Here is a 72,089-nt window from a genome sequence, read left to right as displayed (position 1 = left end):
ATCACCATTTTCCTGGCCATAATGAAATAATAGATTCAAGCCAAAATCAATGGATTTATAAACCACTGGGGTAAATTACTGATGGAAAACTGGATACTCCCATGATGCCAAAGTATCACTCCACTGATTGTGTTAATCACTAGGAAGAAAATGTTACAATGGAAGAATTAGTCTGTCACCACCAAAATCCACTGTTCAATCTTGTTATCATTGATAGTGGTACTTATGAGTCATTTACTATGTGCCCCTTGATGTGTACACAATAACCTCTGAATTATTCATGCAGAAAAATATTTAACCAGAACCAGATCAAGCCCTTAGTTCTAATATAGTTTTTTATGAAATACAGGGGATAAAATAACAAGTTAGGGGTGCCTAGGTGGCTCAGTCAGTTGGGTGTCCAACTCTTGATTTTAGCTCAAGTCATGATCTCAGGATTACGGGATCGAGTTCCACATCAGGCTCCATACTCATCAGGGAGTCTGCCTGGGATTCTCTCCCTCTCCCTTTCCCTGCTGCCTCTCCTCCAACTTGTCCTCACTCACTCTCTCTCTCTCTCTCTCAAATAAATAAATAAAATCTTTTTAAAAAAATAACAAGTTAACACCATGAGGAAACAATGAGAAAAACTCAGAAAGTGGGGCATTCCACAGGGCAGCTGACTTGGTATCTGAAAGAAATCAATGTTATGTATGGTCTTTTGTGTTCTACTCACTAAATGCATATGTGGGATGGGAGGTTCACCCACACATCCTATAAGCAACTCTCCAAACACCACTGGGTGTGCTATATTAAACTCAATTCTGACACTATTTACCCAGAAATAAGATCAGATATCATAGGTTAAGGGTTCAGTCCTACAAGACCATCCCCATCCCTACAGTTGTTACCAGTACTTGACCAACTGGCTGTATCAATCAAATGTTCCCATGACCCCCATCTTGGGTTTGATCAATTTCCCAGAGCAGCTCTCAGAATTTAGAGAAACATATTACTTACTAGGTCACTAGGTTATTACAAAAGGATATAACTCAGGAATAGCTGGATAGAAGAAATGCATAGGGCAAGGTCTGGGGAAAGGGCACAGAGTTTCCATGCCCTCTCCAGGCATGCCACTCTCCTCAGATCTCCAACAACCTGGAAGTTCTCCAAATCCAGTCCTTGTGAGTTTTTATGGAGGCTTCATTACATAGGCAAGATTGATTAAATCATTGGCCATTGGTGACTGATCCAACCTCCAGCCTCTCTCCCCTCCCTGGAGGTGTGGGGGGTAGGAATGAAAGTTCCGACTCTCTAATCACGTGGTTGGTTCCCATGACAACCGGTCTCCATCCTTAGGTGCTTTCCAAAAGTCACCTTATTAACATAACAAAAGACACCTTTTTGCTCTTGCTTTGGAAATCCCAAGGGTTTTTAGGAGCTCTGTGCCAGAAACAGAGACGAAGACCGACTATATATTCCTTATTATAAATCACAATATCACACATGGGGGGAGAAAGGTGGAGAGACAGCAGGACTGTTCTAGATTAAAAGAGACTTAAAAGCTATAACCACCAAATGACCCTTGAGTGGAATCTGGTTTGAATAAACCAGCTATAAAAACTCATTTTTGGTACAATCAGGGAAATTTATATGCACCCTAGACGTTAAAGGATATTAGGGAATTATTGTTAATTTTGTTACATGTGATAATGGCAGGGGGAAAATGTCCTTTTTGTTAGTGATGCGTGTAAAAATATGCAGGGGTGAAATATGATGTATGTAATTTATTTTGAAATATTTCAAAAATAGATTAAGCAACTATACTGAAATTATTACAACTTAAATCTAGATGATGGTATATGAGTGTTCATTGAGCTATTCACTCTACTTCTCTATATGTCTGAAACTGTTCAAAATAAAATCGTTTTAAAATAAAGACTTTTTTCATGTATCCAAAAGCTGAAGGAATTCATTACCAGCAGAACTGGAATACAGGAAATGTTAAAGGAAGTCTTTTAGGCAGAAAGAAAATGTTACCAGATGGAAATCTGGATGTACACAAAGGAATGAAGGATACTTGAAATGGAAAATATATGAGTAAATATAGAATTTTTAACTTACTTTTAAATTCACTTTAAAAGATAATTGAGCCTTTTCCACTTGGACCTGGACTAGAGATTATACATGGCCTCTGGCAGATTGAAAAATTAAAACTTGTCAAAATTTTTAAATGGACAAATAACCAGTAAAAAGATGTATTCTCACTTCTCTTAGAGATTTGGAGGCTCTGGGAAGCCTGGTCCTTACATTTCCTCACAGCAGCAATTGTCTTGAGTTGAATGATGACTGGCCTTGATCTCCTTTTATAAAGGGGGAAACTGCAGAATAATGAGACTGGTATTTGCTTTCTTGGACAAAGAGAACAACAATTTTATAGTTAAGGAAAAAATCAGATGAAGGAAGATACGCTTTAGAAATACAAGAAAAGAAAGACCAGAGGGAGGCACCAGAAACTGTTCCACCTACAAGCTCATGGCTAGTCTGCTAGGACACCAGGCTTAAGAAGCAAAATGGCTTTCAAGGATGTAAACCCTTCAAGGAAAATGAAAGTCTCTTGGTTTTTTCTGGGAGTTGTTTGCCTGCACTGAATATTTAGTATGACTTGTTGGGGTTTGCAAGAGATAGTGCTTTAATTTTTTTCTTTTAATAAATGTCTCATGGGTTGGAATAGGTGATATAGTTTCACTAGCTAAAGTATGCTGTTCTAAAGTGGGGGTTAGCACTTTCAAAAGAGGGTGGGATTTTTTCTAAAGCCATTTTGGAAGACCTCACAGAGGTGAAAAAATATGAGACAAACAATTATTTTTTCCTCCTTTTTCTCAAATTTGGAAATTTGTTCCTCTGTGGGATGGCCATTAAAAATTGTGGAACTCTTTAATGGCAAGGTTAGGGGAAAGAATGACACTTTTATTGCCTTAGAGAGTGAACGCTTTAAAAAAAAACTTTTTTTTGGTCCCATTTTCTACATGTGTGAGTGATGTGAGGAAAGCATCACAGGGATGCTTAGCATCTCAAGTCTTGTGCTTTGTCCTTCTCTGCGCTGCTTGCAATCTTATCATGAGCAAGCATAGAGTCACAAAGTTACAAGTGTTTCTCAAACTTAGTGGTCTGTACTTGCATATGTAAAGTGGAGAAAAAGAATTTTCCATTAAATGAAGGGGAAATACCCACAGCTAACATCATACTTAATGGTGAAGGACTGAATTCCTTCTCCCTAAGATCACAACACAGGGCAACGTGGTCTGCTCTCACCAGTTCTATTCAATCTTCTAGTAAAATTCTAGCAGAGGCAATTAGACCAGAAAAGGATATAAAAGGCATCCAGACTGGGAAGGGAGAGTTAAAACCATCTCTATTGGCAGATAACATGATCTCGCATAGAAAAAGCCATGAAGAATCCACCAAAAAGCTACTAGAGCTAATAATGAGTTTAGAAATCTTGTATGATACAAATCAACATACAAACATTAATTGAATTTCTATATACTTGCAATGAACAATCCAAAAATAAAATTAAGAAAACAATTCCATTTATAATAGCATCAAAAAATAGTTAGACATTTAACAAAAGAAGTGCAAGACATGTCCACTAGAAATCATTGAATGAAATCAAAGGAGACCTAAATGAATAAAAAGACATCCCCTGTTCATGGATTGGGAAATTTAGTATTATTGAGCTAACAATACTCCTCATATTGATCTGCAAATTCAACACAGTCTCCATCAAAAATCCCCACTGGCTTTTTTTGCAGAGAATCTAAATCTGATCCTAAAATTCATATGGAAATAGAAGGAATTCAGAATAGCTACAATAATCTTTAAAAAGAACAAAGATGAAGAACTCACACTTTCCAATTTCAGAAAACTAGAGGAGTTAACACTGAATAGTACTGGCATAGGATACATATGGGGATCAATGGAATTGAGAGTCCAGAAATAAACCCTTATGTCCATGGTCAATTGATTTTTTGACAAGGGTGGCAAGACAATCAAAGGAAAAAGAACTGTTTTTCAACAAAGACTGCTGTGACAACTAGATATCCACATGCAAAAGAATGAAGTTGAATCCCTACCTAACACCATATGCAGAAAGTACTCAAATGGATGAAAGATTGGGGCACCTGGGTGGTTGGTTGGGCATCTGACTTCAGCTCAGGTCATGATCCCAGGGTTCTGGGTTTGAGCTCTACATTTGGCTCCCTTCTCAGTGGGGAGTCTGCTTCTCCCTCTGTTTCTGCCCCTCTGCCCCTCACCCCACCTGTGTGCACATGCTCTCTCTCTCTCACCCCCCCCAAATAAACAAATAATCTTTTAAAAATGGATAAAAGATCACAATGGAAGAACTAAAACTGCAAAATTCTTCAAAGAAAACAGATATAAATCTTCATGACCTTGGATTAGGCAATGATTCCTTACATTGGACATCAATACTGTAAGAAAAGAAAAAATAAATAAAGTAGGCCTTCTCAAAATCGAAATATTTTGTTAATTGTTAATCTGTTAATAAAACAGAAATACTTAGATTTAGTATTTATTAAAATATTACAGCTCAGTAATAAAAATACAAATAACCCAATTTTTATAATGGACAAAGAATCTGAATAAATATTTCTCCAGAGAAGATAAACAAATGAACAACAGGCACATGAAAAGACACTCAACACCATTAGTCATCAGGGAAATGGAAATTGAAACCACAATGAGATACCACTTCACATTCACTAGAATGGCTATAATCAAAAAGACAACAATTAAGGGGAGCCTGGGTGGCTCAGTCAGTTAAGCGCCTGCCTTCAGCTCAGGTGGTGATCCCAGGGCCCTCCCTCTCCTCCTCTCCTTGCTTGTACTCTCTCTCTGTCAAATAAATAATAAAATCATTTTAAAAAGACAACAATTACAAGTGTTATAGAGGATGTGGAAAAATGCAAATATTCATACACTGGTGGTGGCATGTAATATGGTACAGCAACTTTGGAAAACATCTTGGTAGTTCTTAGAAGGGTTAAACATAGAGGTACCATATAACCCAGCAATTCTATTCCTAGGTATCTACCCAAGAGAATTCAAACATATGTTCACACAAAAACTCGTACACACACACACACGCACACACACACACACACACAAACTCGTACACAAATGTTCACAGTAGCATTAGTCATAACAACAAAAACTCTAACGGCACTGCACTTGTGCAGAAAACAAATGTCTTTTTTGTTAAAAAAACATATAGAAATTATGTACAGGTGAAGCAGCATTAGGTCTGTAATTTATTTTAAAATGTTTCTAACACAGATGAAGTGAATATAATAAAAAGTTTTACCCAAGTTCCCAGCAACAGGTCAAAAATTCACTCACAGGGGTGCCTAGGTGACTCAGTCAGCTAAACATCTGACTCTTGGTTTCTGCTCAGGGGTTGATCTCAGTGTCAGGGGATCCAGCCCCAGGGTGGGCTCCATGCTCAGCGGGGAATCTGCTTAGATTCTCTCTCTTCCTCTCCTTCCATTCCTTGCCTGCTACCCACAGCTTTCAGGTTCACACTGTCTCTATAAATCTTTGAAAATAAATTTACTCAACAGATGTATTCTAGCTATTAAGTCTAGCTAATATGATCTCAAATATAAGTAAATACCTCAAAGCAAAAGACAAAATAAAAATAGTGATAAGCAAATAAACCAGTAAACTTAAAGCACAAATCACTCTTAATCACGTGATCAGGAAGTGTAATGCCTCTGTTAAAAAGTATTTCTTGACGGCAGCCCAGGTGGCTCAGCGGTTTAGCGCTGCCTTCAGCCCAGGGTGTGATCCTGGAGACCTGGGATCGAATCCCACGCTGGGCTCCCTGCATGGAGCCTGCTTCTCCCTCTGCCTGTGTCTCTGCCTCTCTTTCTCTCTGTGTCTCTCATGAATAAATGAATAAAATCCTTTAAAAATGTATTTCTTGAAATAGAGTTATAACATAAGGGGAAAATGCAATACTAATCCAGAGCTCATTTTCCAGATTAATCCAATACCACAGAGAGGGAATAAGAAATAAAGTAAAAGTATAATAAATTTTTCATCTTGTCGGGTGAAGTGGGAAGGCGAGACAAAATTACTGTTTAACTTTTTTAATTAATGGAGAAATATAGGTTCAAGTATGTTGTTAATCATTTAAAGGAAAACGATAGAACAGAAATTTGAAGTAGAACATATAATTAACTAAAGAATAAAAAACTGGACAATATGAAACTTGTTTGCTCTAGCAAAATTGAGAAAATAAAATTAAGGAAACAATAGAAAATCATACTAAACTGAAAATATTTTTTAAGAGATAGAAGGAATAGGGAACAAAGAAGTTATTACAATAGATGCAAATGTGCCAATTTTCCTTATTGAAATATAAAAACTCTCAGACTAAGTAAAATATTTTTTTAAAATCTAGCTATCAACTGTTCACCAGAGGAATACCTAAAGTAATTTGATATAGTAAGGACAGTCGTTAAAATAAGAGATAAGAAGGGGCACCTGAGTGGCTCATTGGGTTAGGTGTCTGACTCTTGATTTTGGCTTGGGTCATAATCACAGGGTTGTGAGATTAAGCCCTGTCTTACACTCCACAGTATGTGTAGAACCTGCTTAAGAGTTTCTCTCTACTTTCCCTCTGTCTCTCCCATCATCAAATAAATAAATAAATAAATAAATAAATAAATAAATAAATGAAAAATAAAATATGGGAAAAGATTACCAGGCAAAAGCAAATAAAATGGACACAGGAGGCCATATTAATGACAAAGTTGACTATAAAGCCAAAAGGATTAAATGAGACATAAAGGGATATTTCATAATAATTAAGGGTAAAATTACAAAGAAGATATTAGAAATACATAGCTAATTCATAAACCTATAATCATATAGGAAATTTTAAGAGGCCTCTCTCAGAATTTTACGATGTCAAGTAAATATGTAATAAATAAATGTTTATGCATTGGGTAAGCTTATTTTTAATTAATGTAAAAAGAATTTTATATCCTGAAGACAATGTTTTCTCAAATATTCTTAGAACACTTCTGAAAAAGATACAACACCTAGAACACTTTAATCAGCCTCAGAGAAAAGCTAAAAATTCTAAAGCTTTACATGCTATATTGCCTGACCACAATTTAAAAAGTAACACAAGAAATTAGTATTAAAAAGTAAGTGTGAATTTTTAACCATTCAGAGGAAATCAAAACTGAATTACAGACAATATGAAGACTATAGAAAAGGATCAAAATATATAAGATGCAATAAAAATCAGGCTCAGAGGAAAACTGATAGCCTTAAACTATTCTACTGTTAAAGAAGAAACACTGGAAGTACATAAGCTACATATTCCACTAAAAATGAACTAGAAAAACAAAGTATGGTGACAAAATCCATTTAAATTCAACAGAAACTAATATATTCCTTTAAAGACATAAAAGATATGATTAGTAAAATCAATGACTTCCTTTAGAAAAACAAAGTGACTAGATAACAAAACAAAACCATATACTATAAGAAATGATAAAATGGATGCAGAAGAAACTTTCCAAGGTAAAAGAAAATAGTATGCACAATTTTATGCCATTGAAAACTAGATAAAATGGACCATTTTCTGGGCAACCATAAATTAGCAAAATCAACTTAAGCAACAAATACTATAAAGTAGAACAATAATCACAGAAGAATTCAAACATCTATTAACAAAAAATTGTTTTAAATCTTGCATTCTTCAAATGTTTGGGAAATGGATAATTGTTGTGTTATATAAATTATTCCAGATTGTAGAAAACAGTTTATTTAATAAATTTGGAAGATTTTGTAACACTTGTGCCAAAACCTGATGAAGAGGGGCACCTGGGTAGCTCAGTGGTTTAGCATCTGCCTTTGGTTCAGGGCGTAATCCCAGGGTCCTCTGATTGAGTCCTGCATCAGGCTCCCCACAGGGAGCCTCCTTCTCCCTCTGCCTATGTCTCTGTGTCTCTCATCAATCAATAAATAAAATCTAAAAACAAAACAAAACAAAATCTGATAAAGATAATACAGATCCAATCTCACAAATGTAAATGCTTATATAATCAAAGCCAGTAGTGCAATAAGAGAACAATACACTATAACCAAATAGGTCTTTAATTTAAGAATGTAAGAATAGTTTAACATAAATAAGTTCATTGTATTAACTGGTTAATGAGATTTTTAAAAATAAATAAATAAACAGATCATGGGGCACCTGGATGGCTCAGTTGGTTAAGCATCCGACTCTTGATTTTGGCTCAGGTCATGATCTCAGGGTCCTGGGATCCAACCCCACTTCACATCAGGCCTCTGCACTCAGCAGGGAGTCTGTTTGCCCCCATGCCCCTTATTACCCTCATGTTCTCTCTAAATAAATAAATAAATAAAATTTTTAAAAAACTTAAAAGGTCATCCCATTATGTGACAAAAAGACATTTAATAAATTTCAATAGCCATTCCTGATTATAAAACCTGGGAAATGGGGGCAGCCCTGGTGGCTCAGCGGTTTAGCGCCACCTGCAGCCCAGGGTGTGATCCTGGAGACCCTGGATCGAGTCCCCACATCAGGCTCACTGCATGGAGCCTGCTTCTCCCTCTGCCTGTGTCTCTGCCTCTCTCTCTCTCTCTCTCTCCTCTCTGTGTATTCTCATGAATAAATAAATAAAATCTTTCAAAAAAAAATAAAACCTGGGAAATGTAAGAATAGAAACATCTTTATCAATAACAACAGTATCAGAAACCAAGGCAATAGCATGATAAAAGTCAGTGCTCTATAAAAATTAAAACCAAAACCAAGACAAGGATGTCACTGCCTCCATATTGTCCTCAATCTTTTATCTGATGCAATCAGACAATAAAAGGAAATGAATAATAAATGTTTAAAAGGGAGAACACATGATAATAAGAAAATAAACTATTAGACTTAATAAAGGGTTCAGTAAGGGGGCCAATCATAAGCTTTGCATTAAAACAGTCACTTTTCATCATACCAACAATAACCTATTGGTAGGTGTAACAAAAAGAGAAATCTCATTCACAATATCAATAAAAATTACTCTTGTTCTCAAAAACAATAAAAATTATGAAATACCCAGGGAAAAAAAGAGATAATAAGAAAAGTATGAGACCCATACCACGAAAATGATAAAGTCCCAGAGAAGTACACAAAAAAGACCTAAATCTTGCATGGGGTACTCAATTTGGTAAAGATGTTAGTCTCCAGAAATCATCTATGAGCTTAATGTAATTCCACTCAGAATTCCATTTTTTTCCAAAATATAGACAAAATAAATTACAGATTTATCGCAGACTTAAATAAGTATAATAGCTGTAACTTACTGTGGACTTACTATGTGCCAGGCATTGGGCTAGACTCTTTACAACCATTAATTTTTTTTAAGATTTTATTTATTTACTCATGAGACACAGAGAAAGAGAGAGAGAGAGAGAGAGAATTAGAGACACAGGCAGAGGGAGAAGCAGGCTCCACGCAGGGAGCCTGACGTGGGACTCAATTCCAGGTCTCCAGGATCAGGCCCTGGGCTGAAGGCAGCGCTAAACCGCTGAGTCACCGGGGCTGCCCTACAATCATTAATTTGTTTAATCCTTGGAATGACTCTATTTTTAAGCCCTTTTTACAGATGGGGAAATCAAGGCACAGAGAGGAAAATGATCTGCCTAAGCTTACACAGCTGGAAATTCATAGAGCAATGACTCAAACATAGCCTTTCCTACTTCAATACCCGTGCTATTTTTTAAAGTTCTTTTTGACAAAAGTTGCATATATTTAAGATGTGTGATATGATATTTTGATATATGTATATGTTGTGAAATGATGACCACAATCAAACTAATTAACATATCCATCATCTCCCAGTTACCTCTGTGTGTGTGTGCAAGTGTTTGCGTGTGTGTGTGTGTGTGTGTGTGTGTGTGTGTGTGGTGAGAACATGAGATCTAACATCATTACTGTGAACCTTGCCTAGGCTTAAAACCATGCAAGTATCAGAAGAAAGGAGAGATATTTTTGTGTTTTGTTTTTAATCATGGATTGGAAGGTCTTTCTTTGCTTGACATCAGGGCCAGGAAATAACAAGGAAAAACCCAACAGCTTTGCTTACGTCAAAACTTAAAACTTAAAAAAAAAAAAAACAAACTTAAAACTTTTGTATAGAAATTAAAAAGACACCAGAAACAAACATGCAAAAAAAGGACAAACAGGAGTAGATATTTGCAATGTTTATGACAGTTGCTAGCTACACAATGCAGAAAGTTTCTATGTATCAATTTTGAAATAACAGCAACAGAAAAACCATCAACAGGGAGTTCACAGCAGAAACCAACAAAGTAAAAAAATAAGTAAAAATTAAAAATAAAAATAAAATAAACCAACCAAGTATCAAGAAACAAAAGGATACTCAATTTCATCAGAATCAATACAATTCAATTTTATGGAACCCTTAAAAAGGTAAGGTGGATTTATTTGTGCTCACATAAAAAAAGTTCACAAGATGTTATGGAGTGAAAAAATAAAGTTACAGAGTTCTGTGCAAAGTCTGATCTCTATCTATAATAATTTTTTAAGAGTTTATTTATTCATGAGAGACACGCACAGAGAGAGAGAGAAAGGCAGAGACACAGGCAGAGAGAGAAGCAGGCTCCATGCAGGGAGTCCGATGTGGGACTCGATCCGGGGACTCAATCCCGGGACTCCGGGATCACACCCTGGGCCAAAGGCAGGTGCTAAACTGCTGAGCCACCCCGGGATCCCCTATCTATAATAAACTTTAAATGTGGGCACTTTGTGATTAGAGCTTGAAGGGTATACACTAGCTATTAGTGGGAATTTAGTAGAATAGGGTTATAAAGTTGGGGAAGGTGGAGAGTTTCATTTTCTGTTGCATGTGATTTTGCAGGTTTTTTTTTTTTTTTGCAATGTCCATGTGCTTGATAATGTATCTGTATTAATTATTATAATCATATTGACTAAAAGTAATATACATTGGAAGATCTACTGGATCACGAGGAGAAAAATATTATGCATTATATAATATATATATATATATATATATATATATATATATGAAACAAGCATGAAAATGTGAAAAACCCAAGGTAAAATAATGACGCTTATATTTGTATTAGGGGAGAGGAATGCAGAAGAAATACACTTAGCTGTAAATGGCTATCTCTGGGATTAGGAGTTGCAGAGGTCTTTAAATTCTATTTAATATGGTCCATCTCAGTATTTTTGGGCAAGTGGAGGAAAACTGCACCTGTTAGTCCTGCGTAAACTAGTGAGAATTTCATTGACCTGGGGATGAAAAAAACAAGATTCTGATGCTAACTGTGTTCCTTTTCCCCTCGAGGTTCCCGTTTTCTCATCTGTAAGACTTGATTAACTCTATCCAACTCCTAAACATCTCCCAGTTCTAACAAGCCATCATTTCCTGATTCTACATATTTCAAATTGCATTCATTAAAAAAACCCAACACTCTCAGCATTTGCAAATTGCCTAAAAAACGATAACCTCTTCTGAGAGGAAAAACCAATGTAAAACTTGAGGAGTTCACTAGGGCCATCCTCAGTGCCTGTTGCATACCCATTTCGATTGCTTCACCAGACAATAATCTATATTCTGATGGTTGGAAACAGCCAGCCAGTAGGGACTGGGTTTTTTGCACAATAGGCAATGACCTCTGGTGGTTTCGTGATCTAAAAAAAGCACAGGTCAAATTAGAAAGGTTTTTTTTTTTGTTGTTATTTTGTTTGTTTTGTACTTTTGTAAATACACATAAGTTAGACATTCAATTCCTCCTTTGACATGGTTCTCTGTTTTTACCAGTTCACAACCCCCCACACACCCCGCCTCCACCCCATTCCAGCCCTCTGCCCCATAGGTTCCTCGTTAGCCGCATTCACTCTCAGAGAGATTGTAACGTTCCTGAAAGAACACCAAACTACAATTCTGCTCACCATTAATCCTTGTCTTCTCCAGCCCTCCACAGTACAATCGCCTCTCTATTTCATTCATTGCCCCCCCATCTACAACCTGCACATATTTGCAGTCAATCGGAGAAGTAATTACTTTTGTACGGGAGCACCACAAACCAACTCTTATTTCCACTAGACACAAATATCAATTAAGCATAAAATTCAATTTAGGATTGAAGTGCTGCCGAACCTCCCACCAAAAAAAAAAAAAAAAGAGAGAGAGAGAGAGAGAAAGATTCAGTCCTCTTCGTTAACAGGATTTCAGGCCTCATTTTTTAAGAAGGGGGTGGCGGGAAGCAGGAATCCCTTCAAACAGTTTAAACTGCCCTATTTTTTATTCTTGGAGCAATTTTCTTGGTGCAAAATTTAGGTTAAAAGCTGCAAAAATGTATCTAAGAAATACAGAAAATGATGTTCAACATTTTTCAGTAGCCCAAAAGATGTTTTTTGTAAATCAGATAAAAATTGCTATTAGAAGAGTATCACTTGGATAATAATGGTGGAGACATATTCAAGGTAAAGGAGGGCTGGTAAGGATTAATTCCACAAAAGTAAGAAACTTTGTTCTTGTGATTGACTTCACTGGGGCATGCAACCACTTGAAATGCATAGGCTAACAGAAATCAAATATTGAAAAAAAAAAGTGAGAATCAGATTTCATCACATAAATAATCAAATAATTTTTCCTATGTTATAATTGTCTTTCAAATACTTAAAATTTAACAAAGTCAACTATCCTGGCAAACACGAGAGAATCCTCCTAAACTAAAATTGCATGAGGATATTTTGTCTTGGGAAATGGTCCTCCCCTTACTGTTCCAAGTTCTGTTATTCTCTTAATGACCTGTTTTTCATTTGAAGTTAGGTGTGTGTGTGTGTGTGTGTGTGTGTGTGTGTGTGTGCATGTATACAATACATCCACAGGGAGACAAATGCCCACATACCTGATACAAACAAGGGCGGGAGGGGGCTGGTCCTTGACCAGCCTGTCTTCCTTCTCTTATTAATATAACTTCTAATCACACACCAGAGCCTATAATCTTGAACCCTGAAAAACAAAATACATTCATCGACGTTTGAAAAGTAACCCCCAAGAAATGCATTCCTAAATCCTTTAAAATAAACAAATTAAGTGTCCAAGAATAGGAATTCAAGGAGGTTTAAATTTGAATTAGCTTAACTACTTTTGACAAGTTTACACATGAAAGACACCAAGATTGTATGTACTACTTGCTGCTTTAAGAAGTTTCATTCTGTCTGTCTATATAAAAAGTTTCGGCCAAAGTTAAATCAATCTCCTCTACTGATTTTCAACATTAGACAAATACCCAGCCCTTTTTTTCTTTCTTCTTCTTTTTTTTTTTTTTTTGAACCCTGCTTTCAGCCTGACTTTTTCCCCAATTGAAATTCAGGCCCTCAATGGTTGGTTTTTCTTGGTTCTAAATGTTGATAAAAAAGGGTTTTCTCTACTCCCTCAATTTGATGTGACAGGCTTCTGACATGAATAATGGAAGCATTTCTTTCACAGGCAAATCAACTTAATTTAGCAAGCCTTTATACTCTCAGTGGGCAAGCCACAATCCCCGAGATTCCATGAGAGCCTTTAAGTTAGACGAAATCTTTAGAATTTGCAGAAAATGTATAAAGTAAACAACACTTATTTTGTCACAATACTTGAATAACTTTTATGCAGGAGTTACAGATGAATATATTACTTCCTAATCAGATCTTGATTTACAAGCAATTTACAAGCTCAAGGGAAACTAGCCCTCAGTAAGAAAAATAAGAGAAGTCTCTACACAAATAAATTTTAAAGCCTAAAGATTGAAAACAAAACACAACGAAAAGCTGAGAATACAAAAAAACAAACACCCTCTCCCTCTGAACAGAAAAGACACAGAAAAATCAAGATACCTATACATTGCAGCGCCGAGTGGAATTTCTAACAGCCTAAGAGAACTATTTTGAACAATCCTTTTAGGCAGGATCTTGGGAGAACTGAGAGGGAAGCACTTCCTAGCCATCAGACTAAAAGGAATAGATCCCACAGTCATTTCCACCTCCAAAATCAGGACCCAGTTATTCCCCCTGAGAACATTTCAGGACAGGAAGAAGACATGTTAATGATGCATTAGTGAAAGAGGGATGGGACTCAGAAGAATAAAACTAAGACATATGCCTTCTGAGTTGGCCATGGAGGAATGATTAAAATATGAAGGAAACCAGCCTCGGAATGCAACATATTTTGCATTATAACAGTCTCTAACAGAATATGGAGGTTGGCATTTGCCCCCTGGCCTTCTGTATCTTTTTTTTAAAAAAAGGTAAAATAGAAAGAAAGGAAACAACACAGGACTGGGAATCTGGAGACCTGCTCCCAGCTCAGCAAGAACATTTCCTGAGACCTTAGGTAAGTCTCTTCCCCTCTCTGGGACTCAGTCCTCTTCTGTTCAACCAGAAGGCAGAAGTAGGTGATCTCTAAGGTTCCTTCCCATTCTAAAATGCTCTCTTTCCATACCCCAGTGACAAAAGTCTAGACGGATAATGATAAAAGGACTCAATTATTACATATAATTCATAAATCTTAAAGAGTGCTTTACAACTCTGGGATTGGGGCTTGAGCAGGTTTAGCAGATCTACCTTGAGATTCCTTCCTCTGGCAGCTTTCCATAATTTACTGTCAGCAAATATATAAAAAACAATGTGCTTGCATCTGCCAAGGAAAACCCCAGCAACTGAGAGTTTCTTGGAGCAAAATTGGTTCTTTTTATCCTCAACTGATCTTTTTATCAACTTCTGAGAATATTTGTAAAATGGTAAATGATAATTTAGAAGAGCATTTTACCTACCTGTACACTTTTTGCAGGACTCCTGATGTACTACAATTTTCAGTGTACAAATAAAAGCATAATTCTGCCCCAATATTATAGTATTTGAATTACGACAGTTTCTGTTTTACCATTATTTAAAATTTTTGTGAAGATGCATATGTTCAAGTAAAAAAATAAACTGGCTTCCCTAATGTCAGATATTTTATCTTATATTTCAATCTCATTTTACATGTTAAGGTTATGGGATTTATAAATTAGGAGGCAACTGTGACAGTTAAAAAGATCCTCTAAATTTCATATAATAATGAACTGCAGTGAACTATTTTCACATAAATATTTTTTCAGAGAATAAAGAACCATGTTTTTTTTTTTTTTAAATACACACTCTATACATCTTTAAGCCATTCTCCACCCCTTCTCGTAATTAGCTAATCAGCCAATTAGGAGTTCCAACAATTACAAACATAAGGGAAGGTAGAAAGGAAAGAAAAACAGGAACCTATCAAGGTAGAAGAAAATTCTTTTACTTTAAAGAGTGTCCACCATTAACCTCTGAAGAATTCTACTCCACCTTGGCGGATCTGTTATTCCCAGTCTCGACCCCTCCCACCTTCTCTCCCTATTATAATTGTTAGGTCAGTTAATTGGCTGATTAAGGATACACTGGAATTTTTATTAACTGGCAATTAGAGTCAGACCCAAGGCACAGAGAATCCCTTCTGATTGGGAGTGTCACTTGAGTTGCAAAGATTAATAAAGTCAAATGGGGTTTAAAGTATGGTTTGGTTAATTTAGCCTTCTTGTATGGATAATTTTAGCATCATCCATAGCTTTAGTATCGTCTCAGTTGCTTTCAAATCAAACCGCATTTGAGAACAGCAATCATTTAGTCTCCAAACAGGAAAAAAATGGGAGAATATTGTATAATCACAAGCCCAAGAGATGTTTCCATCTGTTATAATAACAATTCCTATATTTTATTCATGACATTCTTATTCCCTTTCTATCCAGGTCCACTGCAACAGCAGACCCAAGTTTCCCCTTCAAAAAATCCACAGGAGTATGATATGTGGCATGTCCTCATCTCCTTGGCCTAGTTAAATCTTCTCATGGTCTCTTTTCATAACTTCTCTAAGACAAGGTGACCCTTGTGAAGATCCATTACACAGGGTGCCCAGTTATGGCCAAGGCAAACACTCCCTTACAATCCCAAAACAGTTTGTGATATTATAGGAGAATAGTATCCTTGTATTAAAATTGTGACCCGATAAGGCAAAATGGAGCATATCAATAATCACATGGACAAACAGCTGCAGAATGTACATGTGGAATTGGCTGGATAGTCCTAGAAAAATGATAGAGGCACTATAAAGTAATTGCTAAACCCAAGAGCTTTGGGTCAGATAAGGCCCAATTCAAAATTCTGGCTCTACCGGGTACTTAAAAGTGTGACCTTGGGCTAGTTACTCAGCCTGTGTGAGCTTTGCTTTTTTCCATCTGTAAAATGAGGATAATAACAGAAGCCATCTCATAAGTTTAATGGGAGGATTATGAGATAACGCATGCAAAGAGTTTATCTCAGTGCACGAGCACATAGTAATTGTTCAATAAACAAAAGCTATTATTGACGTGACTGTCTTTCCTCATTCAATTTACTGGCTATTTGAATAAACCAACAGGCTTACAGGAACATCTGCTATTCTGTAGATAGTCTGAGAACTTAGGAAAACCTATAGGACAGAGCGCAGAGAACACAAAATCCCAGTGTGTGAAGGGTGGAAAGAGTATGACCGTGGTAAACCCAGGACTGGGGAAATGTAACATTCCTGGGATCTAGGTCTAAATCAGGTTGTCAGGACTGGGAAGGCCATGGGGCTGTCCAATTGCTGAGGCCTGCAGGTTATTCACAAAACCTACTGCACTTTCAGAGTTAGGCACATGGAGAAATTATACCAGACAACTTGGTATCCCATGAGCATAGAGGTTCAAAGCATAGATTGTGGAGCCAGACTGCTCAGATTTTAGTTTTGTTTTGCTTTTAAAGTTTTTAGTTTTTTAAAGTAATCGCTACCTTCAACATGGGGCTCGAACTCATGACCTCAAGATCAAGACTCACAGGCTCCACCAACTGAGCCAGCCAGATGCCCCACACTGCTTGGGTTTTAATTTCTGCTGTTACCAGCTTTGTGACCTTAGGCCAATGTAGTTAACCTCTCTGTGCCTCGATTTCCTCCTCTGTAAAAATAGGGGATGGTATTAGGTCCTAATTTATAATCCATGTTGTTAAAATTAAATGAGTTAATATTTGTAACTCTTAGAAGAATACCTGGCAAAAATTAGCTTTATATAAGTTTTTGTTAAGTTAAATAAATAAAATTGGTAATGCAGCATTCACTTTGCCCTCGTGTCACTAGCACGCTGCCCTCTGAACAGCAAGCGTTTAGGAGACATGATGATGTATTTGATCCTTGCAGCAGCTTTGCAAGATGGCAATGAGATGACCAGAGGCCAGAAAAGGAAGACAGAGATGGAGACAGGAGTCCAAAAGCCAGAACTCACTTTTCTCATTACTGGCTTAATACCCCACTAACACACAGGGACATATAGTGTCTTTTGTTAGTCCTTTAACCTGAGAGAAAAATGGCAACAAACAGTGGACAAAACTGGAAATGCAGTGAAGTCTATCTTCGAACCTTTGATTCTTTCAGAACTTTCTCTCAACTCAGAAGTTGCTTTCTCGTTTCCCTCCAACACAAGTGTTAAACCCACTCCTGTAAAAAAAAAAAAAATTCAAACAGAAAGACAGAATGTTAGAGTTGGAAGGTCTATGTCCAAGTTTTATGCCCTTGTATTATAGATGAGGTCACTGGTGCCCACAGAGAGGAAATGACTTTAGTTAAATGATCAAATTCATACTTTTTTCCAATCTCTTCAGATTCAGTATCAAGTTGCATTTAGAGAAGAACAATGGACCGCTCTCATCCCAACATTTGCCGTTTGGATTCTTTGTAGATTGGCATGCCTTCCAAGAGTTCAAGCCAAATGCCACTTCATGAGTTCTGATGTGCTGTTTGCATGGGACATTCCAATGCAAATTGAGTGTCTTGGTCATAACATCTTGGTCTTGTTCTTCTCCCAGATTTGCATCACTAATATATGCAAGTGCCATATAGTCCAAGGGCATCTGGGGGATAAGACTACATAGGAAATGTTGCCCTTTCATGATTCTGTTTTCTCAATGGAAATTTAGTTACTATGGCAAGTTTCTCCAAAGCAGCATTTTTACTCCAATTGTGAACCTGAAGGATTGTTCATCACATGACCAAGGAATAAGTAGTGTATTGCATGTAGTAGCATGGAAGCAAAGAAGAGGTAGAATTTAGAGCTTAAAAAAGAGGTTGTAGGGACACTGGGTGGCTCAGTGGTTGAGCGTCTGCCTTTGGCTCAGGGCGTGATCCCGGAGACCTGGGATCGAGTCCCACATCGGGCTCCCCTGCATGGAGCCTGCTTCTCCCTCTGCCTGTGTCTCTGCCTCTCTCTGTGTGTCTTTCAGGAATAAATAAATAAAATCTTTAAAAATTAATTAATTAATTAAAAAATAAAAAAGAGGTTGTACACTGTGACAACAGTTGATAACATGCGGCGACTAGAGTTGATAACATCATATTGTATAATTGAAATTACCTAAGACAGTAGAACTTAAATGTTCTCAGCATAAAAAATAAAGGCACATAAGTGAGGTAATGGATGTGTTAATTAACTCGATGAGGTGGAGGGAACCCTTTCACAGTATATACATAACCCTTTCACAGTATATACAATCATCAGGTTGTACGCTTTAAATATCTTACAATTTTATTTGTCAATTATACCTCAATAAAGCTAGAGAGAAAAAAAGAAAGATAGTGCTTCCCCTCATTTTACACATGAGGAAACTAAAGCCCAGAGAAGACAGAGCAAGTTAGGATCGACAACCTAGTCTCCCAACTGCTGGTTCAGTGTTCCTTCCCCAGCAAAATTTGGTGTACAATTTTCAGTTTATATGAAATTTTTCCAGCAATAAATATATGAATCAAAGTGGAGGTGAATCATGTTATCACAGGGTACATCCCTGGGACTTAGTCTAACTTACATCCACAGTCCCTTCTGTGTTAAACATGTTGCTTTCTTTTCTTGGGCAGAAAAATACTATAATTTCAGTTAAAACCTTTCCAGGAATTCCAAATATGGGAGGTGGATTTTGCTAGGGAATGCTAATAAGAGGTCAAATAGCACATAAACCCTCTATGTGTCAGAACAGAAACTTCCCAGAATTATTTACTCAGCACTCTACCTTTTATCATTTGAAAATGCTTTCAATTAAGAAGAAGGTTCTTTTTAGGTAACCATACTGCATTTAGTGAAATCCAATCACATAGCATTTTAATAGTACATCTCTTCCCCTAATTTTCGTAGTTATCTGCTGATCTTAATTTTCCAATGAAAACCATACATTAACATTGCAGTTTTGAAGAAAATGAATAACATTTCTTGTTATGTTATAGGTCAATAGTTAATGCAGCCGAAGTTTCATTTCTCTCCCATTAAAATTGCTTATTTGCCTCATCTCGATGTATATCAAATGGTAATAAGATACGGAATATATAAGGTTGTGACCCATGCCAGTAGGTTTTGCTGTTTCTAGGGTTTTCTTGTTAATTGGTTGCATTGTATGTCAGATCTGATTCTTCCACACCATTGTTAAGGCTGATGATTCTTCAGAACACCATTGAAAACAGAACTAGAAGGAGTTTCACCAAAACAAGGAGCTAGAAGTGAAATTTCCTAAAGGCAGAGCAACGGTTTTTACTTTTTACTTTACACTTGGGAAAATAAAACACGTTCCATCCTGGGAAACTCGACGAGTATGAAAAAGAGTATTTTCCTAGGAAAAAAAAGAAGAAAAATTCCTCAATTTGAAATTCTGCACTGATTTCAAAGGTTTTAGAACACATTTCTGGAAATAGAAAACTGACATGAAGAAAATACTCTTGTCAGCTTCAAGAACTACGTGCTCCATGGGGCTATGTATACTTTACTTCACCTAATAAATGCCCTCCTTAGCTATCGAGCATAAGATATTTTGGGTTTTTTTTAAGGTTTTGTTTATTTATTCATGAGAGACACAGAAAGAGAGAGAGTCAGAGACACAGGCAGATGGAGAAGCAGGCTCCATGTAGGGAGCCCGACGTGGGACTTGATCCCGGGACCCCAGGATCACGCCCTGAGCCAAAGGCAGGCGCCAAACCACTAAGCCACCCAGGCATCCCCATAAGATATTTTTGTAAATGAAATTGTATGCTAACCCCTCCAGAGGAGCTCACTTTTTGAACCAATGGAATAATTGTTTTGCAGTGTGAATAACCCCTAATTTATCTATTGTTAGTGGTTGGATTTTTGTTCCTTAATTTTTTTTTTTTTTTGTTCTTTAAATTTCTTAAAAGAGAGCCAGCCTACATATTCTTATCTCTCAGCACTTGAAGGATAGGACTTAGGGAAATGGAAAAGGCAAAGTAAGGACCCTGGCCAGGAAGTCAGAAGACCATGGCTGAATTCATCTCCAGCACTTACTAGCCAAAAGACTGTGGTCAAATCAGAATACCTTTCTCGGCTTCAGTTTCCTTACCTGTACTGGTGTCAGATAAAGAAACCATAAGAATCAAGTGTTACTATCTATGCAAAAACACTTGGTAAACTGTAAAATGCTCAACAAATAAAGCTGATTATTCATCATAACAATTAATTAAATGTTCCCTACTCCCCCTTCCAAAGCCAATGATGGAAATGAAAACCAGTAGCTATATAACAGGAAAGTCTAACCTCAAAGTACATAATTTTAATCAAATAGCCTATGGTTGGAGCCCTGGCTTGAAAAGGAAATCAACGTAGTCAGGGAACGCCAGAAAAGCCATGTTCAGTCAGAGCTAACTTAGCCTGTGTGGAGTCTCTGACACTGGCAACGCACATCATGAGGGTGGAAAATAATTTCCCTGAGACTGACTCAGTGCAGAAAATCCCCAGGTGATCAGTGAACTTCAACTCTGTTAGGATCGATTTCAAATTTAATTCTGTATAATATGTTGGGAGTAATTCATTAGATTAACTGACTTGAAAACATTTGATCCTTTAAGGCTCAGTTCAGTTAACCTCTTCCATAACCAGCTCCTACATCTCTTCAGTTGGAATTAAACTTTCTCTAGTGTGTGCCCCTAATACAAGTGGTATGCCACCCGTATGGCACTCACTAAAACAGGTTTATCTTAGAGTGTCTGTGCATGCACGATGCATGCGCACACATGTGCATGTGCCCACATGCATATATATTCATATTCTTGTGTACTGCCCCACCCACAAGAGTATAATCTAAGCTCCTGAGGTCAGGAACCATGTCTTTAAAAAAAAAAGATTTTATTTATTTATTCAAGAGAGACACATGGAGGGGAATCCCTGGGTGGCTCGGCGGTTTGGGGCCTGCCTTTGGCCCAGGGTGTGATCCTGGAGTCCTGGGATCAAGTCCCACATCGGACTCCCTGCATGGAGCCTGCTTCTCCCTCTGCCTGTGTCTCTGCCTCTCTCTCTCTCTCTCTCTGTGTGTCTCTCATGAATAAATAAATAAAATCTTTAAAAAAAAAAAAAGAAGAGAGAAAGACACACAGAGAGAGAGGCAGAGACACAGGCAGAGAGAGAAGCAGGTCCCATGCAGGGAGCCCCATGTGGGACTCATCCTGGGACTCCAGGATCACGCCCTGGGCTAAAAGGCAGGCACTCAACTGCTGAGCCACCCGGAGTCCCAGGAACCATGTATTGGTCATCATTATATATCTTTCACAGCATCTGGCACATTGCCTTACATATGGTAGTTGCTCAATAAGTACTGCCGATTGTCAAAGGTAATGAGAATCATACATTCACTGTTAAGAGAAGTATTTCCTTTTTTCTGTGCTATAAAACTATTTCAACCTTTAAGGGGTTCCCTTCTTTTTGAGTCCTGTAATTTAGGAAACAAGTCCACGGAGTAATAGGTGACTGTAGGCATATTTTTTAAAAAATGGAAAAAATAGTACTTAACATAAAAATCACAATTACTGTTCATGAAGCAAAGTAGTTGATGATCCCAGATCTGACAATAGGAATTCACATTCTGGATGGAACTGAGTATGGTTGTTGAATCTCTCAAGGGAAGTCAGTGTGCTTGAGTTATCATAAGTTCCATCCCATTTGGAGGCTAGGGCCATTTAGGAAAGTGTTGTCCAATACAGGAGTTACTAGCCACATGTACTTTACTGAGCACATGAAATGTGCCAAGACTGACTCAAGGTACACAATAAATACAAAACACATAAAGTTTCCAAGATGTAGAACAAGTTTTAAAAAATAATATAAAGGGGGCAGCCCCTGTGGCACAGCGGTTTAGCACTGCCTGCAGCCCGGGGTGGGATCCTGGAGACCCGGGATCAAGTCCCATGTCGGGCTCCCTGCATGGAGCCTGCTTCTCCCTCTGCCTGTGTCTCTCCCTCTCTCTTTCTCTCTCTCTCTCTATAAGTAAATAAATAAATCTTTAAAAAAAATAATAATATAAAGTATCTCATTGGTAATTTTTATATTGATTGCATGTTACAATGAAAATATTTTGGATATACTAGGTTAAATAAAATACATTATTAAAATCAATTCACCTTTTTCTTTTTACTTCTTCAATGTGGCTACTAGAAAATTTAGAATTACACGTGTGGCTTGCATTATTTATTTTTTTTAAAGATTTATTTATTTGAGAGACAGAAAGTGGGGGGTAAAGGCAGAGGGAGAAAATCTTCAAACAGACTGACCTCTGAGCAGGGAGCCTGACAAGGGGCTCCATCCCAGGACCCTGAGACCATGATCTGAGCCAAAATCAAGAGTTGAATCCTTAACCAACTGAGCCACTCAGGTGCCCTATGGCTTGCATTATGTTTCCATTGAATAGCACTAAAATTGGAAACCACCCTCCAGAAAAGAATCTATCATTAAAACAACCTAAATACTAATAATTAGCACATCCATTAACTCTTCTTGAGACCAACAGGACCCCAAAAACTAAAGGGCTATGACACAAAGCACTGAAACAACATTATGTCTTCATCTCTGAAGTACCTGAGTCTGCATCCAAGCAAGAAATAGGAGTACCAGATGAAGGCCTTTCAAGCAGAGAAGACAATTCTATAATTTTCAGGAGTCATAATGAGAAAAGGCATTCTTGGAGTTTTCTGAACAAAACCTCAATACTTACCAACTTGACTTGTGCTGACATGATGCTACAACAAACCGAAAAGGTAAAATAAAATCCAAATGCTTTGCATGAGGTAGCACAGTGCCTTGCATCTTAACAATGTTTGTTGAAGTGAATTGAATTTGGAAGAGGTTGTCTAATTGGATTTGATCTCTTTTTAAACTGAAGTCAATGAACCAGGGTATGTCCATACACAACGCTAAAGCTCTCCACTGAGTCTATTAACATGTATTGAGGGTGGATACTGTGTTCTCTTGGCCCTTTATATAACAACTACAGGATCCCTGCTAGAGCACTAGCCGTTACGGGGCGGGGGGGGGATGAGGTATAAATTTAACCCCCACTGAAATAAATACTGTCCTTCTATCCATGTTTCACCTTAAGCAGGAGGGCTCCTGTGGCATTGCCCCTGGAGATAGCATCATAACAGAGCCTTCGACTATTGCACACACCTGTGGTAGCTACATTTTATTATACACAAAGATTTAGGCACCAGACAGCACCTGAAATTAGAGTACTAAAAAGAGATTTTAGAAATAGTTAGAACTGGTTATTAACGAGTTGGCAGGGGAGGGCTGGCGGCATTTACAATGTGTAAGTACATCAAATCATTACCTTGTACGCTTTAAATATCCTTCATTTGTACTCGTCAATTATACCTCAAAAAAAAAAAAAGACCTAGGAAGAACCGATTTTTAATCAAAGGGAATGTAAATACTGAAAGAGCAGCCCTGTTAAATTACACAAATTCCACTTAAAACATGAAAAGCCAAGACCACTATCAACAAGTCTATTTAGTTAATTCAGTTAAATATAAAAAGAAGAACATTCAACCCAGGCATTTGGCATTGTGAAAACAGACTAAGCAGTTGATTGATTGATCTATTTTTCAACAGGTTGTGTGGACATCCTGTAGGCACAGACTTAGTCTGAGGCTATTGCCTTAAAAGAGGTAAAAATCCAATCAGATATAGTAAAGTGGAGATGGTCACAGTGACCCAGCAACCTCTGTTCAAGCTTTACCCATATTAGTACACTCTTATACTGGGTTGTTTTGCATGAGACCCCAATGTATTTATGTATTTTTTTAGTCTTCTTTATCACCTTCTTGTGTACGACTGAGCAGTTTTTGAGGAGACAAGCCACTGTTACAATGTTGTCAAGGCCCTTCTCGTTTTCTAGTTCAAATCCTTGTTCATGCTGTTTGCTAAGTACTTGTTCCCTGTGACAGCTTTCAGCCAAACAGAACACTCTGAATGATGCATTCCAAACCACTCTGTCCTGCTGGGCTCTGAGTGAAACAAGCTCTTCAAACTCCATCATGTGAACTTTTCACAAGGAACAATCTCCCTCAGACAATTCCATTCAGAGATACTATCCGTGAAACTGGGACTCGGGGAAGGGGTGACATCACAGGCTTCCCCTTCTGGCCAGGGTCATGACCACCAAAGTTGTATTTAAGAGGCTCCCACGTGGTTCAGCACATGATTTTCTTAATGATCTAACATTTCCCCCAACTTTCCCATAAGCTTCCAATTTAAGATATTTAAGATATTCACACTTAAACACAAAATTGGGTACTGGTGTCAAGAAAGCCTGGGATTTCAAGAAGAATGAGAAATTTGCAACCAGAGTCTCTATTACTATTAGGGGTAGGAGGGTAAATATAAAACATAGTATATAATATGTGCCATATGTGGGGCTTTTTTGGCAGTGTTGAGAATCATAGAAATACACGGTACTATATCCAACCAAAAGGGTGGAAAAGAAAGAGAGGGAGAGAGAGGGAGAGAGAGAGAGAGAGAGAGAGAGAGAGAGAGAGAAAGAGAATGAGAAAATTAGATTGCTTTAAATGTCTAAAGCCAAGGTTTGGACACCAAAGCTTTAAAAAAATGCAGGATTATTCCACCGAGATGGACAGCCAGTTAGCTTGCAGTTAGGTAACAACAGAAAGAAAACAGCACACCAGGCTATCTTTTGAGGAATCTGGGCTTGTTTTCAGAAAGACCTGCCTGGTAGCTCCTGAAGAAGGCTTTGGACTCTCCTAAAAGATGTTTAAGATGAAGATAGTAAGTCATGGATCCAGGATGGTTTCCATTCTAGTTCTCACCAGAGTTGGGGCAGGTAAACTGGGTGGCTTTCCAGGTCCCCCTCGTAGTCCAATGAGTCTATGAACTCCTCTCTGTGTAACAGCCTACTGCTCAACTTATTATTTTTGAAAAAGAATAGTGCCTGAATAAGGGGGCATTTGCCTGTCAAAGGCCCCACAAGCATTCAAATTTTTTTTTTTTTAATTCTTGACCCGCAGAGGAAGATGAAACCAAAAGAGAGAGCTAAGCCTGGGAGTCCTTGTTCCAAGGGGCTCACAGGGACTCAGCTAGTCAGACATTAGGTTATCAGAATGAAAGTATCGTAGAAAGAAGGTAATCGCTACCACTGTCTATTGAATTAAATCACAGATCAGAAAGTGCCAGAGCTCATGGAGACCTTAAAGACCATCTAACATAACTAACTCCTCTGTTTCATATACCAAAAGGAAAAAAGGGCTGACTTGCTCAAAGTCACATATGGGGAAAGTCAAAACTTAAACCCAGATCTCATGGGCTTGCCAATGATGCCTGACACACTACAATCGTACCTACAAATGAGGAGGAATGTTGATCATTTATTATGATGTGCTACACTTCTTTGAGGAAGCACACATAATGCCCCCTAGAATAAAAGTGCTCCTGCAAAGTTTTATTTTGAGCTTTCCTGCCCACAGTATAATTTTATGACAAAAATAATTCTTTTGTTAAAAAGTATAAAAGTATGGTATAATGTTGAATGTCTTTTTAACCTACACGTGAAGTAATGGAGATGTGCATACATCTCCCCGAGGAAGAGACTCCGATGGGATGAGACTTCATGGTTTACAGTCTAGTGGGGCAGAAAGACACAAACTGACAATTCCTGTGATGAGTCCAAACTGAGAACTTTGAGGAGAGGCATTTAACCCCAACTTGGAAGGGAGAGGAAGGTATGAAGATTAAAAAGGCCAGAGGCCAGAGATGATAGAAAGGAAACTTGGAGTAGTCCAGTTTGGCTGGTGGCTGCAGTGCAGTGATGGTAAGGAGTGACCTGTATTCCCTGAATGCACAAGGCCAACAACTACCCCCAAATAAACACGAAGCTGTAAAGATAGTATGCTCACTATGCCAGAGTGGCTTTACAATACAAGTTTCCTAGCCTCAGTCAATCATCAGCATATTAATTAAAAGATCTCAGGGAGGCACAGTGAACAATGGACTGGAACCTGCTATGGGGTATTAGTCTTACCAGTAAGTCACTGAGCCCTCTCTGGTGAGCTCAGTTATCCCATCTGTAAACCGAATAGTTGATGCTACCTTAGATGATCTCTAAGGTCCCTCTTGGTTCAGAATTTAGGAAGGATCCCACCATGCATTTGCTACTAGAGGAAGTCTGTCAACCTCCATGAAGGCCCTGGCTGATCAACAATCCTCCCCTGAGCCCCTACTCAATCATCATTTTATATATGGCAAAACAACCTCACTGCAATGTTTCCTAACTCTCAGTTCAGAAGGAAATTTGACTAGCAAGCAGTGGTCTAATGGATAAAATATTCAGCTAGAGGTTAGGAAATCAGAGCCTTTTCTCAGGCTCCTATAAAAGGACACCAATGAGATTTCATTTAATAACAAGTTTTCCACTGTTTTCTCCTAGAAGGAAAATTTATGAGATATATTATGAGATATGCCAAGTTAGGGGCACCTGGCTGGCTCAGTGCGACTTTCAAGAGAAAGTGCGACTCTTGATCTCAGGGTTGTGAGTTCAAGCTCCATGTTGGGTGTAGAGATTACTTAAATAAACTTACAAAAAAGAGAGATGCAAAGTGCTGATAAAGATAAGTACAAATGGAGAGAATCACTTTAAGCGGGCACAGAAATTTCACCAACAATGATCAATTTTAAATTTGCTCCTTAAATCAATCACAAATCTCACAATGGGGTCCCTTGGGTTCAGAGTTGTCTATGGTTCTTTAACCACACTACCGTGGAAGGCAGGATGCCAGTGGCATCATGTTAGGGTCACAGGATTGCTAACTGCCTCAACAGCCACTTCTTAGGCCCTTCAATATAGGATACATACACACATATATCCGTGTGTGTGTGTTTTGTGTGTGTGTGTGTGTGTGTGTATACAAAGAAATTGGGGCAGCCTGGGTGGCTCAGTGGTTTAGCACCTGCCTTCAGCCCAGGGCGTGATCCTGGAGACCCGGGATCAAGTCCCACGTCAGGCTCCCTGCATGGAGCCCGCTTCTCCCTCTCCCTCTGCCTGTGTCTCTGCCTCTTTCTCTCTCTCCATGTCTCTCATGAATGAATAAATAAAATTCAAAAAAATTGGCTCTTAGAAACAATTGCAAATCTCACAATGGAGGCATAGCGGCTTCACACTTCACTCTGCATCACAATCACTGAGGCCTCCTCCAGAAAGCAGGTCACTTCAGGGATTCTCCTATTGAGATTTTAATTCACGTGGAGCTGCTAATTTCATACACAACTCAGTATATTCTCAAGGGAGGTGGTCATGAGACCACTTTTCAAAAAGCTGACTCTAATAGTTAGGAATAAGAGTAAAGGCACGCAGAGGAGAAATTACCTAGAAATTAGAGCATGGGCTTCAGGTGCCCTTCCTGGGCAGTAAGTAAACAGAAAGGGAGAGAGGAAATAGGTAGTTATGCCTGAGTTTGGATGGGGGCTTACTCATCCACTCACTTAATAATAAATATTCACTGTGTGCCCGTATGGATTGGGCACTGTGCTAGGCACTGGGAATTACAGAAGAAAACAAGACGAATGAGGTCCCTTCCTCATGCTGACGTGCCCTCTTACGACTCTCCTTATCTACTTGTTAAAGTAACTGTGGTTGCACAGTCAGTCCTGAAGTCCCTAATGCCCCGATGATTCCACCGGAGGAGGGCTCTGGAACACAAGAAGCAGGAAGAATGATAGAAGGGAAGGAGGCTTCCCAGAGAAAGTCCTGTCAAGATAAACACCACCACAACCGTGATTAACCAAAAGGCAATGTCCCCAGTAAGAACATCCTACAGGGATACCGTGTTATCCCTGCTTCAGTGTCCCATGCTACTGCTGCTGGACACCCAGACATCCTGCTCTCTTCCTAAAGGACGTGGTATCATCCTCTGCCCTAGGATAGAATCTAAAGTACTGGACCAGGGACGCCTGGGTGGCTCAGCGGTTTAGTGCCTGCCCTTGGCGCAGGGCGTGATCCTGGAGTCCTGGGATCAAGTCCCATGTTGGACTCCCTGCATGGAGCCTGCTTCTCCCTCTGCCTGTGTCTCTGCCTCCCTCTCTCTCTCTGTGTCTCTCATAAATAAATAAATAAAATCTTAAAAAATAAATAAGTACTGGACCAGGTATTTAAGACCTTCAAATATACTTTGGCCCCTGCCTCCTGTTACCTAGTTCTGGTGATCCCCTGAAAACTCTTAACGGTTTCCCTCCTTCTCAAACTTTATCAGATATCCTTCCTCTACTGGTATTCCCTGTGCCCTCTCTTTCTACACATTTTTCTGGCCCCAGTTCAAATGCTACTTCCTCCAGAAGGAATGTCCCTCTGGGCAAAGAGGGCCTTTGTCCTCTGAATTCTTCCACATGGTCCTTAGGTGATTTCCCTACAATTGGAACTGCTTTTTTCACTACATTAAGCTGTCTTCCAAGTTAGGATGTGCCTCTTGAGGATAAGGATTTTTTTTTTTTTACATCCCCTCTCAGGACCTAGCAGTACCTCCGTAAGTACTTGTAGAGTGCCTCAAGAGCAAATTTTTATTCTATCAGGGAATTCACTTCATTTTGTTGTCCTATTTTAATGCATTAGTTGAGTACAAATCTACTCCAAAGGCCACACTAATGAAACAGAAGCAATGTCCTGATATGAACCTAAAAGCAAGGTATTACTCATCTATCTACAATTATTTTATATGCTGGTTTTGGAAAAAGAGCCTGGGAGAGATATGTACCTTTTAACTTCTTACCACCCCTTCCATAACCTCACTGACCCCTCCTGTGCCTCCACACCTACTCTTTCATCTCCGCTCCACCCACCTCTCTTCCGAACCACTTTGGCCCTTTGGGTGTCTCTAGGACATTCATTTTCAAATCCTTTCCATTCTTACCCCCTCCCCATATATTTTTCAGGCCTGAGGAGGTAGATCTTTCATAACTCCAGTTGTCTCGTGTACCCCTCAGGCAATTTCAGGAACTCCAAGGCTGCTCTAATATGCAGAATGATGATCTGAGTACTTATGAGCTAAACACACTTATAATACAAAATCTGGGATATTTAGACAAGTTTCAACTGTTAGAACAGTAGTCTCCTGTTCAAACACAGGGATTCTACTTTCTGACTTCTAAATTGATTCTCCTGCTTTTCTAACATATAGTGGATTTTAATGTTTTACTGGCTTCTATTCATAGAGAAGGGAGAACGTTTATCGAGTACCTTTAGGTCGTAAGTACTGGGCTCGGTACCTAGATTGCAGATGTCATCTTATCCTCATGACTACTTGAGGAGACACACAGCTCCATTTCATGGATAAAAACCTGAGGTCAAGAGACGTTAAGTGATCTGCCCAATTATCATGCAGCATAGTTGTGGGACTGGGATTTTACTGTTGGTCCTTGGTAATACAAAGCTCAGGCTCTTTTAGGTATATTATGCTATATCCTTAAATAAAACCCAGTTCATTCTGACTATTCCGTCTTCCAATTCAAAACAGAGATCACCAAAAACCTGTAACTGCAGGATAAGGGACTTTATACATTCCTAAGAAAAGGGAGCACCACTGGGCCACCAGGAACACCATCTTTGGTCTCAGGATCTCAATCGTTGGCCTAATTTTCCTCAAGAGCACTGAACTGACTCCGTATCAAGTATTCCCTGCCCAACCATCACAGCAGCCCTTGACACCATCACATAATCATCACCATCATAAGCAGCTATTTAAAAAAAAAAAAAACACCGCACCGCCTAATATGCGTCACTCGCATACTCTGTACAAATTAGGTGCATGGCAAAGTGGAGGGAAAACAGCAACTCCAAGTCTCACATTTCGATCAAATGTAACTGGCAAAAATGGTTAAAGCACAGAATCAAAGAACAGAGGACGAAAGTATCCTATAACCAAGTCAAACACCTGTTAGTCCTTCCCGTTCAAGACGTTTAAAGAAGGTCACATTTATTCATTCAACAAACATTTATTGGGCACCAGCAAGTGTGCTAGGTGCTAAGGAATAGGACCGTGAACACGATCAACCAGGCTCCCGCTCTGGGCAGATCCGTCCGCTTGTCCTGATCTTGCTAACTACTACACGATGCTTGTTCGCTGCTAGAATCATATTTCGGGGAAAGTCAGAGTCATACGTGGGCTCTTGTCGAAGCCCTTAAAAGTCTCGGTAGGCAAACGTGACAGAAAGCTCTGGGAGGCTCTGGGAAGGACGAGGCGGTGCGGCGCATCCTCCCGCGGCGGCCGGGCTGCTCCCCACTGTCATGGCGGCCGGCGGCGGCCCGCGCGCCGCGTGCTTCAGAGCATCCGGTTGCGCTTGGCGGTTGGGGAGTCTGTGACACTGTCACCGCACCGGGCCGAGGTGCGCTTGCGGGTCCCCCCGCTGTCCGGGCGCGGGGCCTGCTCTTCGGAGGTGAAGGGGCTCGAGTCGTCGTCGAGGAAGGTACTTTTCCGGCGCCCGCCGCCGGGCACAGCGCCCGCGACGCCGCTGGCCTGGGGCGGGGAGCCGGGGGCGCCGGACCTCACGCTGATGCTCGCCATGGCTCCGCTCAGGCCATGCACGGCGATGGCCTCGTGGAACGGCTGCAGGTCGACGTCCACGGCCGAACCGGACTCGGGGGCCGCGGCCTGGCCGGCGGCCGCGGCGGGCGGCTTCGGGGGCGTCCGCGGGGCGCGCGGCGGGGGAGGCGCGGGGGGCACTTTGCCGCACAGGAAGCTGATCAGGTCTTCGCGGAGAATGGTGCTGCGGCCCTGCTTCGCCCACTCCAGGACATCCCGGATGCGCCGCTGGTAGCCAACCTGGACGCCCAGGTCAAAACTTCGTTGGTGGGCGTCCCCGCTCTCTTTGTACAGACTGGTCACGGCCATGGCCGCATTCTGGAAGGGGTCCCACATGGACAGTTCTGGCTGTTGGCACCCAGCATCCTTGTAGAGCTGGGCCACGGCGGTGGCCGAGATCTGGAAGAGGTGCCACAGCTTCTGCTGCTCGCTCCGGAGCCCCGCCGCCTCGGCGCTCGCCTCCTCCCGCAGCTCGGGGGCCAGCTGCTCTTGCTGCTCGGCCTCGGCCAGGCACTGGCGCTCCCACTTGGAGAACCACTGCTCGGCGACCTCGGCCTCGCCCTCCTTCGGCGGCTCCTCCATCCTCGCCGCTCGCCGCCGCCGCCGCCGCCGCCGCCGCCTCACCTCCTGCTCGGGGCTCCCCTCCTCCTCCTGCGGCCGCCGCCGCCGCCTCCTCCGCGTGCGCCGGCGGGCGGTCGCGCGGGCGGCGGGGCCCTGAGGCCAACTGTTCCGGCGCGCGCCGCCCGCGGCCCCGGTGCACGCCCCGCCCCGCCCCGCCCGGCCCGGCCCCCAGCTACGCGGCGGAGGACTCCGCAGCCGCCGGCGCCGCCTTGCTGCCCCCTTCCGGCCCCGCGGTCCGCTCCGAGGGCCCCCCCAGGGCGCCGCGGCCTCCCTACAGCCGCAGCCGCCGCCGCCGCCGCCTCGGCCGCCGCCGCCGCCCGACCCCAGCCCCCGCCCCGCCGCGGCTGCCGCACCAGGAGCTCGCAGGGGGACCGGCCGCAGCGCTGCCTCAACGCGGCGCTTGCCTACTCTTGGCCCCCTTTTCACACATTTTGGAGACTTGTCGGCTTCATCCAATGAGCTGATCAAATTTTACATCCTATGTTGCCAGAGAGGATTATGGGGCAACTTCATGGTGTCGATCACATCCAGGGCGCCGATCCGGGAAGGCCGGGGGGTGGGGTGGGCTGGGGTGGGGGTAAAGTGGGAAGATCCCGGCCCCCGTGAATAGGCAGGCACCCTGAACCCCGGCAATGCCCTCTACACAGGACGTACCCACGAAAAGGGCCGCCCGCTGCTCGACGCAGTATTTTGTACAGGAAAAAAAAATAGTACTCTGCCCCCCACCCCCGCTTCCTGGGCCTCAGTTTCCTCAAGTGCCAAATGAGGTTGTTGAATTAAGTCCCTGGAAAGCACTTAGAGCCGGGATGTAGAACTTTCCTGCTGTCGCTGCAAAGCACCTCTTCTGGGCTGCTTGCATGCTTAACCAAATTCTAAGAGTCACATCAGAAATGGTACTGAATCCACCCCCCCCCCCCCAGGATTCTTGTAACGTTTTGGTGTCTTAAAAAAATGGGTTGGGGGTTCTCTTTGGTCTCCTTTCAACTACTGAAAATTCTAAGATGAAGAAGGAGAGAGAAAATAGGAAAATGAAATTCCAAACACCGTATTCTCTGCTCTATTGTAAAAATTCACTGCCTTTCAGGACAAAAAGAAAAGAAAAGAAAAAGATCTTACCTAACTCAACACCCAAAAAAATGATAGCTAAGTAAAACATCATAATAAATCCAAAATTAAGCTAAACCTATGTGATACTAAAGTCTTTTCCTTGGGTTCATTAACAACCCTCTTATAATGATGCAGTTCTTTTTTAGTGCACACAGTTCCAAAGCAAACTGTTAAGAGAAAAAAACATTATCACTGAGCTAAGAATAACATCAAAAATGGGAGGAACTAACATGTAATATTTTTTTTAGAATTAGGAAGAAAGTTAGAATTTCACAGTTTTTGTTGTTGACCATGTTTGCTAGGTATCCATAGAGCCTTATACAGGAAGCTGAATCTTCTAGCAAAATATGTTTAAGAATTCCCAAATATGAAAATTAGTATATAAAATAAAATGACCTAATCATTAAGCTTTATCATCTTCCTAAAAAGAAATACATGTTTCTAAGTTAAATATAAAAGAGAAGAAGAAGAAGAAGAGGGGATTGTGCCCTTTCTCTGCAAACCAGGCTTTTTCACGATTCATTAAACCCTTTTTCCATATGTGTAATTGGACTCTTCTCATTTACATAAACGAGAGATGAGGCAAAAGACCTAACATCAGCCCAAAAGGAGAAATCCATTTCTCAGTCTCCGATGTTAAAAAAATATATTGTAGAAAACTCCCAAGAAGGCAGATCCCCCTCCTCCCCCACACACCCACATATACCAGCCCCGAAATAGTTCATGGCCAAGGAGATACTGAGTTTGCCAGAGCTTTGGGGGTTGTTCTGCACACGCTGCCTCACAGTTATCATCAGAGGCACATGTTTTTATTTCATTTTCTCTAAGTAAAGACCTTGGACTGAAATGACTGACAGTAGGACACCATATCCTATTTTCTCCCCTCATTTCTGATTGGGTTAAAAACCAAGAAGAAAGACTGCACTGTCTTTGAAAGAGCACAACCCTCTGCTTGGGCTTGAGTTGTCTGGCTGGTATCCTCCATTCAGTTGGTCTCAGCACCTGATTAATTAGTTAATTAGTACTTAGAGCTGACTAGCCCCAGTTGGCAATTTTCATGCCCTGCATGGTGAAATGTTGAATCCAGCATTGAAATTTCTGTGTCGCACACCCTAATTATTATCACCCCACTACTTTTAAAACCATTGCACCAAATTATTATAATAGAGCCAGACAACTGTGTGGGAATATGTTCTTTCTGAGAAATAATGGTAGACTTCTAATATTTTTCACTATTGCCCTTAACACATTTAAATAAAACAATGAATGGGGAAAATTCTAATTCAATTAGCCTCCAACTCCTTCTACAAAGAAAATGATTTTATACGAGAGAGATGTTAGGAAAATTGCACCAAGATTTTTTGACGTTTTATCAGTTCTTCGATGGCAAAGAGTACATTTACAAGATATCCTATCTGAGATTGATTTTGTTCCCATATTTTTTTCTATGTCAGGAATAAAAATCAGAATAGATAATAGTAACAAAATACAACCAAAAAAGAACCCTAAGATCATTTTAACTAGCTGTAAGAAAACGATGCGTGTGTGTGTGTGTGTGTGTGTGTGTGTGTGTGTTTGAGGTGGTGGTGGGGGGGGACTTTGGATGTTTAAAAATACTGTGCTGACATGGTTTAGGAATGAGTTTTCTTTGGGAAAAAATACTCTTTGGCCGCTGCCCCATTCTTCCATAAATTTGATGTCATAGCGAAGGTTAAATATCAACTAGGGAAAAACAGTTTTAGAAAATAAGTTAGGACACAAACTTAGGGGAATCTAATTTTTGCCATTTCTCAGTGTCCCATTACCAAAAAAGGGCCCCAGTGTGTCAATGCTTTTCAGTATGACTGGTAGCTATTTTCACCTGAAACAATCCTTATATATCAGTAGTGGGCTGCCTGTAATTGTCAGAGCTAAATGGTACACAAAACTGGATACACAACCACACAGATCAGTAAATGGGTCGGATTGAAAGCAAAAGTAAACACCAACCTTAGGAAATGAAAGAAGTTAAAAGATAAGTGTTAAGGACCTTATTCTTTTTGGAGAATAAAACAAGATTTAGTAGCTTTCCACTTAATTTAAATGAAAAGAATCACTACCTTACATATTGCAGTGATAATGTAATGGGGAAAGAAAACAAAAAAGTCTTTGTACAAATGACACCTCCTATAGTTGTTGTGAAGAAACTTTTCCCCTTGGTATCTGCTAACAAATTCTAATTAATGCTGCACATTCCTTTACTGAAATCATTTAATGCGTAACAAGGGGGGTAAAAAGAAATGCTGAATGCTCGTGATTGCCCTGTTAGAATTATGGGAGTGAAAGCCTGGGGCCCCAAACTTACTGTCTATTAAAGCCAAGCTTTGAAAAAGAAATGCAACCTACAAAAGCTGTCAATCTCCCTTGCCCCTAAAGCCTGGGTTCACATGGATTCAAGTGACAGCCCTCCTCCCCCATGCACAATACATCAATCTGTCTCTCCCACAAGCACCCACAGCCCATTGTGCTGGCCGCAGGTGCCTATTATGGCACCCATGGCTGCCTCCCACAGCTCCGCCCCTGAGAAACAGGAACTGCAGACAATGGAGCCCTGTGGGAAGACAGAGGTGGGTGTTGGGAGGGATAACAGACAGATGGTAAAGGGTATAGGGTAGTAAGGTAGTTTCAAAACAAATGTCAAACATTCAAAATTATTGCTTTCTCATGTCTCTCCTTTTGAATTGCCTTTGCTTCAATCACCATCTGCCATAATTATACTTACCTGTTATGATAAATTTTTGCTCCCCTTTTTGGGTAGTGGTGGATGGAATGACCTTCAATACTCTACTCCTCCTATTTAGTCTCTAGGTTTCTCAAGGTCACAGACTGAGGAGTTTTAGTTAAGTGACACCAGGAGACCATAGAGGGGAAAGAAGGAATCTTTCTATAGTTTTTGCAAGGTTTGTGGTTTCCCTTTGAGCTTAGTTTTGGGCTCCTTAAGGGACATGGGTTATAAAAATTAGTTACTTTGGGTAATATACCTATGAAATCAAAGTCCTATAAGACTTCTGACAAACGTCATACTAGGCAGGTGAAAATTCTTAAGCCATTTCTTTTTTGGTGAGGAGTCACATAAAGGGAGATGAGGTGCATTTAATAATAAAAGTACTAATACTTTCTCACTCAGACTTTTGCCTATTTCCAAACGTGCCAACCAAAATAAGTAATATTGTGATACAATAATACTAGATACTATTCACATGCAGTGCCAGTATCACAGAAAGCACATTTTAAGCAATTCATTTCATAAAATGTCACTTGCCTGTGGTGGTTTTTCACCTTCTGAGTTGTGGACTAATTAAGAAGTAATAAATGGAAGAATTAAGGTATATGCCAAAAATATATGTATTGGTTCAAGTAAATTTGATTTAGTTGCTTTCACCCTTGCTTTATCATCACAATATACCACCTTATTTCCTGTTTTCGAGATAATTTGTCATAAACTAAAAGCAAGCTAACAATAATTTCATTACGACTTCTACTACCTGTCTCAAACAAACAAACACCAAGAAAAATCTGGCACAATTCTAAGTCATGGTCAAGAGGATTGGTAACTTGTTGGAATGAGGGTACTGCTAAAATAACGCCAGGGACTATGACCAGCCAGTTTTCCTGAAGCAAACAAGAGGGTCTTGGTTTGCTGTCAAAAACTACAAACTAAGCTTTAACTAGGGACTGTCAGGGATCCAAGTGAGCTCCTGGCCAGGGAGAGCTTAATTAGCAGAGTTGGTTTGGGTTTTTAAATTACAGAAGAAAACAACCAATACAGTATGAAAGCAGACAGTGGTCTAATGTAGCACAAAATTCACTATTCCATTATGTGTGTGTGTAGTGGTTTTGCACATTTCGTTAACAATTTAAATTTAGATTTTAAACATGATTTCTGTGCCCATTACTAGGGCATGTTTCTTTTGTTTTCTTCTTATGTATCCTTTTAGAGATTTTAATGTATTTATCACCAAATATAAATATGTGCCCCTCTCTTTTTTATATAAATGGTGGCATACTACACATACTATTTTGTTTTTTAACCTGAGAGATCCTGGAGATCAATCCATATCAGAATAAGAGCTACTAGGGCATGCTTCTGAAATGTGAATAGTTTTGAGTCATATTTGGTATTTGTAAAATAATAAATAAATAAATAATGAATAAAATATATGATTCCAAGTATTTAGCTACCAAGCGATCAAGCCATTTGGAGGCTATTCTTATTTCTCCTAACTATTAAATTAAGCATTCCACTTCAAATGCTCAGAAATTAGTACAGCTAACCCTAATTATCCATCTAAATGGGAGCCCGAGAAAATGTGGGGAGAAAGTCATAGATAATCCATAGATGCAACCTTTGTTAAAGATGCTTACATGGGAAAACTTTTAAGATTTTTATTGGTAAGGTTTGTGAATTGTTTCTATACCATCCAAAATAATCAGAGTTCAAAAGAAATTGCTAAGGGCTTCCCATTTGATCCATAGTCCATTATTCATACTTACGGTATCTCACAAGAATGACCTTACTTAATTGATTTAAATGATTAAAAGATGCCAGGTTTTAGCTGTAGAATTAGTCGACAATACACAGTCCTTTTACCTGTGCTCTAACACCAAGTCATTTTACCTCTAGATGTTTTCCATGAGGCTGTTGAGTCTACCCATTTTGAAATTAACATAGTCTGTTGGTTAAAATCCAAAATTTTATTGCCAGGCAAACCTGGGTTCTTTTTTTTTTTTTTTTTTTTACAAACCTGGGTTCTAATCCTGGCTCTGGAGCTTGGAAGTGGTGTGATTTAACTTCTCTGATACTGAGTTGTCTCTAAAACAGGGATAATAATAGCTGCTACTTCACAGGTTTGTGTAAAGATTACATAAGACCATGCATGGACTCTCAAAACAATGCCTAGAACATAGCAAATCCTCAAAAAAACAGTATCCATTATTACTACTACTAATATTAGTTATAGGACTCTAAGGATTAGCTAGAGGAATTCTCAAATCTGATCAGCAAAATCGTCTGGGGGGTAGTTTTTAAAAAATGCACATATCCCAGATGTACCTCACCAAAAGAAACTCCAATTAAATAGGTCTGTGCTGCTGCCTGGGAATTTGTATTTTAAAGCAATAAAAGAAATCCCAAGATGACAACTGCTAAACTGACCAAGAAAGCATTAGGTCGTAATTAGAACAAGAAGTCAAAGGGTTCAGTAAAGAATATCCTTAAGATGGATGCAAATTCTATAATCAACCTATATCACTAAGAAACCAGAAGCTGTTTCTGTGTGCTTTTGATTGACAATGGAATACAATTAGAAACTCTAAGGAGAACAAAAAGCTGTATGATGATTCTAGTTCTAATAGGAAACGTGCTAAAATGTGGCATCATTTGAGCTATTGAAGGAGTGTAAGAAAAGATAATCCATTTGACTTTGACACCTGAAATGTTCTCCTACCCACAGCGTTGTTTTACAGCCATATGATTACATTTATTTTCTCTGTAGGTCTAAACATATTACTTGGTCCTGCTGTGAATAATATTTACATGGAAGTTAATATTGGGAAAGCTGTTGCTCTGGTTCTTTAAACTTCTTATTTTGAAGTAAAGATTCGCATGCAGTCGTGAGAAATAATAGAGATACAGTCTATTCTTTACTCAGTTTCCCCCAACAGCATCTTGCAAAAGTGTAAAGCAGTATCACAATCAGAATATTGACCTTGATACAATCAAGATGCAGAAGATATGTTGTTGTGTATAGTCACACTCTCTTCCCTCCCATCCCTTCCCCTCTTTGAGCCATGGTAACCAATAAACTGTTCCATTTCTATAATTTTATGATTTCAAGAATGTATGCAAATAATATAAATGTGATCATTTATAATATCATTTATATTATAAATGCAACCTTTTGGGATTGGCTTTTTCCACTCAACATGATTCTCTAGTGATCCATTCAGGTTGTTGCCTATATCAATAGTTCCTTCCTTTATATTGCTGAGTAGTATTTCTTCATATGGCTGTACCACACGTTGTTTAACCATTCACCTGTTGAAGGACATCTGGGTTGTTTCCAGTTGGTGAATAAAGCTATTATTAATGAAGCTGCTCTGAACATTTGTGTACAGATTTTTGCATGAACTTCAAGCTTCATTTTTTTGGGATAAGTGCCCAGCAGTACAATTGCTGGGTTGTATAGTGCTTGCATATTTAGTTTTTTAAAGAAACTGCCAAACTCTTTCCAGAATGGCTGTACCATTTGACACTTCCACCAGCAATGTATGAATGATCAAGTTTCACCACATTTCACCAGCATTCGTTATTCTCACTAATTTTAGTTCTTCTGATATATAGTAATATCTCATTGTGGTTTTCATTTATGTTTCTGTGAAACTCATTATATTGAACATATTCTCATATGCTTGCTACCTATATATCCTCCTTGGTGAAATGTCTCTTCATGTCTTTTGCATTTTAGTTATATTTTTTTAAATCAAGCTATAGATAAAGCGTACTGAGGATTTTTTTAAAAGATTTTTAAAAATTTAAAAATTTATTTATTTGCCAGAGAGAGGAAAAAGAACAAGAGCAGGGGGAACAGGAGAGGGAGAAGCAGGCTCCCCACTGAGCAGGGAGCCCAATGTGGGGCTTGATCCCTGGGATCATGACCTGAACTGAAGGCAGACACTTCACTAACTGAGCCACCCGGGGGGCCCATACTGAAGATTTAATTTGAGTTGTAAAAAGACATTTCATTTTACTTTTAATTGTGCTGTTTTATTGTCTAGCTTAACATTTAAAAAGCACTTACTATGTACCAAATGCTACTTTAAGTACTTTGAAATATTTATTTCAATTTAAGTGAAATTTAATCTTATAGTAACCAAATGAAGTAGATACTACTATTATCATCTCCAGTTGACAGTTGAGGAAACTGAGGGCACAGAGACATTCAATAATTTACACCTAAGATTACATAGAAAACAAGTGGTGGAGCTGAGATTTGAACCTAGGCAGTAGTTGCTCTTTTTGTTTATTTGTTTGTTTTTGTTTTGTTTTGTTTTGGTTTGGTTTTGGTTTTTTTGGCAGTAGTTGTTCTAAGCTTAACAATATACACATAATATTATAGAAATCAGAAGCAGTGGGAGGAGTGAGAGTGTAGGAAAGTGTCTGAAATGAGTGTTGATTAATATTGTCTAGAATGGATCCAAAATTAAAAATTAAAGTATAGTATTTAAAGTTATAAAAGTAACTACTAAAATGTCCTGAATATCATAAAAATATAACTAATAAAATTTTGGGAAAATCAGAAGTAGATAAAGGAAGTGGAGTAAGTATGCTAAATCCTTCATCTTTCTTGAGAGTCAAAAATACTGTCTAAAATTGAATAAGAAATAGAAATAGAAACATTTTATTTAGAGTAGTAGTATTAATCATCAGAAAAACAAAAAACTAAAAACTCAACTAGAAATAGAGTGGTTACCTCTGGAGGAAACCAGAGGTATTAAACATAAAACTTTTCTTTCTCTTCTATACTGTTCAAATTTTTAAAAACTGTATTTAGGTTATAACTATGATAAAAACAGAGGATATTTTAATTCTGATTAAGGCAAGGTTCAATAGCCACCAAGCTAAATTACACCCAATATTCTTGGGGGTCTCCAAAGATAGGTGAGGATGAATGGTTTAGCATGTTGCATATTATTAGTCTGGAATTACTAGGTGCTTTGGATCGACTTGTAGTACCTATTAACCTCAAAAATAAAGCTGTCAGCTATTTTACCAGCAAAAATGGGTTTATTCAGGAATAGCAGAGAACTGCAAAAACAAGGCAAGTCCAGAGAACAAAGAAGAGAGCTCTCTTACTGAGAAAAGGGGGTAGTTGGGAAGGCTCTTATAAATAAAAAAGTCCATTGGTGGGCAGCCCCGGTGGCTCAGCGGTTTAGCGCCGTCTTCAGTCTAGGGTGTGATCCTGGAGACCTGGAGACCTGGAGACCTGGAGACCTGGGATCGAGTCCCGTGTCGCGCTCCCTGAATGGAGCCTGCTCCTCCTTCTGCCTGTGTCTCTGCTTCTCTCTCTCTCTCTCTCTCTCTCTCTCTCTCTCTGTGTGTGTGTGTCTCATGAATAAATAAATTAAATCTTTAAAAAAAAAAAAGTCCATTGGTGTAAATTCGTAGTTTAAAGTATAGTGGCTTCTCATTGGCTGAACTGTGACAATTTCTTATTTGCTGGGCTGTTGCTAGGAGAGGTGAAAACCTTTCTTCCTCCTAACCAGGGTAGTCAAAGTTGGAGCTAAAGGAGTATCTACTTGCAAGGTATGTCTTTCTGTGGGGTCTGCAATTGATAACTAATGGTAGGGCCTGAGAGCTCCCCCTTCTGGCCTCCTAATTTCATTTTAGTGAGGTTTCCTTTATTAATTTTCACATATCCTTAACTTCCAAGTCAGCCGAGGATGCTATTCCTAACTCTGTATTCTATTGGGTTTTTTTTTTTTTTTTGCCCTTCCACTCCCTTATGTTATCCTGTATTCCCTCAAATCAAGAATCAGAAGATTGGTGAAAGGTTAGCTACATGGTTAGGGTCAAAGATAGGGAAATGATTCATTTCCATCTCCCAAATTCAAACTCTCAACACAGTATAAAAATAGATCTCAATTCTAGGTAATAGATACTGAGAAGAAGGCATTTTTCATTGAAAAAGGTAAGATGTGCACATGGTTACAAAATTCAAATAGAAAAAATGCTATATACAGGAAAGTAAGTCTCCCTCAATTTTAGACACCATATCTTCCTTGCCAAAATCAAGCATTTTTAAACATTTTTAATATATATTTTCAGATTAAGCAACACACACACACACACACACACACACACACATACAGCTAGGTGCATACTTTTCACATTAACCTGTTCCTCACTTCTTTTTTTCACATATTAGTATTTTTTGGAGATGATCCCAAACATAACATGTAGGTCTACTTCATTCCTTTTTTTTTACTTTATTTATTTATTTATTTATTTATTTATTTATTTATTTATTTATTTATGAGAGAGCGAGAGAGCACAGGAGCAGGAACACAGGGAGAAGGACAAGCAAAACATGGAGCCAATGCAAGGCCCGTCCCCACGACCCTGAGATCATGACCTGAGCCAAAATCAAGAGTTGAATGCTTAACCAACTGAGCCACCCAGGTGCCCTTCTACTTCATTCTTTTTAACATCAGCATGATATCCCCATGTATGAGTATACCATAGTTATTTAATCAGCCTCCCATTTGTGGACACTTTTATTACTATATTTTTACATTTATCATTTACAAATAATGCCATAGTGACCTTCTTTGTACAAAAAGCTTTACAACTGCTTTTATTTCAGTAGATGCAGAGATACATATAGGCATTTAATATATACATATGTGCATAGGTAACCTTCTATATTAGTACAATCTATTTGATATCTGTATAATATTCTATTATATGACTACTGAATATACTATAACTTATTGAAGCAGTCCCCTTATTGGATAGCCAGTTATTTACCATCTTTTGCAAAAAAAAAATGGGTTAAGGATGACAGTGAGTTTAACTGTGGTTCTGAGTGAGCATGTGTGTTTGTGTGTGTGTGAGTGTGTGTTTGAGTGTGTGTATACATAGAAGCATATTTATAGTCAGTGACTAAGAAATTAGATCAGACCAATATACACTGGATAATATTCATGGTATTTGAAAATATACCAAATTTACCATTACATTTGAAAAATAAACTTTTTTTTAGAGATTTTACTTATTTATTCATGAGAGACAGAGAGAGACAGAGAGAGAGAGAGGCAGAGACACAGGCAGAGGGAGAAGCAGGCTCCATGCACGGAGCCCAATGTGGGACTCGATCCTGGGCCTCCAGGATCACGCCCTGGTTGGAAGGCAGGCACCAAACCGTTGAGCCACCCAGGGATCCCTGAAAAATAAATTTTATAATACTTTTTCCAAATCTGTCTTCTACTCCCTGAGAGAAATTAAAGCACCGGGGCACCTGGGTAGTTCAGTTGGTTGAGCATCCGACCCTTGGTTTCAGCTCAGGTCATGATCTCAGGGTCGTGAGATTGAGCCCCATGTGGGGCTCTGTGTTCAGTGCAGTCTACTTGTTCCTCTCCCTCCTCCTCTGCTCCTCCCCACACACTCTCTCTCTCTCTCCCTCCCTTTCCCTCTCCCAAATAAATAAATAAAATCTTAAAGAAAAAAGAAAAATAACAGCACCAATGAACTATCTTTTAGCTGTTCCCTTAGGGAAACTTATTTTTTTAAGATTTTATTTTTAACTGATCTCTATACCCAACATGGGGCTTGAATTCACAACCCTGAGATCAAGAGTCACATGCTCCACCAACTGAGCCAGCCAGGCATCCCCCTTCTCAGGAAAACTTAAACCCCAAATTATATATACACCCTTTTTTCTGTCCTGCTCCATCCAGCTACAGGGGCCTCACTCAGGTGCTTACTTGGAGTTGGACCCCATGCCCTGGAACTGACAGAGACTTTTCAACATCTTTCAAATTCTGTTACTTAAACCTCAGATTTTTTTCATCTTTATAAAGTTCCAAGGACCTAACAAACCACAGAGAATATGGTAGCATGAATTCCACACCCATAAAACTTTACTAATACCATGGTTAAATGTAATTGTTGATTTTCTTTACAATGAAGTACCATTTCTCAAGCAATGATAGCATTTTCACTTACAATTTAGAGGGTTGTTAGCAGATGGAGACAACAGACCCTTAGCTCATAAAAGTACAAGTATAGAGAGAAAACACAAGAAAAACAAAAGGAAATAAAAAACAAGGACAGTTTTTGAAACAAATGCTGCTGAACAACTCAGTACTCATTTGGGGGAAAAAATCAACCTCAACCTTTTATCCAGCAAAAACCATTAACTCAGAATACTTCATACATAAACCTAAATGTATGAACCCAAAGTATGAAACTTCTAGAAGAAAAAATAGGAGACAAATTTGAGACTTTACAGTAAGCAAAGATTTTTTAGGGCATAAAAACATAGACCATAAAAGGAAAAAATGGACCAATCGGACTTCATCAAAATTTAAAATTGTTAGCTAGCTCAGTTGGTAGAGCATGCAACTCTTGATGTTGGGATCGTGAGTTCAAGCCCCACATGGGGGGTAGAGTTTACTTAAAAATAATAAATAAGCAGTGCCTGAGCAGCTCAGTCAGTTCAGTAGCTGACTCTTGATTTTAGCTCAGGTCATGATCCTGGGGTTGTGGGACTGAGCCCCATGTCAGGCCCTGCGTTTTGTGGGGAGTATGCTGGGGATTCTCTCTCTCCCTTTCCCTCTGCCCCTCCCATTGCTCATGCTCTCTGTCTCAAATAAACAAATCTGGGACACGTGGGTGGCTTAGTAGTTGAGTGTCTGCCTTTGGCTCAGGTAGGGATCCCGGGGTCCTAGGATTGAGTCCCGCATCAGGCTCCCTGCTAGGAGCCTGCTTCTCCCTCTGCCTATGTCTCTGCCTCTCTCTCTGTGTGTGTCTCTCATGAATAAATAAATAAAATATTTTAATAAATAAATCTTTTAAAATAAATAAATAAATAATCACAAAAAATTTTTAAAACTTCTGCTATTCAAAAGTTAGCATTAAGAAAATAAAAAGGCAAGCCACAGACAAGAATAAACACCTGAAAACACCTGCAAATATATATATATATATATATATCTATATATCTGACATGTATCCAGAGTATATAAATATTTCCTATTACTCAAAGACAAATAATCCAATTAAAAATTGGCAAAATGTCTGAGCAGACACCTGACAAAAAATGTATGTGAATGGCCAATAAACACATGAAAAGATACTCAGTATCATTACTCATAAGGAAAATGTGAATTGGAACCACAATGACACATCACTATACACCTACTCAAATGGCTAATGTTAAAAAGACTGACAATATCACATCTTGGCTAAGATGTGGAGCATAGGATCTCTCATAGAAACTGCTGGTGGGAATCCAAAGTGGTTGTAATCAGTATGTATTTTTGTAACCAGTATTTTTGTGACCAAAATAGTATGGCAAGACTACATGTGTGTATATACGTATATATACACACATACACTCATACACATCTCTATATATATGCACAGATATATATAGTCCTGCCATTTGATTTTAAAATAAGTATATAAACATATATACACAATAAATATATATAAATAAAAATTAAACATGTGCTTAACATACAACCCAGAAATTCCACTTCTAGGTATCTACCCAAAAGAAATAAAAATATATATCCAGAAAAGACATACATTCAAAAGTTCATAGCAGGATTATTCATAATAATCTCAAACTGGAAAAAATTCAAATGTGCATCAACTAATAAAGAGATGAACAGTACAATTAAAAACAAAAAACCACCGATAGACCCAACAAGGTGGATGAATCTCAAAAAATATCTTGCTAAGTAAAACAGTCAAACACAAAAGAGCACAGTGACAGAAAGCCAATCAGTGCATGCGTAAGACCAGGAGTCTTGGAAGAGTATAAAGGGCACAAGGAACTTCCTTAGGGTCATGGAACTGTTCTGTAACTTGATTATAGTGGTGGGTACATGACTTTATACAATTGACTAAAAGTCATCCAATGATACACTTAAAATAGGTAAATCTTATTGTATATAAATTGCAGCTCAATAGAGTTGAAAATTTTCTAAAAAGGAAAGATTTTGTGTTTCCTCTCTGCTAAAGTGCCGATCCATGCTTGTTGCCCAGAGTCAACTTGGGGGAAATCTGCCAAGTGGGCAATAATGTCAGAAAGCTATCACATTTAGGGTACAGGGAATCCATAACCATGCAAACTGGTATCTCCTTGGAGGATGGCATATGGAACTTCCCTTTTTTCTAAACATCAGCCAAGTGAGATAGTTCCTCCTCCCCTCTTCCATTCTTTCTCAAGGCTTCCTTACTCCCTTCAGAATCTAAGCTGTATGTATTTAAACTCCTAATTTTCCTTTCCATTTTTCCTTCCACCTCTGTGTTTCCCATACCTCAGCCACAAAACCTTGTGGACTCTATCCAGGAATACAGCTTCCATTTTTTACTTATTAGCATGCTACTCAACATTTATAACATTTATATACCTACCCTCAACCTCATGCTTTTGAATTCCTTTGCCCTCTTCTATTTTTGTCACAGCTCAAATGTTCCTGTCTACCACCTCTTTGAGGGATATAGTGTGTGACCTAAACCCCCACATGTTCTCCCGGGTGACCTAATGAGCTTACACATTAAACAGCCCATCCCTAAGAGGAGTGTAACCACAACTTGGAAGAGGAAGATGTCATTGGAGGCTCAGAGAAGTCCAGCAAGGTTCTTCAACAAAGTGGCCTCTCCAATCCTGGTGTCTGCTTGGGACTAATGAGATGGGACATTCATCCTTACAAGGCTTTTACATATGCATCTTTGATGGTGCCTCCAGAAGCATCTGAAATGCATCAGGACTTTATTTCAGTGAAGTTCACACTAAGCCAAGAGAGCCTCATTCAATTTTCTGTCTCAAATTACACTCAGCTCTGCTGTCCAACTGAATGCACTAGACAAGCTCAAGAGATGTACATCCAAAAATAACATGAGGACTGCCTATCAGATTGGCATAGATTAAACAGATTTGTAAGGCCCAGCTGGTGGATTTATGTGGAAAATGTATATTTTTATATACTACTGTCATATATACATTGTGTTAATATATACACAAATACACAATAGTGCATAAAATATGTTATGCTTCTTTTTTAAAAAAAATCTTTTTTTAAATTTTTATTTATTTATGATATTCACAGAGAGAGAGGGAGAGGCAGAGACACAGGCAGAGGGAGAAGCAGGCTCCATGCACCGGGAGCCCGATGTGGGATTCGATCCCGGGTCTCCAGGATCGCGCCCCGGGCCAAAGGCAGGCGGTAAACCGCTGCGCCACCCAGGGATCCCATGTGTTATGCTTCTGAGACAATTCAGCAACAGAGTCAGAAATTTTTCATTGTATATAGTCTTTGACATAGCAATTCTACTTCTAGGAATTGTTAAGAGATAGGATCTGGAGTGAAACAGACCTGGATTTGAGTCTTGACACCACCACTTTCTTCCTGACTGTATGACCTCTCTCTGTCATAGTTTTCTCATCTATAAAATTGGGGCAAAATGGCATCCTGGCAACCCTGGGAAACACATGGATGTGTATTATACTGTCTTTTACCAGTATAATCTTACCAGTAATATGATAAGCTGTCTAGGACTTAGGGGGTTTCCAGGATATGAAACTTGTAGTGCTAAATCTAGGAAGATCCTGAGCAACTGGAACAAAGTCCAAATCATCTTTTTCAGGAGCTACAATTTCTTGACTAGTCAGTTCTACAAAGTATCAGAACCATTCCAAATCAGCATCTCAACCATTTGTGAAGTAGCAGCTATACCCTAGGCCCTTTATATATATATATATATATATATATATATATATATATATATATATATATATATATCAGTGGCTCTCAAACCTGAATGTGTATCATAAATACTTGGAAGGTTCATTAAACCAGGTTTTTGGGTCCCACCCCCAGAGACGCAGTAGGTCATGGAAACACATACTAGGCATGGCCTAGAATGCAATCAGAGGCAAGAAGGTGGGAATAAGTGGGGACCCACAAAATGGAAACAGGTACACATCATAAAGTTCACTACTGACAGTGGCCTCCCTAACAACACTGTTTCCTAAAATAGGGGGCCCTATTTCATTCATCCTTGCTATGTACCCCCAAATGTCCCTGGCCCAGTACTAGGTGCAGGGCATGTGCTCAACAGACATCAACAACTCTTTCCTTGGTGCTCTCTTTGAGGAGATGAGCCTTTTAAGTGTAAGCTGGGATCATGCCCCATTACCCCACTTGACTGGTGTGCTACCTAATTTCAGAACATTTATCTTGAGATCTGCTAGCACTGCCACAGGACAGGCTTTACTGAGTACCCTTTCATTCATCTATCACTCATTTATTGACCCCTATCTAGGCCCTAGACAGACCCCTGAGTGCAATCATGGGCTGCTTCAGCAGCCAGACCTGGATGCAAACCACTGCTCTCCACTAACCAGCTCTCTGTGCACTTGGGCAAATTCACTTTGGTCTCTTTCATCAGAAAAAGGGGGATGGGAATCCTACCAATTTCACAGGATGCTGGTGGGGATGAAATGAGAGGATGACAATGGCACTTTGACATAGCACCTAGTAAATGTGCCACAGATGTCAACTATCATTACTCAAGATCCCTGCCCCATAGCACTGCTATGTGACCACAGGATGTTATGTGTGGAGGGAGCCCGGGATCCTTGCAGAGTCATATTTAGCCACTTCCTAATTGGCCAGCAATTCTGGATCACAGGTGGCAGATGATTGAGACGAAGGGATGCTCAGAGCCCAAGGACCTCTGAGCTGCTCTAGGAAGAACTAAGTATCAGCTGAGGACCTACTGGGTAAGCAGAACACCTAATCATAGGCTAGGGTTAAGGCATCTGGGCACCAGAAAGCCTAGTTTCAAAAGTCAGCAATGGGGCTGTGATGAGGATCAAATAAGTTAATTCATGTAAAGCACTTAGCACAAGGCCTAGTGAGTAGCAAAAGCCTAATCACTAGTGGGACCTTGATTAAACTTGTAGGGAGTGGTCTACAGCAGTGCTATTTGTAGAGCACTAACCAGGCCCCACTGCCTCAAAACTCCTCCCTGACCCCAGATGTCATAGTGCCACACCATCATGGTTAGAAATGCACTCCTCATAGAATGAGTGGCAAATATGTAGCACTTGTTTTGAGGACTCCTCCTCCTGCATGCAGGGCAGACATCACTGATGAGATTTTGTCCCACCAGCCCAGATGAGGCTTCTTTACATGGATGGTCCTCCAGGCAGTAATTGCTAGAAGAGCTCTACCACTACCTGACCAACTTGCAGGTTCTCTCTCATTTCTTTTTTCTTTCAGATTTAGTTTTATAATTAAGTTTAATAGTTTAATAGTATCTGTCACTGTTTATAATATATTTTTATTGAAATTTTTATTAAGATCATTGTGGATACTCATGCAGATGTAAAAGGATTATACAGAGATAGCTCATGTACCCTGTGCCCAGGCTTCCCCAAGGGTAACATCTTAGGAACCATAGTACAAGCAACATATTGATATGAGTACCAGCTACTGCTCTTATGCACATTTCCCCAGTTTAACTTGTATTCATTTATAATGTATGTATTCAGTTCTGTGTAATTTTATCACAAATGTAGTTTCATGTATCTACCACCACAGTCAAGATACTGAGCTGTTCCTTCACCACACAGATCCCTCCTGTTACCCTTTTGCAATCACATGCACCCCCCCTTCCAGGTCCCAGACCCCATTCCTTTTTTTTTAATTTTTATTTATTTATGATAGTTACACACACACACACAGAGAGAGAGAGAGAGAGAGAGGCAGAGACATAGGCAGAGGGAGAAGCAGGCTCCATGCACCGGGAGCCCGATGCGGGATTCGATCCTGGGTCTCCAGGATCGCGCCCTGGGCCAAAGGCAGGCGCCAAACTGCTGCGCCACCCAGGGATCCCCCAGACCCCATTCCTAATCCCTAGCATCCACTAATCTGTTTGCTATTTCTATACTATTGTCATTATAAGAATGCTATATAAATAAAATAATAGAGTATTAGCTTTTGGGATTGGCTCTTTTTTCCCTAAAGATTTTACTTATTTATTTGAGAGAGAGAGAGAGAGAGAGAGAGACCACAAGTCAGGGGGAGGGGCAGAGGGAGAGGGAGAAACAGACACCTCACTGAGCAGAGAACCTGACATAGGGCTCAACCCGGGGACCCTAAGATCATGATCTGAGCCAAAGGTAGATGCTTAACTGACAGCCACCCAAGTGTCCCCGGATTGACTCTTTTCACTTAGTATAATCATCCAGGAAGTCGAAAATTAACAAGGCAGGACACAACAAATGTTGGAGAGGATGCAGAGAAAAGGGAACACTCTTACACTGTTGGTGGGAATGTGAACTGGTGCAGCCACTCTGGAAAACTGTGTGGAGGTTCCTCAAAGAGTTAAAAATAGACCTGCCCTACGACCCAGCAATTCCACTGTTAGGGATTTACCCCAAAGATACAGATGCAATGAAACGCCGGGACACATGCACCCCGATGTTTCTAGCAGCAATGTCCACAATAGCCAAACTGTGGAAGGAGCCTCGGTGTCCATCGAAAGATGATGGATAAAGAAGATGTGGTCTATGTATACAATGGAATATTCCTCAGCCATTAGAAACGACAAATACCCACCATTTGCTTCGACGTGGATGGAACTGGAGGGTATTATGCTGAGTGAAGTAAGTCAATCGGAGAAGGACAAACATTATATGGTCTCATTCATTTGTGGAATATGAATAATAGTGAAAGGGAATATAATGGAAGGGAGAAGAAATGTGTGGGAAATATCAGAAAGGGAGACAGAACATAAAGACTCCTAACTCTGGGAAACGAACTAGGGGTGGTGGAAGGGGAAGAGGGCGGGGGGTGGGGGTGAATGGGTGACGGGCACTGAGGGGGACACTTGACGGGATGAGCACTGGGTGTTATTCTGTATGTTGGTAAATTGAACACCAAAAAAATTAATTTATTAAAAAAAATCATCCAGGAAGTCAAACAGATTGTTCCATGTATCAATAATTCACTCGTATCATTGCTGGGTCATATTCCATGGTGGATTTCCCATATTAAAGAGCATCTGAGCTGTTTCCAAGTTTTTTGCTCTTATAAATAAACGGGATATGAACACTCATGTTAACTAACAAGTTTTTACATGAACATAAATCTTCATTTTCTGGAACAAGTGCCCAGGAGTAAAATTACTAGGTCGTATGGTAGCTGCATCTTCATTTTTTTTAAAAAAAAGACTTTATTTATTTATTCATGAGAGACAGAGAGAGAGAGAGAGAGAGAGAGAGAGAGAGAGAGAGAGAGAATGGCAGAGACATAGGCAGAGAAAGAAGCGGGCTCCATGCAGGGAGCCTGATGTGGGATTCAATCCCAGGTCTCCAGGATCACGTACTGGGCTGAAGGCAGGCGCTAAACCGTTGAGCCACCCAGGGATCCCCTGCATCTTCATTTTTTAAAAGAAACTGCCAAACTGTTTTCCAGAATGGCTGTACCACTTCACATTCCCACTACATTCCCATTAGCCATGTACAAGTGATCCAGGTTCTTCATATCCTTGCCAATATTTCATGTTTTTGCTAATTTTTATTTTTATTTTAGTCATTTTGAAATTTTCTCATAATGACATTGAGCTAATCATGTTGGTTATCTTTTCATGTACTTATTTGCCACCTGCATATTCTCCTCAGTAAAATGACTATTCATGTCTGTGTCCAATTTTTTTTATTGAAGTATAATTAACATATGATGTTATACTAGTTTCAGGTCCCCTCTGGCAACTACCAGGTTTTTCTCTGTATCTAAGAGTCTGTCTTTTTGTTTGTTTCCTTTGCTTTTTAGATTCCACATATAAATGAAATAATATGATATTTGTTATTGTCTGACTCATTTCATTTAGCATAATACCTTCCAAGTCCATCTATGCTATTGCAAATAGCAAGATTTTATTCATTTTTATGAGTACTACCCCATGTGATCCTATCGTTTTTTTTAAGATTTTAAGTAATCTCTACACCCAACATAGGGCTTGAATTCATAACCCTGAGATCAAGAGCCACATGCTCTTCCAACTGAGCCAGCCATACACCCCTCTTTTTAAAAATTTTACGTTAAATTCCAGTATAGTTAAAATATAATGTTTTATTGGTTTCAGGTGTACAATGTAGCGATTTAACAATTCCATACATCACCCAGTGCTCATCACAAGTGCTCCCCAATCCTCATTCCATATCTCACCCATACCCCCCCCCCACATTCCCTCTGGTAACCATCAGTTTGTTCTCTGTAGCTAAGAGTCTGTTTTTTCACTTATCTCTCTCTCTCTCTCATTTTGTATCTCTTTTGCTCATTTATTTTGTTTCTTAAACTCCACATAGAGTGAAATCATATGGTATTTATCTTTCTCTGACAGACTTATTTACTTAGCATTATACTCTCAAGCTCTGTCCATGTCATTGCAAATGGCAAGGTTTCATTCTTTTTTGTGGTTGAGTATTATTCCATTATATCTCTATCTCTTTCTCTATCTCTGTCTATCTATCATCTATCTATCTATCTATCTATCTCATCTTCTTTATTCTTTTATCTATTGATGGACACTTGGGCTGCTTCCATAATTTGGTATTGTAAATAATGCAGCAATAAACATAGGGGTGGATGTGTCCTTTTGAATTAGTGTTTTATATTTTTGGGGTAAATACCCAGTAGCACGATAACTAGATAATAGTTCTATTTTTAACTTTTTGAGAAACCTCCATACTGTTTTCCACAGTGGTTGCACCAGTTTCCATTCCCACCAACAGTTCAAGAGGGTTCCTTTTTCTCTACACTCTTGCCAATACTTATTCTTTTTTAAAAATTTTATTTTATTGGGCAGCCCCGGTGGCACAGCGGTTTAGCGCCGCCTTCAGTCCAGGGCATGATCCTGGAGACCCTGGATCGAGTCCCACGTCAGGCTCTCTGCATGGAGCCTGCTTCTCCCTCTGCCTGTGTCTCTGCCTCTCTCTCTATGAATAAATAAATAAGATCTTTAAGTATTTAAAGATCTTATTTATTTAACAGAGAGCACATGCACACAAGCAGGAGGAGGGGTAGGCAGAGGGAGAAGGAGAAGCAGGTTCTCTGATGAGCAAGGAGCCCAATGTGGGGCTCCATCCCAGGACCCTGGGATCCTGGATGCTTAACTGACTGAGCCATCAGGCGCCCCTGTGTTTTTGATTTTAGCCATTCTGACAGGTGTGAGGTGATACTTCATTGTAGTTTTGCTTTCCCTGTATTCCCTGATGATATGTGATATTCCCTGTTTTTCCCTGATGATGGAGGTCTTCTTTGGAGGAATGTCTGTTTATGTCTTCTGCCCATTTTTAAATTGGATTATTTGTTTTTTGGTGTCAAGTTATGTAAGTTCTTTTTTATATTTTAGATATAACCCTTTATCAGATATGCCATTTGCAAACTTTTCTCCCATTCTGTAGGTTGCCTTTTAGTGCTGTTGACTTTTTCCTTTGACATTCAGAAGCTTTTTACTTTGATGTAATCTCAACAGTTAATTTTTGCTTTTGTTTTCCTAGCCCCAGGAGACACATCTAGAAAAATGTTCCTACGGCTAGTGTCAGAGAAATTGCTGCTTATTCTTTCTTCCAGAGTTTTTATGGTTTCAGGTCTTACATTTAGGTGTTTAATCCATTTTGAGTTTATTTTTGTGTATGGTGTAAGAAAGTGGTCCAGTTTCATTCTTCTGCATATTGCTGTCCAGATTCCCCAACACCATTTGTTGAAGAGATTGTCTTTTTCCCATTGGATATTCTTTCCGGCTTTGCCAAAGATTAATTAACCATATAATTGTGGGTTTATTTTGAGATTTTCTATTCTGCTCCATTGATCTGTGTCTATTTTGGTGCCAGTACCATACTGATTTGATTACTACAGCTTGATAACACAACTTCAAGTCTGGAATTGTGATGCTTTCAGCTTTACTTTTCTAGAGACATCTCCTAAAGATCCCTGCTCTTCTAGCACATGCTCTGAGATAAGTAAATAAATCTCTTTCCTGGGTGCTCTTAGTCACTTTACAAATTGCTGCTTCTATGCTGTATCTCAGCAGTGCTAGACCTTTCCCTAAACATGCTTTGGGCTTTTCCCCCCTCGTAGCCTTTTTACATTCTCTTTACTGAGCTAATAATTTGCCACCTCGTTTCTAGTCATCACCACCTACTGCAATGTCTATGATATCCCTAAGACCCAAATAAAATCCCACCTCTTTAATTGAGGCTTTCTCTATAATCCCTGCTGTACATGTTTCTCCCCTCTCAATTTGTAGAGTATTAGTGCCACTCATAACTATACACACACTAGTGGCTTTACATCCCTGTTATGCTATCTCTTTAAGGGGAAGGACTCAGTTTCCTATTGCCCTCTGGCTGTCCTAGAAATAAGACTTCTGATCTTTAAAGTTCTAGCTGTTAAGCCCCACTAATGTAAGAACTTGTGAAGTTAGGCCCCTCTGGTTTTAAAAGGCAAATGTTACCGGGGTTTGTCTTCCCATTGTGGCTCCCCTGTGCCTGGGGTGCCTGTATAGTGTCTGCTCCTCTCCCTCTCTGTGCCCTCCGCATCCCTTCCTCCTACAGACAGTGCTGCATTGTCAGTTTGACTCAACCAGGTTTCTGCCCTTCCTACCCTCTTCACTGTGGCCTCTTCTCTATATTTAGCAGTGTAGAGTCTATTCTGCCAGTCTCTGGGTCATTTTCTGGATTATTTCCACTAATGTGGGTGTTATCTAGGTGTTTCCATGGGACAAGGTGAGCCTACCAACCTCCTACTCGGCCATCTTCCCAGGAAGTTGATATTTCTTTCTATTTTTAAATTTTTGAGGAACCTCTGTACTGTTTGCAACAGTGACTACACCAGTTTATACTCCCACCACCAGTGCATGATGGTTCCTTTTTCTCCACATCCTTGCTATGTCTTCTGTCCAATTTCTGATTGAATATTTGCTTTTACTATCTTGTGAATTCATACTCCCTTGTCTGATATATATTTTGCAAATGTTTTCTCCCAGACTGTAGACTGTCTTTTCATTCTCTTTGCTTGGACTTCTGCAGGATAAATGTTTGGATTTTAATGAGGTCCAATTTATAAATTTTTCCCTTTATGGAAGATGCTTTTGGCTCTGTTGTTTCAGATAAGGCACAGTTGTTGTGTCCTTTATTCTGCAGGTCAGCTAACTTAGAGGTTTTGTGGGTTGGGATCAACACCTAATTATTACATACCAAACCTGTGCCAAACATTACATCATTTAATCCTTCCAACCACCCTATGAGATAGATGCCATTACTATCTGCATTTTATAGATGATGAAACTGAGACACAGAGAGACCTGGGGATTTGCCCAAGATTCCACAAGTAGGAAGTGGAAAAGCTGGCACAAAATCTCAGTCTGTTTCTGCTTCCGAAGCACCTGACTCGGTCATCATTTCAGGTTTCCAGCACACTACACAAAATTTGACTTGTGGTGTACAGCATGTTTATAAATCTGACTTCAGACATAATCATGTACCCAATGCATGTTCCCATCCAAATAGGAACTTTCTTGTTAGAAGGAAAAAAAAAAAAAACAGGGAACAACGACTGATGAAAAAGCAGAAGCATTCCCTTTCCCCCAGTTTTTGCTGTGCTCACCACCAAGTCCCTCATGCTTATAATCTAAATTCTACTGTACACCCAGTGTGCCCCCTGCCCTCAGGCCAACATGAGTCTTGTGGCTTGGTGGCAGTGGATTTCCTGGGCCACTGCTGGGCCCATGCATATCAATCTTTAAGAAGCCTTCCAAACTAGCCCCAAGTTTTACTGAATCTGTCTAGGTTCCTGGCTTCAAATTCCCACTGCATCCATGTAGGCAGTGGAGTCTCATTCCCAGTAATGGCTCTTAAGGTCTATGCTGCGCCCAATGAATCCTCCTGCCCCTCTATGGCTCCAATAGACTTCTCACCAGCTCTGCTGATCATGCAGACAGCTGCCTGCCTACATTTGTCTCTTCCCTTTCCTTCTCTTTCTGGCCTGTGGGTTTGGGTTAAGAACTCATTTTGGATTTAGGCTCCTGGGCAAAGGACCTTCACATTCCTTTGTTTTTTGATGCATATGTTTTGAGTACTTTCCAAAGACCTAGCCTATATCTAAGAAATTGAATCTTACATTCTTGTCTCCTTCAGTAGCTTCTCTCTTCTGATGTCATGGCCCAAATTTTATTTCCAGATCTTTTCTTGAAAGCTATTTGTTTCATTTGTTCATTTGTCATTCATTCATTTAACATACTCTTCCTGAGACCCCATTCTTTGCTAAGCACTGTGCTAGGCACTGGGGATACAGCATGTAACAAGGCGGACACAGATTCTGGTGTCCTAACACTGCACTTTTTCTGAGAAAAACTAATATTAAAAAAATTATTACAGGAGTGCCTGGATGGCTCAGTCAGTTAAGCAGCTGACCTCAGCTCAGGTCATGATCTCGGGGCCCAGGGACTGAGCCCTGCATCAGGCTCCCTGCTCAGCCCAGAGTCTGCTTCTTCCTCTCCCTCTACCCTCCCTCTTGTTCTTGCGTTTTCTATCAAATAAATAAATAAATAAATAAATACATGCTAAAAAAGTTATTACAGAAATCATTATCTGCTCCAGTCTGCACCCCTGGGTTTTTCTCCTACTTCCATGCTCAAACTTTATGCTATAGTGAAACTGGATTAACCACCTTTCCCTAAACATGCTTTAGGCTTTCCCCACTCGTAGCCTTTTTACATTCTCTTTACTCAGCTAATAATTTGCCACCTTATTTCTAGCCATCACCACCTACTACAATGTCTATGATGTCCTTAAGACCCAAATAAAATCCCGCCTCTTTAATTGAGGCTTTCTCCATAATCCCTGCTGTACATTTTTCTCCCCCTCTCATTTTGTAGAGTATTAGTGCCACTCATAACTATACACACACTAGTGACTTTACATCCTAGTTATTTTCATACCCATACCCACATGAAAGACAGTAGAATCCCTGAAGGTAGGGTTTACTTCTGACATGCCTCGTGCCCCTTGCACACATCACAATGTCTTCAACGTAGCAGGCATGAAATATTTGCTCAGTGGGAGAATGGCTTACGTAGAGCTGTTTGTTTAATTTAACAAATACTTGGGTAGCAGTTACTATGCCCCGGGCACTGTTGTTCACTTAGGTGGCATTTACCGGGTGTCAGACACTGTTCCAATGTCTTGAGAGACATTACCTCCCTGGATTCTGGCAAGAACCCTAAGAGGTAGGTACTACTATGAGCCACATTTGACAGATAAGGAAAGTGAGACTCAGTGAGACTCAACATGTTGCCCAAACCTAAAGTATCCCACCTGGTATATGTCAGAGCCAGGATTCAAACCCAGGCAAACTGCCTCAGGCCTGACCTCTGAACAGGCCTGGGATGATGTGCCTGCTGTGGGATCTGCAGGAGAGCAAATATGGAAGCCAGATCCAGAGCCATTTCCCCAGCCATGTTCTTCATAGGAATTATTCTTCAAAGGGGTGCTGGGGCAAACTAAATTATAAAAGCGCTTTATTGAACAGTCTTTCTTAAGCCTTTCTGAAGGGCAGAACTACCCCAGCCCTCTATCAGTGGCCCAACTTTTATTTTCATTACCACCATCCCTACCCCCAGGAGTATTTTCAGATATTTTCCCCCCAATGTTAATAGCACAAATACACTGTATATCTGTTAATGTGCTGTATATATATCTGTGCTCTAACACATAAAGTGACTTTTTTCAACACCCAAGAACCAATGTTCTCCTCTTTTGGGTACAATATTGCCTTGTTAACAATCCCTGCTCAGTGACTAGTCTATGAGAGGGTAAGCAGGATTCTCACTCCTGTTTGACCTTGTGGAGCAAGATTTTCAGGATCACTTCAGTAAAGTAACATGAAATTTCAACTTTCCTTAGACCTAATAATAACTATGGTAATAACCACAATAACAACAATCTTGTGATGGATGTTGGAGAAAGAAAATGATTCAATCCCAGTCTCAGGTTCTGAGAGAGTAAGTTAATCACAGGTAAAATATGTTTCTTAACAACTCTCAAAACCTCAGTTTCCCCATCTGTTAACAGAGGTAAAAAGTCTTAAGTACTCACTTTAAGGAGCTTTTGTGAGACCATGAAGGTCTAAACTCTGCAAATTATTAGACAGTATGCAAAGATAGGTGGCAAAGTTATAGCCACCTAAAGGGAAATGAGCTCAACTCTTTTGAAGACTGGATTGGGAAGTCATTTTTACTTCATGTGAACTTTTAATAATAAATGCTTCAAGTACTGAGTACTGGATCCTTCCTACAATAAATGCATCCTCTGCCTAGATGGGATTCTCTAACTGTAGCCACAGGAATAAAACTCACATAATTGAAAGTTAAGTAGGATCTCTTCCTTGTTGTCCGTCTATAGAATGTCAATTTTTCAGATGGGTAAATATATTACATGAAAATGAAATGTTTTGTTCAGCTTTTCCCAAATACTCTCAGAGTCCTACCCCATTAGGTGTGGCTAGGAAGTTGTATCTTTTTTTAGGTTTATTTGTTGTTGTTGTTGTTGTTGTTGTTGTTATTGTTTTTAATAATCTCTACATCCCACGTGGGGATTTAACTCACTACCCTGAGATAAAGAGTCATGTGCTCTTCCAACTGAGCCAGCCAACTTCCAGGCACCCCAGGAAGTTGTATTTTTAATAGGCTCCCCAGGTGAGCTTCAATGATCTGCAGTGTTAGAAAACTACTTTCACCAATTCCCTGGCCTTCCAAGCCTTGCCTTCACTTTTTATTATCAATTAATTTGTTCCTTCATTTATTTTATCAACTTTCTGGAGTGAGTCCCATGCGCTAGAACCTATACGGGTACATTAGAATACCATTAGAGTAGGTCCCTCCTCTAATGGAGCTTGAATTCTAGTAGGGAAGACTTACACTGAGCAAGTCATTGCAAGGCAAAATGGGCTACAAGAAGGGAAGTCCTGAATCAGAGGTGAGGCTGGAGAGGTAAGTGAGAGGCTGGTGAGAGCTTGGAAGAAATGTTAAGGATTTTGGAGGCTATTGTAAAGGTGTTAAAAAGTAGAGTGATATGATCAGATTTACATTTTAATAACTGACATTTTATTGAGCCTTTGCAATGGGCCAGGCTATGTTGCAAGCACTTTACATGCATTAACTCATTGAATCCTCACAACAACGCCATGAATTGAATACTCTTTTCCCTACTTACAGATGAGGAAAATAAGGCACACAGAATTAAGTCATTTACACAGAGTCACATGCTTCCTAGTGCAGAATGGCATGGAAGAGCAAGAAGAGCTGGAAGCAGACCAGTTAGGAAGCTGTGGCAGGTATCCAGGTGAGAGATACTAGTGGTAATAAAGGTAGAAATGTATAAATTTGAGAAATGCTTAGGCTCAAAACCAGTGGTTTCTAACCCTGGCTGCACATTGAATCACCTGGGGAGTTTTAAAGAATACAAATGTCTGGATCCCACTCTGAGATTAGGATTATATTGGTGTGGGCACCAGAATTTTTAAAAGCTTCTCAGATATTCTATTATGGAGGCAAAGTTAAGAACCACTAGTACTTCCAAGACTTTAAGGTGAAGAAAAATAAATTTAAAATATTTTTCCAAACTTATTGAAATATAATTGACACATAACTTTGTATAAGTTTAAGGTGTACAAATGTGATGATTTAGTTTATGTATATATTGTGAAATGATGAACATAATAAAGCTAGTAAACACATCTTTTTACCTCTCATAGTTATTTTTTTTCTTTCTCCATCTGGCTTATTTCACTTAGCATAATGCCCTCCAAGTTCATCCAAGTTGTCACAAATGGCAGGATTTCCTTCTTTTTTTATGGCAGGGTAATATTTTATATATAAAAACAGACTGGAAACAACCTGTCTGTCACTAGACAATTGACACAAGGAATACAAAGGAAAATCCAGAGAAATACGAGCAAATCCAGAACTGTATGTTGTGGTGGAAGACCAGGGAAGGAAATTTTGAGGAGGACTTGATTAATAATGTTGAATGCTGCTGAAAATTCAAGTAAGGGAGAGCTTGGAAGTTTCTATTAACTTTCACAAGAGAGATCATTGGTAAGAGCAGTTTCTTGATGGTGGTTGGTGGAGTGAGCAAAGAAAAGACTGTGATTGATGGAGGGGTGAGTGTTAATGGGAAAGGGTGGGAAATGTTTTAAAATAAGCTTAGCTGTGGGGGACCTGGATGGCTCAGTCAGCTGGGCATCTGACTCTTGGTTTTAGCTCAGGTCATGATCTCATGGGACGTGATCTCATGGGATAGAGCCCCATGTCAGGTTCTGTGCACAGCAGAGAGTCTTCTTGGGGATTCCCTTCCTCTGGCCCTTTCCCTACTCTCTCTCTCTCTCTCTCTCTGATAAATAAATAAATACATCTTTTTAAAAGATTTTCTTTATTTATTCATGAGAGACACAGAAAGAGAGAGAGAGGCAGAGACACAGGCAGAGGGAGAAGCAGGCTCCATGCCGGCAGCCTGATGTGGGACTTGACCCCAGGTCTCCAGGATCAGGCCCTGGGCTAAAGGCAGCTAAACCACTGAGTCACCTGGGCTGCCCAAATACATCTTTTAAAAAAAGAAGTTTAGCTGTGAAAGTTAACAGAGAAATGAGGCAATAGTCTGGTAGAGAGACATGTGACTAAAGATATTTTTTAAAGATGGGTGCATGTTTAAAAGATGATGGGGGGGGCACCTGGGTGGCTCAGTTGGCTAAGTGTCTGGCTTCAGCTCAGGTCATGGTTCTGAGGTCCTGGGATCGAGCCCTGTGTCAGGCTAACTGCTCAGTAGGGCATCTGCTTCTCCCTCTCCCTCTGTGCTCTCTAAATAAATACAATCTTTAAAAAAACTAAAAAAAAATTTTAAACAAATAAATAGATAAATGCTGATGGGATGAAGGTGATAAGAAGAGATTTTAGATAGAGGAAGAAATAAGATGCCAGAAAATGAAGGAGGGGGGAAATAGATCATGGCAAAAAGATAACACATCATCCTCACATGGGAAAAGGATGCAGTCAAGATTATAAATATGGCAGTAGAGACTTAAAGAGAGTTGTATCTGATGGCTTCTATTTTCTGTGAGGAGAGAGAGATGAGTTATCACTTGAGAGTGGAGATAAAGGTGAATAGTAGGGTCAGACATTTGAGGAAAGCGGAAAAGATTTAAAATAGTTATTGTTCAGAGTGGGAAATGGGTGAATTGCTAAGCCAGATTTGAAGACCCACTTGAGATGACTAATCATGAATTTACAGTGGAATGAATTTACCTTGTTGTGTGACTTTTTCTGGCAGTGCTCAGCCAATCCAGGAAGGGTATAAAGAAAGTGGGTAATTTAATTGACTTCATACAGGTTCTGGAATTTCCTAGATAGTAGGGTGAGCTGAATGAGCTTCCCTCCCACACCCCACCTCTCCTGGCACAAAATGTAAGGAGGCACTAATTCTCAGGGTCATGCAAGTGTACAATTGGCACCTGACATTGTGTGCCTCCTTACATTTTTGGGTGGTGGGGAAGACGAGGTAGCAGGAAAGGCTCATTAACCTCACCCGAGGCCCACCCCTGCACAAACAAGTTTGATATATTGGCAATAGTGTCATGAAGAATTTTGACAAGACAGTAATTATGGTAATGGATCATATAATGTAAACTGGATGGAGAGGAAAGTAAAAATGGGAGAAAGTAGGAAAATGAGGCAGTGGGTAAAATTGAGTAAACTGAAAAGGTAGGAAGTTGTAGCCAGAGAGGAAGGTCTGAAGTTGTGGTCCTCTAGGTGGAAGAAATTTCGGGTCCTGAAAAGTTGCGAAATGAGATGGGAGATGTGGGTGGCTGAGACGGAGGTCAAAGAGCTTCAAGATCAAGGTGTTGGGTAGGTTGTTCTTATGGCTGTTGAGTTCAGCAACAGTGTAAGGTAAGATTGGGGTTAGAGGGAAAGAAAAGGCCTACTGCTAAAGTCATTGGTGACCACAGATGAGTATCTAGGAGACCAGTAGATGGCAGCAACAAGGAAGGTTAATGAGAGGTTAAACTGATTGGCTTATGTCTCAAAAGGAGCAAGGATTTCTGTTTTTTGTTATTGTTATTTGTTGTTTTTATTTATGAGTGGGGGGAGGAGCAAGAGGCTGAACGTGGCTTTGGAGAGTGAAGAACAAACTGGCCCTGCTGTTCCATGAAATATGGGAACACTACTACCCACAGCCAGCTCAAGGTATAGCTGGGGTGATGGTCTCTGAAGAGCCAAGTTTCTTTTTTATTTTTAAGTAGGCTCCACGCCCAGCATGGAGCCCAATGCAGGCCTTGGACTCACGACCCTGAGATCAAGACCTGAGCTGAGATCAAGAATTGGACACTTAACCAACTGAGCCATCCAGGTGCCCCAGAACCAAGTCTCATTTAAGGCTAAGTCATGAAGTGACTTATGAAAAGGTTGAATTTGTTTTTTTTTTTTGAAAGGGTTGAATTTGGAGGTGAATTTGTTAAATAGGTGATGTAAATTATAGAGACTTGAAGGGGCAGATTGAGGCATGTTAAAATTAGCTGTTCACAGGATTAAGGAGACAATAAGTCACAAAGAGTCCCATAAAGGTTGGTGGGCACCCAGGACAGGACTCTAAGAATTCTATTTTGGCCAATACATGACATCCTGAAGCTACCACACAAGGCTCAGATTTTTGTTTTTTGTTTTTGTTTTTGTTTTTTTTCCACTGTCCTCAGGACTGGAATAGCAGTCAGTGATGATAGGGAAAATCTTACTGTGACTTTCATTTCCTTAATACCTTCCTTCAGTCCACCTGATAATAAAAATGAAAATAATAGTCATAGTAATAATAATTATAAATTTAAAAAATACCAAATACCTACTGTGTGTCACTGTTCTGGGTGCTAGAAACAGTCTATATATGACAAAGTTCTTGACCTCACAGAACTTAGATTCTAGTAAATAATCAGGCCATGAATAAAGAACAAAAAATATGTATATAAGTTTATGGAGCTGTGTTATGGAAAGAATTTAAGTGGAGTAAATGCAAAGACAGTGATGATGATATATGTGTGAAGAGCTATATTAGTGAAGGTATCAAAGGAGGCTCTTTTGAAAAAGACCTGAATGATAATAAGGAGCCAGCCATATGAAGATAGAAAGAAAGCACAATTTGGATCAAGAAAAAAGTAAATGCAAAGGCTCCATGGGACGGAAGGGGTTTGAGATGTTTGAGGAAAAAGGTCATTATAGCTGAAAAGAGCTTCCTAACTCCCAAGGCCTTGAAGCATCCCTTTTAACAACCTGTTGCTAAAGATGAGTTTGAAGGGTCTCCATGGTCTATTTGTGTAAGGGCCTCAATGTCCCACAGCTGGTCCAAGAAAGTGATGCTCTGTAGAAGCAGCAGGCTACTCTTGGGAATAGTAGAGGAACTGAGGAATCATTGCCACCTGTTGGAGTGGGAATGAACTTGCTTGGTAGGTCCACTATCTTGGTCCCAGATCTATTGTACAATCACAGTGCAGATAGGGATATGCTTTTGCCCCTTTCATATCTGAAAGCAGTTCATCAAAATCCGAGACCCTTGGCTTGAGGCTATTACATGAGGTTGGATTTACAGAGGTATCAACAATGTAGCTGGCAGAAAAGTGGCATGAAATAGAGGATTTAAGTTTTTCATAAGAAAGTTGTATCATAGAACTCAAGCCGGGAGAGGCTAAAAACTAAAAGGAAACAATGACAATGTGTTATAGAATAGCACAACTTATGGAATGCTAAATACACATCCATCTTAATGGTTCCTTTAACTGGGTTGGCTCTGTGAATCTGAGCTGGGTCCATGGAGTTGCCTTGAGTCCCTAAGACTATCATTATTTTAGTCCAGAGGCCTACACCTAGAGCTTTAAATGGATAAGAAACACTCTAAAGTGAGGACCAGGTTGCAGTATGGAGTGGAACTCAGCAAATGCCCTGGCACACCCATGAGCCTAAATTGACTAATAAAGTTGCTTTCTTTAATTGTACATTAATTCAGCCACTTGGCCTAGAAATTCACATAGTTATGGAGGATGGTAGATATGGAGGCCAGACACAATAGCTATGCAAATATGTAAGATATATTGGGAGATCACTCTGGAAATGCCTGGGTTTCTGAAACTCAGGTCAGTTTAGTATACAACATGGAATCCCCACACAACCACCTGAGATCTTCCTGAAAATTTCTGTGAGGCTAGATCATTCAACTCAAACTCCTGGGAAGGCATGTATTCTTTAGAGCACAACAATGCTTTTGTGCAGGTAAATGTAGGAAAACAGTAGCTAACTACCTTAGCAGGGCAGGAAGAGGCCTGAGGGGATGTTGGTACCTAGACTCCATCAGAATTTTTAATTTTTAATGACACCTCACCACAAACAACCAAGACCACAATAATCATTTAATGGCTATTGCAGTTGCCCTCAACAACTCAGAGAATATCTCCACGTTCTGCCCCCCACCCACCTGTTTTAACCCTCCTTTTCTTATCTGGTTTTCTTTGTTTTGATCCCATTGGCTCATATGCAGATTCTCCCTCTCTGCCCAGCCTGTCTGAATTGATGCCTCATTTGGATGATTGACCTTGAGTTGGCATCTTTCCAGGAGATTGTCTCTCAACTTGGCTGTCCTAGCACTACCCACTAGTTCTAGGCAGTTCTAGGGCAAATATTGCTCCCCCTATGCCTATCCAAGGCCCCCACATACCAAAGCTCAGGGATTCCACTTTTTTGAGGGGTTTTGAATAATTATAGTGCTTATTAAAATTATATGTTTACATGTTGGCCTCTTTCAACTTGCCTGTGAGCCCATAAAGGGCAATAGACCTAGAAGCTAAGATCCACTTCCCCATCTATGAAAATAGAAATAGAAATATCTTCCTTGACTACCCTATAGAGTTCTTCTGAGAATAAAAGGAGAAAAAAGACAAGGTGTAAGTGTAAAGCATCATAAAAATATGTTGTTGTCATCTAAACTCTACTAATAGGGTCTTGAACTCTCTATAATCTGGATCCCTCCACCTCTCCAAACTCAAGCTCTAGCCAGTCCCATCTCCTTCTATATCCAGCAATCTTATCCAGGCATTTGGGGGCCATTACTGGCTAGGAGAAACAGCTGGTACTGACCAGGAAATCTGTCATTGTTATGAACTTTGTAACAACCACACCCATCTTACTCTACCATTTAAATGCAGATAGTGCAAAGGTACAATAGAAAGCAGGAGTAAGAAGGCTGAGGAACCCCCCGGTGACTCAGCCAGGATGCTTGCCACTCACATTTCCTGCCTTCCTCATCAGCAAGCCTTGACTTTGAACCACCAAAGAGGTACTCCATTGTTGGGCAGCCACTTTATTGCACACAAGGCATGCACAACTCATTCCTACTTCCTGGTCTTTGCTTACACCAAGCTCCCTCCTTGGAATATACTCCTCTTGCCCTTTTCTTTGTTAGATTCCCCTCATCTTTGAGGCTCCAACTCCATGTCCTTCAGGAAGCCTTCCCAGAATGCTCTTTTGTCATAATTCACCTCCTCCCTCTGACTCCCTGCGGCACTTAGAATCTGCACCTCAACAATTCAGCATCTACATTTAGTCCCCCATCATGTATCTCTCTCTAAATGTTTTGGGCTGGTGAGGCCTGTCTCCTTGACTTCTCTAACTTTTGCTGTGATCTCTAGCCAAATCCTGGGTACACAGTAAGAACTCGATAAATTCTTGCAGTGGAAGAATATGTTTAAAAGCTAATGAAAAAAAAATAAAGGCTAATGAAAGGGGAAATTGGTAAAGTCAAAGATAGACCTTATCCACCTCTCAATTTTGCCTCTGGCTGCCCTTTGACAGGCAACTCCACAGATGAAGCTCTTTGGTTACATACAATCAGATGGCATACTGCATAAGAGACTAGAGTTTAAACTGATTTGGTATGGGAAAAAGTTTGTAGTTTTAGTAATATCTGATCTCAGAAAAAAATTATAATGGCCTGCCTGAAATTAAATATGATATGCGATTTTGCTATTAGGTGGATAGTTTATTTTTCTCCTAAAGAACTGAAAACATTTTATGTCCTCATTATGGTTTCACTTAACATTTTATGAGCGTCTGCTCTATGCCAGGCCAAGCACTGGGCCCTGTGGACAAGAAGATGAAAGAAATCCAGCATCTGCCCTGAAGGATCTCAGCAGCTGGGGGTATCGGGCATGTAAATAATCACTTAAGTCCAATGAAGGATAGAGGCCTGGACAGAGTGTCACAGCTTCATAGAGGAGATAACAAATGAAAAAACTTACTGAAAGTCCTATCAGCAGGACACTTGGGTGGCTCAGTAGGTTGGGCATCCAGCTCTTAGTTTGCAATCAGGTCTCATGGATGGAGGGACTGAGCCCTGAGTAGGGTTCCATGCTCTATGGGGAGTCTGCTTGGAGATTCTCTCCCTCTGTTTCTCCTCCTGTCATGCATGCTTGTGTACCCACTCTCTCTCATAAATAAATAAATCTTTTTTAAAAAAAGAAAGAAAGTCCTATAAGCTATTGGCCCATAGTGAATTTTTAAATATTATAAAATATGGGGGTGCCTGGTTGGCTCAGTTGGTGGGGCATGTGACTCTTGATCTTAGGGTTATGAGTTTAAGCCCCACCTTGGATGTAGAGATTACTTAAAACAATAAAATCTTTTTAAAAATATGATAAAACATGATAATTCACCTCCCTGTCTATATCTATCTAGTGGACCACATTTTAGGGGTTAAAAAAATCTAGACAGTTTAAACTAAAGGAGCTTTTCTGACTATCGGATCATGTAGTCTTTAGTGAAGTAAATAATGATTTATTTATCATCATGAAGCAAATGCAATGCCCTAATTGCCAGTCTGATAACTAGTACACTTGAAAAATAAATTGCAGTTGAACTTGCACCCCCAAGAATTATTTTCCTTGAAAGAAAGTACTAGAACTTTCTAGTAGGAGTCCACATATATCTCAGTTCTGCAGATGCATAAATCCTAAAAATATGCCAGAACTTTGTATTGATATGGTTGGAGGGAAAAAAAATTGACAGTTCCTCAAACACAGGTCTTAGGCATCCATAAGAAGTTGTGCTCAGGAGCACCTGGTTGGCTTAGTCAGTCAAGCATCTGCCTTCTGATCAGGTCATGATTATGGGGTCCTGGGATTGAGCCCCACGTTGGGCTCACCGCTCAGCAGGGCATCCGTGTCTCCCTCTCCCTCTACCCATCCACCCCCATTAGTGCTCTCTCTTTCTCTCTCTCTCTCAAACAAATAAAATATTTTTTTAAAAAGCCACCTTGGGGGCAGCCCGAGTGGCTCAGCAGTTTAGCACTGCCTTCAGCTCAGGGCCTGATTCTGGAGACCTGGGATCGAGTCCCTTGTCGGGCTCCCTGCACGGAGCCTGCTTCTCCCTCTGCCTGTATCTCTGCCTCTCTCTCTCTCTCTCTCTGTGTCTCTCATGAATAAATAAATAAAATCTTTTTAAAAAGCCACCTTGGTGGCTAAATGGTTGAGCATCTGCCTTTAGCTCAGGTTGTGATCCTGGGGTCTTGGGATCGAGTCCCCCATTGGGCTCCCCACAGGGAGCCTGCTTCTCCCTCTGCCTATGTCTCTACCTCTCTCTGTGTCTCTAATGAATAAATAATAATTTTAAAAATGTAAATTTTTATATAGTTCCAGATATCCGTGGCCAAACACTGCCTCCTAGACTGTCATTCACACCTAGAATTGGCTAAAGAACTCTTCCTTTGAACCTTGGATCAGAATTTGTGATTTGGAAAATATGCTCCGCCTTCTGGGGTAAGGTGATCAGCCAGGGATGGGCTTTGAAAAATCTGGGGTGGGGAAATATTTTGGAGTAACCCCTCAGATCATATCACAGCAGGAGTGTCTCTGAGTTTTCAGGCACACTAAGGAAGTGATTTTCTTCTGGTGGGCACCCCCAGCTCCTTTCAGAGTGTAAACACTCCTGAATTACCTAATGCAATTATACAGACCATATAATGCAATAGCACACACCAGTGTTAAGGCCTTGAACACAGTGGTGAAAGGAGAGGGTTGTAGAAAATAGGAAAGAAGAATGAAAGAGGAAAGCTGGGATCATTGATGTGAACCTGGCTGAACCACTGCTCTCCTGAGAGCTAGCCCAAATCCATAACTTTGTATATATATGTGTTCAGTAACTCTCTTCTCAATGTTTCTAAGTTAAAAAAAAAGTTAAGATTGGTTACTCCTGCTTGATTAAGATGTTAAAGGAGAAGCTTGACAGAAGAATAAAGATTAAACTTCCTGTTCAGAAGTTTCTAACTAGTGGCTCCTCAAATCTTCATTCTGTAAAAAAGTTACCTTTGGAATAGCAGCAGGTAGTTGTGGTTATTATTATATGGTTTTTAATTGTTCCATTTATGCCAGAATTATTTTATAACAGTGCTATAATATAAGTACTATTATTATTCCCCTTTCATACATGAGGAAACTGAGGCTCAGAGATGTTAACCTGCCCAAGCTGGATCTTATTTCACACTAACATTCATTTGACTCCAATCAAGCTCACAGGCTTTCCATTAAACTGGATGGGCTCTGACTCTACAATTGATGCATTTGCCCACAGGAAGTTTCCTCCCCGTGACCTGGCAATGGGCCTCTAGCTCTCTGAGCATCTCTTGTACCCATTTGGCTGACAATCCTACACCCTTCTGCGCAGAGGTCTCACTGGTATTTACTCCACCCCTGGCTTTTGCCTGGCTCATGCATAGGCCTACTCTCTGCTGCCGCCTCCTGGCCCAACCCAAGACCTGTCCCAGTGGCTGCTGCACTGAAAGGCACCTGCTCCCCTATTTGCAGCCCCAATCCTTCCTAGGTTGCCCAGATGGCCCACTAAACAGCAGGTCTAGAAAGAAGAACGATTCATCTGACTAGCTTATATTTGACTTTGTCAAAGATATCCCAGACTCTGACACTGGTATCTATTTCAGAAGTACACTTCTACAACTTATCTTTTTTTGTTTTTAACAACTTATCTTAAGATCACCTGTTCCCTGTTTTGGTAATTACACGTCCAGAAGACAAAGTGACCAGGGTAAAGTGCTTTCATCCTCAGTGGACAATGGAAACACTGAAAAATTCAAATTTCTTTGTGGTAAATTTTGACACTGAAAAGCTGAATAGAATATCAAGGAAACTTGTTTTGTGTTTATTTTTTTAAGATTTTATTTATCTATTCATGAGAGACACGGAGAGAGAGGCAGAGACATAGGCAGAGGGAGAAGCAGACTCCATGCAGGGAGCCCGATGTGGGACTCGATCCCAGGATCCCAGGATCACGACCTGAGCTGAAGGCAGATGCTTAACCACTGAGCCATCCAGGTGCCCCTGTTTTGTGTTTATGCCATGTGGAGAATAACTGAGGGAAAGAACATCTAGAAAACACATGGAGAATTGCTCTCAGCCAGTCTCTTCTCCTCAGTACAATGGAAGATGCTAGGGTGACCACAGAGTAGCAGGAACTTTGACCAGGGTGCACTAGGTCTTGCCTAGAAAACGCTGTTGGAATTTCCTCCTTTGTATTCAAGATGAAGTCCTCAGCAAAGTCAGTCTTCTTGACAAGGTCAGGGCGTTCAACAGTATCTAAGACAGCCAACTTGGCTGAAAAAGATTTATGTTTAAAAGGACTTCTAAAGAGCACTGGACCAGGAGTCAGGGACCTAGGTTCTAATTCTAAGCACTGCAACTAATCAGAAGTGAAGTTTTCACGAGGAGGAGAGATATTGGGAGGATGATAGTAGTCTAACTGAAAAAGCCATAGGGCTTTTTAAAAATTTTACTGAAAAAGCCATGATTCTAATGCTGGCACTGTGAAAAGAAAAGCAATAGATGTTTGGGGGCAGTTATATCAGATAAGACTGTTTTAGTATGATGTAAAATAATGCCACACAACATTTATGGAGCACTTTTACCATGTGCCAGGTGCCATATTAAAACCCATTTAAATCATCATGTCAAGCCACTTAGGCAGGTTCTCTTAATTTAGAAAAGGTAAGCAATCTGCTCAAGGCCTTATGACTAGAAAGAGGCAGAACTGGGAAATGAACGGCTTTGTATGTATAAAGTGTAGGGTATGTGTGCAGGTGAGCGCTCCTGCATGCATGCATGTGCATGTGCATCCATGACTCTAAAGTCTGTGCTGGTAGCTTCTATCGCTACCTCCCCATTTTGCTAACGGTTTTAAGTTGTTATTGTTTATAATGAAATTATTTTAAAATAGGTAACACATGTATATGGTACTTGACACAAAAGGTAAGAAAAAAAAGAAGAGTGAAGAGTAAGTATAATATAAATAGTCCCGTTCGTACTCCTGTCTCCCAGAGAGCCAAAAACCCATTCAGGACACAACCACTGTTAACAGTTGCTTTTCAAATTTAAAGAAAATTAGTTTTACAAAACTGTGGCTTGGCACTGCATCATTTCATAGTCCATGTAAACCTGGGCCATGTTATTATGGATTTTTACTTGAATTTTAAAATTTTTTTTGTGCAAAACATTCTTCAAAATTGATCCTGTAGAAAACAAGAAAACAGCTCATAGTGCCTTGCGAATGCTAATGCTTTTCCAACATTAATTGTTCAATTTGGCTAATCAAGCTTAGTGATATGGTATATTCTAATTCTTTTACATTTTCTATTTCAATGACGTAACTTCTTTTTACAATAAGATGGAACATCTGTCTGATGAAAAATAGGCCATTATTATTCATCTTAAGCCATGAAGCATCGTTCAACGGCTCTGAACTAATGGTCATTACATCAAATAGGTTTTACTTTAATCATTATTTCTAATACATGTGAAATTAATACACAGTGTTTGTCATTACTGAGCACTAGAATATAATTCTAGAAGAAGCAATTAATGTCTATCAGAAGTTTTTTGAAATATGATTATCAAATACTCGACTAATGAATCATTTGCATATCTGAAATTATAACCTAAACATCAAGCATTCTTGTGATAGGACGCATTAGGTTTAATAATGGAAAAAAAAGAACAAGAGAGATTTCAAATATTAAGTTATATACTTCGCCCACTACCCTGGCAGCTCGGGATTTTTTCTGAAGAGAATTATTTTGAAAAGAACAGTTAAACAGGCTTCAGGGAAAGGCCCTTTGGGGGCTTTTCCAGGAATTGGAATTCTCATTTCTCTTAATTTTTTTATTTACATAAAAAAAGGAAAGTAGTTTAGAAGACCTGCATCTCTCAATTAAAAAAAAAATCATGGTTAATTGTCAAATTCAATCTCTATATAGAGAAATGCCATCCGTTTCCAAATGTTGCTTGTAAACTCTCTCGGCAAAGGGGCAAAGAATAATGCGCTGTATTTCCCCTGCAGTGTTATACGGCGCGTTCACCTTAAGGAGCATATGCTGCTCTTTTGAAATATGCAGACTCCCCTCTCATTGTACAGGGCCTCTGTGAAAAGATTGAGGGCTCTACAGAATTAACATATGAATAGGCTAACATACCTCCCAAGAAGCCCCTGCACGAGGGGGCACAAAAGGAGGAGATCCTTTTATTCATTTTGTAGTTAATGAAGAGTAAGAGGACCCTTTCTGACCAATTTTCTTGGGGACTCAGATTTAAAGTTAAAATGTTGCGTATAGAAAATACCCACTTAAACTCGGATGCTCTACTCTTCCCTCCTTTATAACCAACCTAGCACACTGAACAAGGCTAATGCATAATATCTGAAAATAGTCATTGCCGGGATCAATATTAATCATCGAAAGCTGAGAAAGTTGGTCATCGCTGTTCTTGCCAACTGGCTGCTCAACTGCAATCACTTAAGCAACAGCGCCTTAACTGGAAGACGTGGACCTTCAGGATTAGTTTAGGGCCAGTGTTCGGGATGTGAGGACATGGTCAGGGGTCTGTTAATGTAATGTTTCTGGAGAACAGAATCTAGGAAGTATGATTGAAACCAGACCCTCAGTCCAAAGGAATTAGGCCAGATTGCACAGGATTGCTATTAGCAAAGGTCTAAGCAGGGCTCAAGAGCCATTTGTGAAGGACATTAGAGTACCTGCCACTCTGGTAGCTCTCATTTAGGGCTCCATATATCTTTCCTACTTAGAAGCAACAGTTAGGTGTCACTTCTTCCAGGTGTCACCTCCCATGACCTCCATGTCTGAGTTAGGAATCCTCCTCTGTGCTCCCACAGCACCCTGTACTTCTTACAATATCACACAAAAATTCTGGCATGATTACATAGAAATGTTTCCATGTCCATTATTCTCATTATGTTGTGTAAACTCTCTGAGGGTCATACCCATGACCATGCTGTTTTTTGTAATGTCTGGTCTATAGTACAATGCCAAGCACATAATTGATGTTCAGTATTTGCAGACTAATAAAACGCTTGGTTCTAGG

The 72,089-nt window shown here is 39.9% G+C and overlaps 1 protein-coding gene across 1 annotated transcript; it reads right to left on the bottom strand.

Moving 5' to 3' along the window:
• Positions 1 to 30,495: 30,495 nt before the first annotated feature.
• Positions 30,496 to 31,637, bottom strand: HAPSTR2 (HUWE1 associated protein modifying stress responses 2). Its single transcript, XM_055338881.1, has one exon. It carries the CDS (start codon positions 31,635 to 31,637, stop codon positions 30,795 to 30,797), a length of 843 nt encoding a protein of 280 aa, XP_055194856.1. The 3' UTR covers positions 30,496 to 30,794.
• Between the last annotated feature and the right edge of the window lie 40,452 nt (positions 31,638 to 72,089).

Source organism: Nyctereutes procyonoides, unplaced genomic scaffold (assembly GCF_905146905.1).
Source record: "Nyctereutes procyonoides isolate TBG_1078 unplaced genomic scaffold, NYPRO_anot_genome, whole genome shotgun sequence".
Classification (NCBI taxonomy): Eukaryota; Metazoa; Chordata; class Mammalia; order Carnivora; family Canidae; genus Nyctereutes; species Nyctereutes procyonoides.
This window is presented reverse-complemented; position numbering and strand designations above follow the sequence as displayed.

What these genes read in the sequence shown, in the direction of transcription:
- HAPSTR2 (XM_055338881.1), bottom strand. Translation starts at nt 31,637, where the DNA reads ATGGAGGAGCCGCCGAAGGAGGGCGAGGCCGAGGTCGCCGAGCAGTGG.